The sequence below is a fragment of the Lissotriton helveticus genome, chromosome 3_1 (genome assembly GCF_964261635.1).
Source record: "Lissotriton helveticus chromosome 3_1, aLisHel1.1, whole genome shotgun sequence".
Classification (NCBI taxonomy): Eukaryota; Metazoa; Chordata; class Amphibia; order Caudata; family Salamandridae; genus Lissotriton; species Lissotriton helveticus.
In genome coordinates this window covers 1,957,016,339-1,957,088,427 of record NC_136061.1, presented here as the reverse complement: position 1 = coordinate 1,957,088,427, position 72,089 = coordinate 1,957,016,339, and positions in this window count along the sequence as shown.

The following is a 72,089-nucleotide window of genomic DNA, read 5'->3' as shown; positions in this document are numbered from 1 at the left end:
TGAGAATGTGAGCGCAATAAATGGCGACAGCGTGGACCAATAAAGTTGTTGTTGATACAATGAAAAGAAATATAAAGCTATAATGTTGCAGACATTAAGTTAATCTTCATATGTCATTTTGTAGCGTGAAAATTAATTAATGACACTCTAGAGAAATTTCTGATTCATAATATCAAATAAGATCGGCAATAATATGGATAGAATGACAGTAACAATGATGTTCGAAGTATATGATCTGTCATAAGGAAATCAAGTTTAGTTTCATTAGCAAATGAAGATGATAATGAATGTTGTATCACTCTTTGCTTTAACATCGATATTTTGTATATATTTTTCTTAATGGATTTATATCGGAAATAATGTGAGCGCTGCAAATGCGACAGTGAAGAAAGACCACAATTAAGGAAGGACTATAACTGCAGATTTAAGCCTGAAAAATAATAAGAAATCTAATTGAATTACAACATACATGTAGGCAAATATGCAAAATGATCATTATGCCACATGATGAGAAAAACACACACGATACGTAATATCCATGTGGTATAATCAATTCTCGATGAATTAACCACAGTTATTTTCACATTGCGCACAAAAGGCAGCGCTATAAATATAAAAATACTCGAAAAAACAGCAATCAAGGTAGCATTCTCCATGGAGGAGGGCAGTTACAAGCTTATTTAACAATGTTGTAACGAATAAACAATTACATAGCTATTCGAAGATGGCCGCCCTGTCATCACAATGAGCTTAATACAAGCTTCAGGACATTATTTGATAAATAAATGAAGGAGGAAAAAGCGGGTAACGCGAACGAGAATAGCAGAATCTCGCGCGACTATGCCGTTTCGGAGGAAAGACGTCTGGCTACAGAGATAGAGAAGTAAGTGAGTGTTCGTAATGTTAGCTTTTTCAGAATCAAACAGCACTGTTTTGATCAATCTCGGGCAATTAGTCTAGCAGACTGAATCATACCTGAGCCCACTGCTGAAGCATGTTTAATTCAGGCACTGAGTATTTCTGAATAGAGGCTAATTTAAGTGACGAGCAGCATATTTATCTTAATCTAGTATGTATATCCGCTTACTGTGAGAACATACTCACTAGCATGCCTTTCGAATTGATGCAATATCACGCAGTTATAAATGAATGGAATCAGTTATAGACTGCAGAAAATGAATATCATTATAACAACATTCCTGCGTCATTAACAATACTTCACCTGTATTAAACAAATGAGTAGAAGAAAATAAGATCGTAGTAAATTAATATAAACTAAACGGCACACATTACTGTTTTCACAGTTGTCCATTCTATTCTCTTGCCAAAAAGGAGCATTAACATCCTTCAACCTAAAGCCTGAGTGATTCAGAAAATACCAGGTAAAAGAAAGTATTATAAAATAAAGTAAAGAGAGGCTAAACAGCTAGTTCACCAGTGAGCAGTGAGGAAGTTAACAAAAAAACATGTAATTCGCTCTCTCTGTAGGTTCTTTTTCGTGAAGACTGTGGCAGAAACTCAAATTTTTAATACATCAATTCAAGAACTCAAAAAGAACTGCCCAGGTACATAAATAACAAGAAACACAAATGATAGCAACCAGTGAGTAACCAAGGCTGTGATTTATCATTTTGATATGATGGCTATGTTTCATTAATTTTGAACATTTGATGATATAATGTATATAACAGCTAACGAATGATTGAGTTGTTTAAAATATATTTTTGCAAAAGTCTAATATGGATCAAGAAGCCAACCAGATAGAAGTATTTTGGTTAAGCTAGAATAGTAAAGCAACGGTGAATAAGCATTATAGCTGTATTACAGCACACGGGTGTAAATATTTTGCAGATTGAAAAATGTATAGAAGATAACAATGTGTACATTGTATCTTTTGCAGGGGGTCTCTTCTTTATTTTTAAGATTGGTTGTCCTGAAGATGGTCTTAAGGAGTCAACAAACATAAGACCGAAACGTCGACTTTTCTGTCCATATCTTCTTTGTCCTGATTTATTTTGAACAGCGGCATCTCTTTTTTGCTGGATCATAGCAGCCGCTGACGCATAAATTGATAATAGATTGGACTTTGATACAGATGGATTGATGGAATGATTCATTTAATTCCTGTTCATTTGTAATATTTTGTACAATTGTTTTTTAATGTTGAACAGTACCCCAACTTTATAAATATAAAAATAATCATTTTTCTATTAAACATATTTCCCGTGTAGCTCTTCTTTTTTCGGATGTGATTAATTTCCGAGTCCTAAATACTGTGACACAAATAATTACAAACAGATGCCAATTAGGTTGGATAGATCATAACTTATAACAGGAAATACAGGTCTACCATCTGTGATAAGTTTCTAATAAACAAATTCCCTTGCAGGCACATTTGTTTTTATCATACATTAGCCCAAGCTCGCAAGGGTTTATTGGGTCACCCACTTTCTTTGAATACAGCTTTAAGTCAGGCATGTTTCAAATGCAACAGGAAACAGGATTTTGCTCGTTTTTGTAGAGCAAGTAATGTTAAGAAACAAGCTACAAGTGCTCGATGTGAGGATGATATGGAAAGCAAATGTGCTGATGGATATGTTTTAATGATAAAGGAAGAGGAGCTGGAAGCTGTTGGAGATGATTGTGTAGTTATCAAACACGTTTGGAAAAGGAAACTACCGTATTGTGATCTTTTAGTCAATGGGCAAAGTGTCAACATTATGGTTGATTATGGTTCACCATTTATGTTTTTAGGAGACAGCGAGTTTGCTAAGTTTCAAGGTGAAGTGCTAGAAGCATCAGATATTAAAATATTTGCTTGAAAAGTTGGAAGTTTTGGTTAAATTGAAAGCTAACTTGGAGTTTAGTGACAATTATGCTCAAAATGATGTCTTTGTGGTGAATAACGGATCAGATTTGTTGCATTGTGATGATCATGGGGACCTCAGTATGATTATGGATCCCAATCATCCTGAATTGGTAATAGCCAAAGATAAGTTGTTAGCTTCATGTTTGAATGCGTTTGCGTGGGAGCAGGATGTTGCAAAAGCAAGATGAATCAGTGAATATGAAGAAGTATTTTGTGACTGGTTGGGAAAACTGCTGGGATTTAAGCATCACATAGTGTTAAAAGGTAATGCAGTTCCAGTGGTGCACAAGCCACATAAAGTGCCATTGTGTCTTAGGCACGAATTGAAGGAAGAACTTGACAAACTGTGTGCTATATCTATTATTGAACCTATTGAAGGGTCCAAATGGTTGTTGCCAATTGTTTTGGCGCGCAAGGCAGTTAAATCTTTGTGTCTATGTGTGTATCTTTGTAACCTCAATTGTAATATTTGGATAGATCATCATCCTCTGGCAAATATTAACAAGATGTGGGCCACTTTGAAACATGCTGCTGTTTTTACATCATTGGATATGTGAGCCACATATCATCAGGTGGAGTGGCATCAGGATTCGAAGCGCCTTACCTTGATTGTGACACCAGTGGGTGCTTACCACTATGGCATTCCTTTTGGATTGAAGTCGGCGTCCCCTGTGTTTCAGAGAGTGATGAACATCTTGTTTAAAGGAATGGAGGGGGTAACGTGATTCCAAGAAGAATCGTGGCATATGGCAAAGATAAAGAGGAACACGATGTGCGAGTGAGATCGGTGTTAAACATTTTAATGAAGAGGGGAATGACATTAAAAAGGGATGAGGGTAAATTTGCCCAATGAGATGCTGATTGTTTGGGTCATCCTATATCTGCTAATAGTGTGAAAGCTAAATTGTTAATTTTGCAGGCTATTGAAGAGGTGCCATCGCCAAGGGACAAGGATCAGCTCAAGTCCTTTTTGGGCTTAGTAAAGTGTTATGCATAGTTTGTGCCACAGTTTGTCAATACAACAGCAGTTTGGGCGATCTATTAAGAAAGAATGTAAAGTATGTGTGGTCGGATGAATATGAGGAAGTCTTTAGTCAAGTCAAGAAAAGCATAGTATCGGCACGTCCCTTGAAATCATTCAACACAGAGGATTTGAGCATTTTGATGACTGATGCAAGTGGTGTTGGTTTGGGGGTGGTGTTGATGCAGAAGCACATAAATGAGAGTGAAGAAATTGTTGCTTTTACATCAAGGACCCTGGGCGGAGCAGAAGCCACATATTCAGCTTTTGAAAGGGAGGATCTAGCTATGTGTTGGGGTGTACAGTATTTTAAAACTACTTGTGGGGTAGAGAGATTATTTTCTGTGCCGATCACATGCCAGTGTTGGATATGTTCTGTACTCCCTGCATTGCCAAATGGCACTACCGCATGCAAGAGTTTCATACAAATTGGAACATGTTTCGGGGGGAAATAATTTTGAGGCGTATTGTTTGTCTGGATTGCCTGTACAATATGACAATTGGGAAAGCAGACACAAGGAGGAAGATTTGAAAATTGTCTGTATGTTGAATTCTTGGTACAGGGTGTTGAATGGGGCATTATGCAAAATGTGTAGTTGCCACTACTAAATTTGCTTTGGTGCTTATGATTATTTATCTATATGGCCTGAGATAAAAATGGTGTATGTGCCTCTAATGTTTTAGATTTTCTCAGTGAAGTTTTTGCCAGGGAAGGTTATCCTGAGAATTATTTTTTTATAAACAATGGGGCACAGTTGGTGTCGTTGGAGATGAGGGGATTTCTTCAAAAGTATGGCATTCGCCACATTAGGACTGCTCTTTATCATCAGAGAAGTAATGGCTTAATGGAAAGATTTAATCGAGTAATAAAGGATGAGTTGCAGTTGGCATCAGTATTTTTTTTATTTTTTTATTGGCATTTCAAAATTATAACAATGACAGCCTGTGTCAAACATGTTTTACATAAAAACTTTTACAAGTCCACTGCATTACAACACTCCTCCTCTAACAGTGTGTGCACATGTACATAATCAGAAATACATTTTTTTTGCTATAACTGGTATCTTTTACAGTTGAAAACTGGTCTCAGTTAAATAGGTTATCAGGTATTGCCAGTAGTCTCTGGGGCGCGATCTCATTGGCAGTTCTTCTTCATAAGTCTTCAGAGTGTCCTTGCAATAGATCAAATCTTGTATCCATTGTTTGACCTGGGGCACCTTTTTACTTCCCCATCCTATCGATATTCTGCGTTTAGCCATGAGGAGGGTGAGTCCCCTGCTCACTTTGCCACTGGAGTCAAGTAAGCCCGGCTGAAGACGGCTGTAATGCCAGAAACCGGTCCTGGGAAGCTTGATTACGGTCCAGGGAAGACATGGCTTGGCAGTTCGGGCTGGACTGTTCCCATGAGGCACAGGGTCAGACTGATTTGCATATGGCCATGTCTGAACTTGGGTGGCGGAGTGAGCTAAAGAACGGTCATGGATTAAACCCGGATCAGTTGACTGGGGGTGAGTGTTTGTATTGTCAACGCTCCGTCCATCACCACCTTTGGTTTTTCTTTTCTTTCCCCATCCTATCGATATTCTGCGTTTAGCCATGAGGAGGGCTATCACGCAAAATTTACGTTTTAAAGCACGGATTTCTGGCAATAACCCCAATAGACATGTTCGGATAGCACATTCTATCTGGGCGCCCACCATATCACCCAACATGTACGTCACTTTTAGCCAATACTCCGCTACCCCTGTACAATACCAAGCAAGATGTATAAAATCTGCCTCTTCAGTTCCACACCTTCCTCAGCTTGCGGTGTGTCCAAGCAGCTATTCCACCTCCGTATTGCCTTTTGTGCTGCGGTCCCTATTTTGGGCCTGCAGTACCACATTTAGGGGCTCATTAGGATCGCGGACGGACTTGAGTCCGTCCGCGACCCCAGAGTAGGAGGGAACGTCCGCATGGGCAGCGGCGTTCCCTCCGTGAAGATTAGGATGTGACCGCCAGGGTGGCGGTCACATCCTCTATCTTTAACATTGCAGCGGGTGCAGCTTCAAGCTGCACCCGCTGCAATGTTAAAAATGCATACATTGCATTTGTATGCAGAAAGCGGCCGATTTCTGCATACAAATGCAGGGGGGTACCATGGGTACCCCCCATGTGCACCCCCCACCCCCCTTCCACCCAGGGGGCCCGCAACGGGCCCCCAAAGTCAAAGTCCGTATGCTTTTCCACGGCGGAAAAGCCACCGTGGAAAAGCATCTCTTTATCACTATCCTAATATGGCTGGCGGTGTCTGATAGACACCGCCAGCCATGTTACAGCTTTTCCGCCACGGTTGTAAGTCAACCGCAGCGGAAAAGCTGCGGACGGAAACCAGGACCCACCAGCCATCCTAATGTGGCGGTGGGTCTTTGGTGGGTCCGCAGAGGATTTTCCGCACCCTCCGGGCCGGCGGTGGCTTCTGCTGGCCCGGAGGATGCGGAAAATCCTCCATCCTAATGAGCCCCATAGTTTGGATACTAAGTGTTTAGGTTCAGGAGTTGTGAGAATTAGTTGTAGTGTCCTCAACGTTTGCGGTTCAGCTGAATATATCGGGTAAAGTGTCTTTATCGCCCTTTGCAATCTGAAGTATGTGAATTTAAAAAGCATTGTTTGATTATGCACATAGGATATATCCTCTTGTGTCTTAAAAACCCCATCTTGATACAGGTCCCCCATCGAATCTATTCCCACTTGTTTAAGTAGCTCCATCCCCACCTTTTCTTGCGTCACTGATATGTCCGGGTGGTAATGAAGCGGTAGTCCAGGGGCATATATTGGAAGCTTGTTCGCCTTTTGACCCATCAGTCTCCAAGCTTCATTGGTTGCGTCTATAGTGTTTATTTCTTGCTTATGTAGTGTGTTCGCTTGTGCGTTATTATTGCATCTAACGGGATAGGCAAAGCATATCCCTCCTCAATTGCCACGTGTGTGAGAAAAGGGACTTTGTGGTACCAGAAATATGCATATTGGGCCTGGGCGCACAAATAATACAGGAAGAAATCAGGGACCTTGAAGCCACCCCGTGAGAATGGTAATGTCAGTGTATGTAGATCAATTCGAGCCGTTTTTCCTGCCCAAATCAATTTCAGCGTATTAGAAGTAAGTCTACGGAACACCGCCATACGGGGTTTAATTGGTATGTTGTTGAATAAATATAATATTTTAGGCAGGATCACCATTTTCACAATCGCCTGCCGATCGGCTAACGATAGAGGCAGTTGAATCCATCTTTCTATTTTCTTTTCTAGGGCTGTGACTACTCTTCCATAATTCGTGCGGACAACTACTTCGGGGTCTCTATGGAACCACACACCTAAGTATCTTACAGGTTCAGTTTGCCAGTCTAGCGGATAGTCTGTTTTAAAGTGATGCGTGGTGTCTGTTAGTGGTAGAATTAAGGATTTCGCCCAGTTGATTTTGAGATCTGATTGTCGTCCGAATTTAACATATTCTCTCAGCAACGGGTTCAGATTGTCCGCTCCGTCTCGCACGTATAGCAACATATCATCAGCGTACAATGATATGTGCAGTGGTCTCTGAGGGAAATGTAACGCTGAGTAGTGATGTCCCTGTTCAACGTGCAGGCCAACGGTTCCAGCGCTATGGCAAATAATTGGGGGGACAGAGGACATCCCTGCCTAGTACCTCTTTCTATGGGTATTTCCTCTGAAATGTATTTATTAAGTCGTGTGCGAGCAGTGGGCGCAGTGTACAGTAATTTTACCCATTGGGGGAATAGTGGAGGAAAACCCATTCTTTGTAATATCGTGTGTAGATAAGTCCATGCTATAGTGTCAAACGCTTCAGCAGCATCCAACAATACTGCAGCTGCCTTGGTAGAGGGAGTCAGGTAGTGCAAAACAGCAAATAGAATTCTGGTGTTGTGGGTCGTTGAACGCGGTGGGATAAAATCTGATTGGTCGGGTAGGACTAATTTAGTCATCAGGTGCTGAAGCCTGTTAGCCAATAGTTTGGATAATATTTTAATGTCTACATTTATTAATGATAGGGGCCTATACGATTCACAATTTTCCGGGTCTTTGTCCGGCTTCAGAAGCGCTAGAATCATAGCTTCTCTTAATGTTTGTGGCAATATCATTTTCTCAGGAGCATCCCCTAGCATTGCTACTATATGCGGTGCCAATTGGTCTACGTATGCTTTATAGAACTCCCCAGTGTATCCGTCAGGCCCAGGTGCTTTTCCATTGTGCAGTGTCTGAATAACCTCAGTGACCGCCTCCACCGTTATGGGCAAGGAGAGATACTTCCTATGTGCATCGGAGAGCCAAGCAAGTGCTATCTTGTCACAATACTGCGCAATTTCCTCAGCTGTTGCTGTTTCTTCAGCTGTATATAGTTTCCCAAATGTATGCATAAATGCCCTCAGTATTCCCTGTGTGTCGTGCCTCAATGTTCCCCCCGTGTCCCTAACTGCTTGTACCACTGGAGGTGGCCTCTTCGCACATATTTTGGCTGCTAACACTGCGCCTGGCCTACCCCCTTCTCCGTTGCTTCTCGCTATATGGCGTTTAGTGATGTATCGAAGCTCCTCATTCGCACTTATTTGATATTCAGATATTGCTGTTCTGATTTTCCCTAATATGGTGGGATTTTGTGTTTGCTCATACTCGAGTTCTAGCCCTCGTATTGTAGCTTCACATTGAGTTAGTTGTTGTCGCAAATCTTTTAATATTCCCGCATTCGTACTTATGCAAATCCCTCTGATGGTGGCTTTGAAAGCTTCCCATAGTAGCCCGGGATCGTCTGTGGTGGGTGCATTTAGCTAAAAATATTCTATGATTGCTTTCCTAATCGTCTCTGTGTATAGGGGATCCAGCAATGCCTTACTATTGAATCTCCAACTAAATGGAGGGGGTACATAATTCGGTAGTTTGATTGTCAGTACCACCGGGTTATGGTCCGATAGGGTTCTGGGTAGATGTGATATAGATTCGACCCACAGTGACACATCTGAGGATCCTAGCCAGTAATCTATTCTAGACCAACTGCCATGCGCCGCTGTGGTATGTGTTGCCTCCAATTGCCTCGGGTGCCTCATTCTCCAAAGATCTGTCAGGTGTTTATCCAGCATAATATCTTGCAGCTTTTTTAAAGCGCGTTTGTGCGTTTCTGCCGATGTTGGTGATCGATCTACTATGTCATTTAGTGCAATGTTGAAGTACCTTGTGTATTTCCTCTGTGTCTTTCTGGGGATTCTCCGCCAGATTCCTCGGGTTCATGTTGTTGCAGCTGGAAGGGTGACTGTTATATTCCTCTGTAGCAGTGAGTGCTCAATCCGAGTCCTGCTGTTGTTCAACCCTCCGTTGGTCCCGTCGCCTTTGTCCAAGTTTTTTAATGTATTCCTGTGCTTCTTTCGGTGTTTGACATATTACGGTTTTACCATCCTTAGAGATCCTCAGTTGGGCAGGGTACAGCATCGCATATTCAATTCCCAATTCTCGGAGCTTCTGCTTCGCCGGTGCAAATTCCCCGACGGGCTATTTGGACATTCATCGTGAAGTCTGGATAGAACTCCAGCTTATTGCCCTGATACTTGATGGTTTTCTTCTCTCTCGCCAGCTTCAGTATGATATCTCTGTCCCTATAGTTTAGAAGGTGGGCGACTATAGGTCGTGGCGTTGCCCCTGGCTTTGGTCGTGGTGAAAGGGATCGATGAGCGCGTTCGACGATAAATACTGTGGACAAGTGTTCTGCTCCAAGAATATTCTGTATCAAGTCTTCCACATAGCTCTCCATCTTACCTGTATTTGTTGTCTCTGGTAGTCCCGCGATTCGAACGTTATTGCGCCGAGACCTCGCTTCTAAATCTTCTGATTGTTTCTTAATGACCTCCAGTAGCCTATCGATTTCTGAGCATTTTTGAGTGGTATTCTGCGACTCAGCCTCCACTGCAGACAGTCGGGTTTCAGCTTCCTTGAGGCGTTCGCCATGTTTGTCTAATTTCGCTGCCATGTTGTCTACCCTTTGTGTAATGGGATCTAATTTTCCATGCACATCTTGCAGACTCTTTTGGATAGCCTTGAGGGCTTGCTCCATACCATTGGCCGGCTCAGTCTCGTTATCCAGTTCGGTATCTGATTGTGCATTTGCCCCCTTCGCGGTCTTTTTGGCATCAAATGTCAGTTTTGATTGTAGTTTCTCCGGCTTACCCATGGTAGCTGCGGTTCAGTGCCTCTACGCCAAGGGCTTGCGAATTGTGTAGTCGCTATTTTCGTTCACCGCCACTCCCACCGTATATCTCCGCCTTTCACTGTTAGGTAGGTATACTTATGCTGTCACCGCGCTGCGGCTGTTGTTTGCTGTCGGCTATTTCGGCGCTCGTTCCTGCCTTGTTGCGCTCCCTGTATTTCAAGCCTGTTAGTCTGTAGGCAAGGAATCGTAGCCGTCGCCGTCACCTCTAGCTCTATGGATCCTGTGCTCTCGATGATTGGCGCATTTCTTGGGGCGGTAGGAGGCCTCCCTATGCGCTATCTCTGCTCTATGTGCACCAGCACGTCCCGGCTTCACTGCCAGCCCATGACCCCGCCGGGCTTTCTTAGTGTCCGTCCGCACGATGTGTGCAGTACTATCCACTAATGGATCCCACTGTATTCAGCCCGGAAGCCCTCCAGCTCCTCCATGCAGCGGTAATGTCTCTGTCGTTTCCTACACCCGTTATCCCGCGATTGCATCACTTCGTGAAGGAACATGTTGCATAGAGGCTAACTGGTGAGCGTCGCGTTTCATCAGGTATAATTGCTAGTAGTGGAGACGGTAGACGCCGAGCAGGAGTCAGCGCACGCGCTGCTGTCCCTTCACGCGGGTCTGCACTGCCTGGCGGAGAGGGCTGCTGTTTATCTGTTTCTGCATACAATTATAGAATCTGTACAGGCGATCCCAGTGTGGCACAGGTGATGCTTATCTATACACAGCAGACCCACTGCATGCCGCCATTTTGTCGCCGAGCCTCGCAAATCCTGCAGCATATCTGTTTACTCACTAGCGCTGTGTCTTTTATGTCCTGCTTTCCTATATCGGGTCAGCCATGTATCCCGCGCTGTCTATGCAGACCTATATAGTGCCCATAACAGGATGTCTCCGTCTACTCACATTTTGCCCCTCTCGATCTCAGCAGGACTCTGGGCGCCGCCATCTTGTGTGCAGTAAATTGCGCCACTTTGCTCTCTATGTTCGCATCTATAACCTGCCACCACTCGGTGAATTCACCAACTGACAATTGCCGTAGCTTTCAACTCCATGCAAATGTTTATATGCGAACGTGCACGCATTTCACACAGTTGCCACATAGTTAGCCTGTGTTGTTTTTGTGTTCCTTTTGGCATTACCCACGGATCAGATTATAGATATTTGGCCCCATCGGAGAACAGCGTGCGCTCCCAGTTTCTTTCGCTGCTTCGGAGAGGGCACGCAGATCTACAGACACCGCAGCGTTCATCTGATGATAACAATGCCCACCAGCGGCGATGATCAGTACACCCGGTTCCCGCTGTCATTTTGGGTCTCTGCCATACAGTCTTGGAAATATCCTCGTTCCCCTTATGCCACTACAGCGCCATCAGTACCTCCATATTGTACGAAAGTAGCAGGTTGTCTGGCTTGATTTTCTCCATTCAATCGTTACTTCCCAGTGACTCGTGGTCGCAGTGCCCCACTCGTTGCAGTCTGCCGGAGCTCGTCAGTTGGTCGCCACCATCTTGCAAAAGTCGCGGTCAGTGCAATGCCGCTCCGGTGCCTTGCAGAGATCAGCGCCCACCCGCTACAATTCCAACACAGCTCACATTTCAATGCCGCTATATTCCAACGTCCTTAGCTTTATTTTGATCGTGCTAATTCGTCCTTAAAGCTGGTGATACTGTCGTGATTCCAACAAGGCCGGCAGAGCTGTCTTAAGAGCCAGCCATTCCGCTGTGCTCCCTCTAGCGCCCCCTCTCAGTTGGCATCAGTAAATGACATGAATTGGAGACAGGTGATGAAAGATATGTTGTGGGCTTACAGCTTACAGAACAACTGCACATAGTGTGACTGGTGTGTCACCTTTTACTCTTATGAGAGGGAGAGTGGCAGGTACGGATTTGAAAAGAGGTAGGATGAATCTGAAGATGGTACGTAGTGATGTCCTGGGTAAGGTTCTGGTTGTGGGGAAGGCTTTGTCTGGAAAGGTGAGTCATGAAAATGTTGGTGGGAGCGTGACAGTTGTTGTGGGCAATTAGGTTCCAATAAAGAGACCAGGTTTTGTGAAAACAGGGTGGTCTAGATTTTCTTTTCCCAAGAAAGTTGTGGAGGTTCTGGATCAAGTGATTGTGGTTGCTGAAGGAAAAGTATGGAATAAGAGCATTATTTCGGTGATTCCTGTGAGTAAGACTTTTGTGGTTTGTGATAAGTTGTGTCGTGGTGAGGATGAGGTGTTCAAGGATGGAGGTATACAATAAGAAGGTGGTGTTTCTGAAAGAAGTCTTACTGAGGATACCTTGGGTGGTGGTGTCTGTATTAAAGAGTAAAAACTGTACATTATAAGGATTAAATGCTGGGCTAGGTGTTTCTTCTCTGAGACATTTAGTGTGTTTGTGGTATTATTCAGAGGAAGGACTCCAAACACTTGTGTATTGTACTTGATTTGTTCTTGTTATGTTGTAATTTATTCATGTAACATTGTATTATGTTTTACTATTTTATTGTATTCGTAACTTATTCTCCTTGTATATACTACAAGTTGTTAAGAGGGGGTATGTGTGGGGATTGGGAATGGAATATGGAATGTTGGTGGGAGGTGGGTGTTCTTGTGGTGGCAGTTGCTGTTGGCATTGGAGACCTGATGGCTTTAATAAAGATTGTCTCACCTTGTTCTTTGTGGTGGACATCTTATCAAAATGAAAAAAAGCCTACATTTTACATAGTATTTTTGATCATTATACTTAAAATTAACAAACAAATGTATCGAAAGATTTTACTTACCAACAAGCCGGGCTTTCTCAGGTCCAAGTTGTGACATTTGCAGGATATGGTGCTGTTCTGTCGTACAAGGGAATCATGTGTTGATCGTGCGCACACACGCTTGTGATGTACAAATCTAGTAAGCACACAACCTGCACATTGACAGAATGGAAGTTTTTCTGATTGTGGTAGACTTGTTCTCTGTCATGTGGTGACATCAAGGCAATATGTGTGCCATCAATTGTTCCAACAACATGTGGTAAGTGACCCAAAGCATAAATATCTCCTTTCACATTGGAAAAATAATCCTTTCGTGGAAACTGTAGGAACCTGCTGGTGCATCTCATCATTGAAGAAAGTACTTCTTGTAGCACAGCACTGAAAGTTTGTTGTGACAGTCCACCAGATACTGCAACAGTGTATTGGAATGACCCAGCAGCAACACAATGGAGGACCGCCATTAATTTCACTATTGATGTTATTGCTGTGGGATTCCGATTGCAAGTCAGAAAATCTGGTTCCAGCTGATGACATAGATCAAGAATAGTTTGCCTAGTTAATCAGAACCTTTTGATTATATCCTGTTCTCCATGGAAGCAAGGTCTGGAAATTGTCTCAAAACTTGAGGCTCTCTCTGGGTTCATATATCTGCAATTAAAAGTTAAAAAAAATGTTTTTGCCGACACATTTTTTAAATAATACACAAATTTCATTTAGTTTTAAAACAATTACCATAATTTAACACAACATTTTTTTTTATTTACATTTTTTGCATGTCTATTTTTGGTAAAAATAAATGTGCAAATAAAAGTGTTCTTTACACATTCATATTTTGTTATTTTTTCCCAAAAATTCCCTCCACGGACATTTATATAAAAGCATGCAACTATGCATTTAACAACAGTAACACACAACATTATACTCTTTTTGTCAAAACAAATGAATAACATTAGCCTTTTGTATATGTAAACAAACAAGCCACAATTTTGAGCGGTGATGACAGACTTAACATTCACAAACACACTCTTTCACAATTAAAAATGCCCGATGCCTGACCTCGCCTTCAGGACATTTCCAATGAGATGGAAGTTGGCTGAAGGTAACGGTGTATTGGGTGTGAACCTCCCGACAGACAGAGTCATAGGCTAATGTGTGTGAAAGCAAAGTATGAAAGCCAAAGGATGTGTCCATCTCCGTTGACACACTCGCATGCCTTGTAGATGTACTTGGCATTTAACAAAAGGCTCACTTGCATCCTACAGTGCAACCAAAAATACCTCCTCAACTTTTGCTTCTGTTTCCGACCTCTGGGAGCCACAATACCAGGAAAAGCATGAGACAGGGCCCCAAACTGAGGTCCTATAAGTGTAGAGCCACCTGTATGGCTCACCAGAAAAACAGGTAAATGATAAAAATGAAAATGTAAGTCTGACTAACTTTTGTTTAATTTAAACACAGGCTAGAATGGCCATTTTAGTTCCTGAGTAAAGTGTAGTGATTGAAGTGAAGTTTCTGTTCTTATAAATTACATAGTAACATTATGGTGCGTATTTTTAAACACGTTATAATTATACAACACAACAGCATTAGTATGTGTTGTGTGTTTGACGCCCTATTTCTTTTAGTGTGTATTTCTATATATATGTATATCTAATAATCTAATAATTTCACGTGAAAGCTACAAAATTAATATTACAATAATGTTGAAAATATATCATATTTTTAATACAAATTAACATATGTATATATTTTTTTACATACCAAAAAAAATAATTTTTGCTATTTGTATTATCCCACAAATAAGTCAGCCTAGAATCGATTATATCACTGGCCTGGATTAGTGAATTAAGAACAAAACAAGATATAAGGGTACTTAATAGGTTATACAATTTTTATTTATTTATGAAATTTAAGAAAAAAACTATGCTGTTGTAACTTTTTAAAAATGCATGTGATTGATTTCTCAAAATTGTGTTACATCAATACAAACAAAAAGTCACATTACATATTTTTGTTTTTTATTACTTCGTATCCATACAGGTTATTTCCCATAAAAAAGGACATCTGGAGGCCATCGTCATAAAGGTGAGGACCCTGGGGCTCTACAAGTAGCACAGCATTCACTACTGTAAGTGATGGGAGAACCTACGATGCTTGACCAAGAACTGAGCAGAAATCCAGCTCGGCCAGTCCACCCAACATGTCAAGTGTGTGCACCACACCCTGACTCCCTGAATTGTCTTCATACTTGCGTGGCCTATCCTAAGATTGGCGGGCTGTTGAGAGCCTACCTATTTTTTGTTACAGCAACAAATTATTGCATCAACATAAAGATAAACACATGTCCAACGCACAAGAAGAGTTCTTGAAGTTGTAAGTTTTGAAAATTATATCAATATATTTCTGATTAGTCCCAAAGGACTGTTTGGAGCAGACACATGCCTGCCTAAAAAAAATTATAAAAATCAGTTTGGTTGATGTTATAAGGAACAGTTGTACAGAACAGGCCAAAATGTTTAATTGTGTCAGGTGCTCCATCACAATTGTGAAGGATGTTACGTTAGACCCATTACAGGTGGCATAGCATAAAATGCACTTGTGATACACTGGATGTTCTGAACAACACATTTGTGTTAGTATTATAAATAAACAATAGTGAGCATGTGAGCCAAAATGACTAGAAACATAAGATTAAATCGCTATGTTTGATTAAAACCATTTTATAAATATGTTTTTATTAAAAATACAGTTTAATTTATGTTTAAAGTGACAGATCTGCATAATGTCTTACTCCTTCACAAAGTGCATGAAAGCCAGTCTGTTTTTTGAAAAGTGAATTTGATAGGCATACATTTTTTAACAAAACAGTCAGGTATATGAACACATTGGTGACAGAGTAACACATACTCAAAACATTATTTTAATGTCCTTTGTTATAAGTCATAACTCATAAGTCATGAGTGAAATGCTTTTGTAGAGCGCACAATTCACCTTACGGTCTCAGGGCGCTTGGCAGTAAAAAAAAAACAACAACCTTCATAGTAGCTAGGGACTGGTGTCGCAGCGATTATTTAGGGAAAAGCCAAGTTTTTAGGTTTTTACGAAACGCTTGGTGGTTGGTAATTAGCAAAAGATGAGGAGGAAGTTTATTCCATAGTTGCGGAGCCACATAAGAAAAAGACCAACAACCATTACGCAACATCCGGGCCCATGGCTGAACCAGAAGAGATTTTGAGCTGGATCTTAATGATCTAGTAGGGCGATACCAGATCAGTTTTTTGCAAGATAAGCGGGCCCGGTGCTGTAAAGGAGTTTGTGGTTCAGACTTAGTATTTTAAAATGGCTTCTCTGGCGAATTGGCAGCCAGTGCAGTTTCTTGAGGCTAGGGGCAGAGGCTGATCTAGGGGTAGGCCCAGCACCAGTCTTGCAGCAACATTCTGCAGCATTTGTAATTTAGAGAGTAAACACTCATTGATTGTTGCAAACAGAGCATTGCCGTAGTCCAAGCGGCTTATAATTAAACCTTGCACCAATGGCTTTCTGGTTTCCAAAGGTAACCATTTAATTTTTTTTCACAATTTATGCATGATCCCATAGCAGACGCCAGATACTTGATTGATATGGGTTTTCATGGAGAGAGTACAATCTATCATGATTCCCAGGTCACGTACCACCTCCTTAGGTACGGGGTAGGGTCCCAATTCTAGGGGCCACCAGTCGTGTGACCAAACTTCCTTTGCCTTTCCAAACAGAATAATTTCCGTTTTAGTGCAGTTCAACTGGAGTTTGTTGTCACACATCCATTTGCTGATGTCGATCATACACTTTTTAAATCTAGTACAGGTTTTGGAAAAATCAGAATTACAGGTGATAAGCACCTGAGTGTCATCGGCATATGACACTGTTGTGAAACCATGGGATTTTATTATGTTGGCCAGCGGAGTTAGGTATAAATTAAATGACATGGGGCTGAGAATCGACCCCTGAGGGACTCCTACAGGAAGACAACGAGTTTACCCATTCTAGCGTGGGGATGAGTACTGATTGTTCTACCTGTGGGGCAATAAATTCATTTAATATTTTATAGAGCTCTTTACTAGAGTGGGCGGCTTTATTTATTCTTTGAGTGAGATAAAGTTTTTTTGCCAATTTTATATTTTTTACATAGTTAGAGTTGGCCTGTTTATACTTCTCACGATTCTCCAATGTTTTAGTTTTTCTCCATAGGCGTTCTGCTGATCTGCTAATCAGTTTTTCTTTTTTTTAGGGCATCAGTGAACCAGGGGGACGCAATGGCCTTTACATTAACACTGGTTCCAGGTATAATTTTGTCCAGAGTATTCCCAACGGAGGTTTCTAGCTGGGTTAGCATTAGTTCGATATTGTTTGATTGTTCTGTGAGAGGTTTAAAATGAGTCAAAAAAGCCTCCGGAGTCATTTTACGCCAAGGTCGAATTAAAGCAGTTTATTTATAATTTCTGAGACTCCTCCCATTAGATTTAGGAAAGCTACATTTTAAAAGAAAATGATCCGTCCAGATCATTGGTAGCGGGGTTTTGTTGATTAGATTAGGCAGATTGGTAAAAATCAGGTCCAGGGTATGTCCGGCCTGGTGTGTTGGTCATGTTACCCTTTGAGTTAGACCCAGGGTTTCCATAGTGATGATCAGGTGGTTGGTGTCAGGGTCTAAGGATAATTCTGCATGATAATTAAAATCTCCTAATAAAATAAAATTATCCGTTGCTAACACATGTGAGGCTATGATTTCTAAAAGATGATTAACAAATTTGGACTTTCCGCCAGGAGGTCTATACACCAGGGCTACTCTCCCAAGTGTACTTTTGTTAAGCTTCATATTAATAATCAGAATTTCGAACATGGGGTTAGAGAAAGACTCTAGTATGGTGAACTCAATGGGGGCTTTGGCTGCTACTGCAATGCCTCCGCCTCGGTTTCCTATGGTCAGATGATAAATCAATAATAAACAAAAATAGATTACATAAAGGTACTTTTGCAAATGGAATGTTCCATCACATATATGTTTGAGTATCTTATCGGGAAAACTCAATATTAGGCACAAAAAATTACTCATTAGGAAATGTAATACATGCATAAACGTTTAATCTTATTCATATTGTAATGTGCGTTTGTTTAAATACATATGAATCACCGTATTTACAATTTACTGTAATGTTGTACCAGTTTTTGACTAAACTGAAAGCCAGAATATTTATTTTAATCTTTTTTCACAATGCTAAAACAAACTAAAAATAACTTAAGATTTTTTTGCAGTCAAATTGTAAATTGTTTAGCTCTGTTCTAAAGTGGATTTTAAATGTATCAAGCCCTATGTATTCACTTATGCTGTAGAAGTAATTTGAAACTACCAAATAAAATATGTAGTAATTTCTTCAACAGCATAAGTAAATGCATAGGGTGTGATACATTAATAAGCAACCTAATAAGCTGGATCTGGTGGCTTAGTGGACTAATGCGTCCACTGCAAGGAGCCTGTGTTCATTTGCATGGTCACAGGTTCAAATCCCAGTGGGTGCACTCAGCTTTCATCCTTCTGAGGTTGATAAAATGAGTACCATGGAGATGAGTATCAATAAACATCTGTTATTCAGTACCAAGATACCCATGGGTGAACTTGCGCTTTACATTTACACGTTCTGTTATGTTACTGAGTATTTGATATAGCACACAACTCGTCCCCGAAAGGGCATCTCGGCGCTGAGGTAGTCGAAAAGTTTCGAGAGAGCATTTAAAACAGCCAGGTTTTAAACCCTGATGCCAAATTGGAGTTTATTCCAGTGGTGTGGGGCCAGATAGGTAAAGGCTCGTCCTCCGAATTTGGATGTGGGGATATGTCGGGGGCAAAGAAGGAGATGGTTCCTTGATCTGAGATTTCTGTCCAGACGATAGGGTGTTAATTTGTCCTGAAGGTACTTGGGCCTCTTACCTGCCAGAGCTTTATGCATCAAGCAGAGGAGTTTGCAAATTGCTCTTTTTCTTTATAGGAAGCCAATGTAAGGCTCTGAGCAGAGGGGTCAAAGGTGTTGATAGTCTGTCAGGCTGCTGTATTTTGAACGACCTGCATCTTGGCATGGGGAGATGCATTTGAGAGCGTTTTCATAGTCCGGTGACTGATAATCAGGGCCTGGATGAGGGTCTTGCGAGAGGCCAGTGGCAGCCACTGGAAGATCCTCTTGAGAAGGCGCTTTGTCCAAAAACACATGCCACATGTGGATGTGATCCAGCGGCCTATAGAAAATATATCATAAACAACGCTACCCAACTTCATAACCTATAAACAAATTTCTACACTAATTTATGGACCCATTTATAAATATGACATATTTGGGCCTACTGAATCAGGTGGTCAGATTAAACCTATATACACATTATTTACAAACTATATACAAATTTATACATCTGCGGAAAGAATATTGTCATTAGAATAAATCCTAACTATTTAAACGACCACCATTGGCGATGGGATCTAGCTAATAGTAACCGGCACTTCTGAATAACCAAGACCAGCTTGTTTGTCAAAAGTAAGATTTTATTTACTAAATTATGGTATTTCAAAATGTAATTTTATTATTGTAAATTTATTAACATTAAAGTAAGCATGTATAAAAAGCTTCATGAGAAAAATACAATTTAGTAAGAAATTCAAAGTTTAAGTAAGATTTTAGCAGTTTAGCATTTCTAAAGCCTAAGTCCCTAGCTAAGCTAAATAAATGGAAAATAAAGTAAAGTTCTTTGAGGATTCTTACGTGCTCCACGCAAAGTCCAGCAGCACTTCACCCTCATCGGAAAGTCAGAAAGCAGCAGCCAGCCCATCCCTAAGGGCATGACTTTTTATACCTTTCTATGCTAGCTAAACTAAGCGAAGGAAAGTTTTCACAAATCCTCGAAGTCCCATTGGTTGAGAGTGACAAGTGACATGTCACCCACATTTCAAAAGTTCCATTAGGTCAAGTTTCTTAAAGACCATTGTCTTTTCCGAATGCAACCAGGAGCTTCCTTGGTTTGCAACAATTGTAAATGAATGTTCTCACAGTGTTCATTTCATTTCCGCGGGTGCCAAGTTAGAGCTGACAAAATTGTCCTTTATCACTTGCTTCCGACCTTGGCCACGTCCGACAAAATGGTGACAGCATGTCAGATTTGCTTAGTGAATGCAGCTTTGACGAACACTTTTTTCAGAATGGGCTTCAAGCGTCTTGTGCAGAAGTAAAATTCAGTTTTAGCAAACTCGAGCAAACTAGGCCCAAAAGCAGGCAACTTATGCTTTCTAGTAATAAACAAAAACAAGAAAAGTATTAATGTAAGAAATAATGTTGATTCTGTATCCACCCTAGGTTTACTAATTAATTAACCCTCCCGATTAGTCTAATGTTACCTAGCAAATGCAAACAAATAAAGCAGCGTTTATATCTACCAATCTTCATTAATCCATGAAACTTATGTGCACCTAGAATAGTAGAAATGACATCACATAGACAAGGAAAAGCAAAATAAGCACATGCTTCTTTTAAGTTTGCTGCAGTTAGTAATGACAAAAACAAAAACAACAAATTATTTTATTATTTTGTACGAACAAAAGATGCAACATTTATGCACGTTTATGAGCACACATGTTAGTTCCCCCATGTGTAAAGTTTAATCTAGGTTGTATTAACACGATACATCACAAATTATTAATATTATTATTCATGTTATGGAAATGTGACTTTGCGAGTTTAAACAAAATTTTGTTTTCTAACTCGCTCCATCAACTCCCTCATCTGGTGATTAACAAATCACCACACCAACACCCAAAATTTCGGTAATTTAAATTTCCGAGAAATTGATTCAAATTCATTTTTATCAGTAATCCTAAAAATCTGTTTCTGCATAATCTTTGGAATTAGCATAACGCTCTCTATGTAACTCCTGTAATTCAATCTCCCTTTCTTCTTCTTTTCTAAGTTTATAGATTCTTTTCTTTTCTTTCAACTGTTTCTTTCTCTTATGTAACAAACAACCTATTTTTGTCAATATAAAAATGAATACTATTATAATCAAAGTTGCCAAAATCTTGCCAAGAATTGAACTACCAATATCATGAAACCAATTTTTAATTGCTTGGAATCTTTTTGAAAGTTTCCCTGTAAAATCATCTTCTTCTAAAGGAATTATCTCTGAATGCATTTGTGTAATGTTTTTAATGTACATCTCTATATTCTTACTTTCATCAGGTATATATGTGCAACAATGTTGTACATGTAAAATGCCACAGACTCCTCCCTCTTTTGCTAGGAGTATGTCTAAAGCAAGGCGATCTTGAATCACCATAGATCTGATTGCAACTACTTCAACATTTACTAATTGAAATCCATCAGCTGTGTCTGTTGACAATCTGTCAACAATTGTGGACAATTTTCTAATTCTCCCTGCATTTAGGGTTATACCAACAAAAGGTATCACTGCTTGAAAAATATCTCCCAGAACTTCTGTAAAAGTTTCTCTTTTGACTCTATTTACATAATTATGAATTTTGAACAATCCTTCTGAATCTCTATCAACATGAAACACTTTAGGAAAAACAATTCCCACATAACAAGTTCCATACCAATGGTCTGGAAGGTTGTAGTAGGCTTTGTCACCACAAACAAAATAAATTCCAGGGAAGATTGGATCTTTTCCACCTTTGAATCCCCAACCTCCCAAAATCTGATAAGTATCTTCACAGTTACTTGCACCTACAAAATAATTATCAAAAAGTGTATTATCTCTTCTAATGCAAAGCTTTCCACTAACTGGTTTATCTATGTGAATTGCAACATTTTCAAGCATTTTGCCATTTAATTTCTCATCCTCTTTTTGCCAGAATTTTGACTTAGTCTGCTTGACTAATTCATTTCTTTTGTAAATTGCTCTTCTCTCTTCAACCATATTCAAAAATTTCTTTCCCTCAGCACTCAATTTGCATGTTAGGTTATTCTTGTAAGCATACTCGTAAGTGAGTTCGTTAGTAACAAGGAAAAATTCTCTCATTTGTTTAGCTTTCTTGTGCTTATTTAAAGCACCCTCAATCTTTATATTCGCAAAAATCTCGTCAAAATCTGAATAGTAATATTCTAAGCGTCCAGTTTGATAAAATAAGCTAGTTAACACACTACATGTTACACCATATGTAAGAGGAAGCATATTGTATGTCACTCCCTCAGAAACAGAAGCAGGTAACTTGACGCAGACATAGCAGTCTTTTGCATCCATTACCTTGACATATTCACTCAAAAGCTTAGTAAATGTATTACTTGAAAAATCACTAATAGATTTATCTTGATGAATGTTAGGTTGATGATCAATAACTTTAGCAGATGCACTATGTTTAGTTTGACTAATCAAAGCTTTGCTTGTCATGTTAACTTTGTGTAATTCTCTATTCATCTCTAATGGGATGATCACAGCTAAAACTAACCAGAGCAGAATTAAAATGAGCAGACACACCAGAGTCATCTTACAGCATCTCTTAAAAACAGAACACTTTGAAGTGCTCTCCTTAACATAAGGCATTTTTGGTTAGTTTTAGTTTTGCCTCAAATTTAAAAACAAAATTTATTTTAAAATTTCTAAGAATTAAACTATTTATACCCCCCTTTTAAAATAATTTTATTTTTAAAACCCTAAACAAGTTTTCTTCGACCTTATGTCATACATAAGATTTCTTCAACTAAACAGTTTTTCTTCGACCTTATGTCAGCTAACAAAATTTCTTCAGCCTTTTGCCAAATTAAAATTCCTGTACTTCAATCATTGTCACTAATTTCTTCTATTTCGTTTTCTTCTTCACTACTACCATAAATGTCAATAACGGGTGGAATTACTAAATAAGTCCACTCAGGAGACTTGTATTTCTGGTTTGGTCTCACTATTCTTTTTCCTTTTCTCGACACCACTTCAATTTTCCTTCCAACTCCCACTTCTTTTCCAGGACTCTTTTGACTACTAATTTCTTCAACTTGTTCTTTAGGTTTCTTGATCAACCTGACTCTCAATCTTCCACCAGGCCAGTAGTCTGCTTTTCTCACGTATTTCTTCTTTGGTTCAGAAGCATTTGATTCTGACTTCCAAGCCCTTTTCTTTCTGTTTTCACTTGCACCATCCACGTCACTTTCTTCAGTTTCGTAGTCTGAAATTTCAATTGACTCAGGAACTTCTCTATTCGGCAGTTTTACTCCTTCAGGAACACTTCTCTGATTTCCAATACTGGTACTTGGTAATTCGTCTTCTTTTTCTTCTTCAATTACCTCCAACTTCCCAGACTTTGGATTTCTGTTCCTTACTTCAGAGTTTGTTTTCTGCTTTTTGATACTCTCCTGGTCTGAAACTTCTTTTTGTTTCGCTTCTCTGTCTTTTATAGAAACAACTGAATCCTCAGTTATCTTTCCTTTTAACAGATTCTCTTCACCTTCAGAATCTATTTCAATAATTTCTAAGTCTTTTCTTGTTGAATTGTCATTCACAGGTACAGGTTCCAGATGTCGACCTTCTTGTCGATCTTCAGGATCTGGATTTATTTCACCTTCTGCTTCAGAATCAGAATCATCTGTAGTATCACTTTCAACATCAGAACTCTCAGGAGTTGGTACTGGAATAGTATGACTAGGATGAATCCAACGTTTCAATCCTTTGCATTTTACAGCATTAGTAGTGATCAAAATTATTTGCCTAGGCTTCTGCCATCTAGGAGCCAGACAATTTCTTCTCCGATGTACTTTCGTTCTGACCCAGTCACCAGGTCTCAGGTCATGTGTCAAAACTTTTTCATCTGATTGTGCTTCAGTTCCCACCTGATTAGATACAGAAGTCACTATATCAGATAACCTTTTACAGTAATCCAAAATAGCACTGTCATTTATGCTCAACAGTTTACCTACAGGTACAAAAGCTTGTCTCATAACTCTTCCCATTAAAATTTCATGAGGACTCAAACCTGTCTTTTTATCTGGTGTACTTCTTAATGACATCAAAACAAGTGGAAGAGCATCTGTCCACTTTACACCTGTTTCAAGACACATTTTTCCAATTCTGTTTTTAATTGTTCCATTAATCTGTTCAACTACCCCAGATGCCTCTGGTCTGTATGCACAGTGTATTTTCTGCTCAATGCTCAAAGCTTCACAAATTAACTTAATCAGTTTGTTATCGAAATGGCTTCCTCCATCACTCTCAATAGTGACTGGAAAACCGTACCTTGGGATAATTTCTCTGAGCAGTAGTTTTGCTACTGTAATTGAATCACAATGTCTTGTAGGAAATGCTTCTACCCATCTTGAAAATAAACAAACGATCACAAGGACATATTTTAAGCAATTGTGTAAGGGCATTTCAATGAAATCCATCTGTAACCTGGTAAAAGGACCACCCTCTCGACCAATTATTCCTGTCCCTACCAATGATTTTCTGTTTGGATTCATTTGTTGGCAAGACAAACACCTTTGACAAAAAGATTCTGCAATTCTTCTGAATTTAGTATTGAACCAAGTTTCTCTGAAAAGTCTAATCATAGAATCTCTTCCAAGATGTGCTGGACCATGATATAATCTGGCCATATCTGCAATTAAACAATTTGGTAAGACTATTCTGCCATCTTTGTAAACCCACACTCCATCTTCTTCACGTGGTCTACAATCTGATCTTAACCACAGATCTTTTTCCTCATCATCTGCTTCATTTTGTAATTCTCTAATCTCATTCCATGTTTCTACAACTGTTGTTAGCATTAATGAATTTGAATCAGTTTCTTTACTTCTTTCCCGATTATATGAATAACCTTTTCTTGCACAGAATTTTGCCGTTTCATCTGCAAATGCATTGCCTTTTGAGATATAATCAACTCCTTTAGTGTGCGCTGCACACTTGACAATTGCGATTTCTTTCGGCAATTGTATTGCTTCAATTAATCTCTTTATGAAAATTGCATTTTTAATTGGAGATCCTGCTGATGTCATATAGCCTCTCTGAGACCAGAGTTGTCCATAATCATGTACAACTCCATACCCATACTGACTATCAGTAATGATGGTAACTCTTATATCCTTTGATACTTCACAAGCACGAATTAAAGCAATCAATTCAGCCACTTGTGCTGATCGAACTCCTTCAAGACATGATGCTTCTTCAACATCTGCAACTGTGCAGACTGAATATGAGGCTTTCAAGACACCTCCCTCTGATCTCAAACATGAGCCATCCACAAAGTAGACAAAATCTGATTCAGATAGAGGTCTATCTTTGATATCATGTCTTGGTTTCGTGCAGAATTCCATAACATCTAAACATTCATGTTCTGTTTCAATGTTATCAACGATCTCAGAATCAGGCAGTAATGTAGAAGGATTCAGATTTAAACATCTTGAAATCGAAACATTATCTGCTCCTAGTATGATTTTCTCATACTTTGTCAATCTGCTGCTTGTCAGATGCTGAGTTTTACCTCTTGTCAGCAATATTTCAACTGAATGAGGCACAAAAACTTTCACAGGAAATCCCATGATGATTCCTTCACTCTGTTCAAGACTAACACTTGTAGCTGCAACTGCTTTCAAGCAACCTGGTAATGCTTTTGCAATGGGATCAAGAACTGCAGAGAAGTATGCAATAGGTTTCTTTAAATTCCCATGTCTCTGAATCAATACAGACAATGCACATCCTTCTCTCTCGCTGCAATATAGTTCAAAATCTTTCTCATAATTCGGCATACCTAAGGCAGGAGCTTGGCATAAGCTCTTTTTCAAATTCTCAAAAGATTCCATCTCAATTTCATTGAGAATAATTGGATCTTTTACATCAGACTTTGTCAGTCTCTGTAGTGGTTTTGCAATTACTGAAAATCCACTTATCCATTGTCGGCAGTAACCAACCATTCCCAAGAACATTCTGACTTGTCTCTGTGTTCTTGGAGGTTGCATTGCTTGAATCATTTTAATTCTCTCAATTGTCACTTGCCTTTTTCCCTTTGCAATTCTGTGACCAAGATATTTTACTTCTTGTTTGCAAAACTGTAATTTTCCTGGAGACACTTTATGTCCCTCTTCTGCAAGGCGATTTAACAGTATTATTGTGTCTGTCACACAATTTTCTCTTGTCTTTGCAGCTATCAACAAATCGTCAATATACTGCACTAACGTAGACCTACCTGGTAAATCCAAGTTTTCCAAAGATCTTTTTAACAACTCATTAAAGATTGAAGGACTTTCTGTATAGCCCTGTGGGATTCTTGACCATCCGAGGGTCTTACCTTGGAATCTGAAAGCAAAGATTTCATAACTGTCTGGATGTAAGGGAACAGTAAAGAATGCATTACAAAGATCAATGACAGTGTACCATTCAGCATCATGTGGAATCTGGTACAGAATTACTGCTGGATTTGGAACCACAGGACAACATGGAACAACGATTTGATTAACCTTTCTCAAATCTTGTACGATTCTAAATGCTCCATTTGACTTTTTAACTCCCATAATTGGTGAATTACAAGGACTACTCTCCATTTCTTTTAATACACCTTGTTTGATTAATTTTTCAATTATAGGCGTAATACCTTCAATTGTTTCTGCTTTCATTTTATACTGTGGAATGTTAGGAAATTCTATTCCCTGTTTCAATGTAATTTTTACTGGATCTACGTTTTTCATCAGACCCATCTCGTTCCCAGTAAAATCCCATATATCAGGTTTCACTGTTTCCTTGAGCTCTTCAGGCAAATCTTTCTCTTCAAATGCAGGAAACTATTTTGTTTCTTCTGCTTCCATCATCATCATTGTCATTCTGTATAAACCATCTTCCTCCATTGTTTGTAACTCAACTCCATCAGGAGAACAATATATTCTGCAATTCATTTTACACAGAATATCTCTGCCTAGTAAATTTACTGGACTACTATTACAAACCACAAATCTGTGTTTATCTCTATAATTTCCAATTTCAACTGGAACTGGATCAGTTAAATCAGTTTTAATTTGTTGATTGCTTACTCCAACAACTTGGATGGTATCCCCAGAGAGAGGTAGGTTTTCAATTTCCACTGATCTAACAGTAGAACGGGTAGCACCAGTGTCCACTAGAAAAGTGATGTCTACATCGTTAACTTTCCCGTTTACAAATGGACCGGACTGGTCAACCTCAAGAGTGGCTCCAACAACACACTCTTCCTCCTCTCTCGGGCACCGTCAGCAATAATCATCAGAATCGCTGTCTTGGCTTTCTGTTAACAAAAATTGTTGTGAAGCATTTTGCATTTGCACCCTTTGTTGCTTTTGCTGTTTTTGCGGTCTTATTACCTGTTCATTTCCCTGAAATCCTACATTTGGATTATATTTTTGGACTCCCCCACAATTCGGAAATGGTGGTTGTGGCAATTGATCCTGACAGTTATTCACCTGTTGCTGTTGCTGTCGCTGAATGTTTAACTCGTTTAACCCCTGTTGCATCTGTAGCTGTTGCTGCAGGTCAACACCATTCTGCATCTGTGGATTTAATAAGGGATTCTTTAAGTTTCTAGGAGGTTTAGGACACTCGTCTCTCCAATGTCCAATTTCGCCACAATTAAAACAAGGTAATCTTTGTTTCAACTCCTCAATCTTTGGGCTAAATTTTCTTGGAAAAATATTACCTTTAAGCTTTCCTTGTATCTGGTTCGTATTTCCAGTTTGAACAAAATTTGTGTTCTTATTACCCATGCTGGCAATTTGTTGCTCAGCTACTTTTACCTGAGCCCACATGGCTTTCTCCTTGAGCTTCTTTTGTCTCACCTCTAACTCATCGCTGCAATATTTAGCTTTTCTCAGTATATCATCCACAGAAAGTGATTGCCATCCTACAATGCTATTCCTGATCATGTCTGCAATTTCAGGTTTTAGTCCATAAACGAATCTATAGATAAAATGACTCATGTCCTTTTCATCTAATTTTTCATAGCCACTGTATTGTTTAAAATTAACAGTAACCTCTCATAAAAGGAATGAACTGATTCTTTTGTTTCCTGATTTGTCCTTTCTATTTTAACCCAATCAACTTCTTTGGGTGGAATTTTGTTTTTCATCCAAACGATCACTTTTTCGTAAAAATCCATTACAAGAGGATTTGGGGCACCTGTTTCTTTGATTCGTTCAGGTTCTGTTTTTGGCCAACTTATTGATATTTTACATTCTGTCCAAAGATCTGATGGTACGACAATGTCGAAAAATCCATCTAAATCAATCCACAGAACTTTTGACACTTTGATAAACCTATCCACTTGTCTATACCACTCTACCGGTTTCTCCCTCAATTTTGGAAAATCATTTGTGAATAGCAGTATGTCCTGTCTTGACCAAGGGACATGAACATATCCTCCACCTGCAATCTCTCTCATTGGAAATTGTTTTGACAATTTTTCCAATCTTTCATCTTCCTTCTTTTTCGTCCATTTTACTCTCCATTTATTGAGTTCTCCCAGCTTTTTGATGTAAACAATCAAATCTTTTATATGCACTATTCTTCCCATTGAGTTCAAACTCTCAATGTCACTTTCTGAAAAGTCTAGTCTGTAATGTTTTGCAAAATTCTTTTGTTTACTCACATCGATTTCAAGTTCCGCTGCTAGATCTTCTAATTGATCATATTTATTTTTAGTTTTCCACTGAATACTTTTACAAATGAACAATAGTTCGTCATCTCGATAATAATTTAAACTATCTGGACCAATTGTTCCAATTATTAATTCTTCGATATTTGCTTTTAATTTAGCCACATCAAGTTTTGGAGTAGTTACCCTAACTTCAGGACTCCCTACATCTGAAATAGCACCCATTGGTGTTTTTGGAGATAAATCCTCATTAAAGGTTAAATCTGGCATTCTCGATCTCGAAGAGTTTATTTCGGATATGTCTGAGTAAAATTTTTCAGCAGCCTTTTGAATTTCTGCATTTAAAGGAATAGTTAACCCTGTTTTGTTTGATTCTCTTTGGTCAAATACAGGCTGAACAGGACCAATCGTTACTGGAACTGTCACAGCTTCCATGCTTTTTGTCATTCGTTTGATTAATTCTTCTTTAGATTTAAAATATTCAGCAGAATCAGCTGTTTCAATATTTCTTGTTTCCCTTGCATAGTCTTTTGGAGCTTCTCTTGCTCTTGGGGTCATTGCAAAATGTCTACCTTCATTTCGAGCATTATCAAATTCTGGTCTTCTTGGAGTTTCAATAATTTCACAATTATTTGGATAAAGTTTTGGAGTTTCATTAATTGGAGGTGCACTCGGTGAAGTTTCAGTAGAAACCACAGGAGTAGACCATGATCTAGGAGGTCTCAAAGGTTGATTCTTTCTAGCTGTAGTGTATATTTCTTCCATAACTGCATCTTCAGATTCGCTTTCTATAGATTTCCCAGCAGGAGTACCCATAACCATTTCCTGTATTTAATACAATACTTCACTCATGTTTCCCTGCCTCCACATTCGCAATCTGTCTTCATGAGTTTCTCTTCTCCAAGGTGGAGTTTTAGTAGGTCTTTTAATTCCACTAGCTTCTCTTTGTAATTGATACATCTCATCTTCCCACTCAACTAAAGCTTCAAATTGAGTTGGTCTCGGTTTTGGAATAAGAGCATTCATTTTCTCTCGTAAATTCCTCAAGACTTTTACATTAAATGAACCATCATCAGGCCAAGTTAAAACACCGTCGTTCTTAGTATAGCGTTTCCAGCTATCAAACCATAAAACAGTATGATATCCATATTCACCTTCCATGTACGCTGCAGGTGTTTTATACTTATGTAGTAATTTACCACCTCGCGTTTCGATTTTCTTGTCGGGTGAAAATAAATTTTTAAGTTTCTGAAATAATGTTGGCTTTTTCTCAACATGTTTAAAATGATAACTCATTTTTAAAAGTTAGATTTAATTCGTAAAATCGTTCGTAAAATATTTCCGGGATGTTCCGCAAAGCAACCAATCCGTGCGCGAAACACACCAACAAGCCAATGACAGTTGAGCTACGTCAGTTTCCTGCTCAACGAATAAAATGGAGTTTTTCTGAAGGACCAATCAGCTTACAGGTCGTCAGAGACTCAAGAGCCAATCAGAGTATAGCTTGTGACGTAGGTCACCCAATCCCAGCGCGGCTCTGTGACGTACACAGCAGCTGCGGTTTCTCGCTTCTCACTCCTAGCGCTTACCCCTCCTTCACAAAATCTTTTCACAGCGCCATTTTAAGGGCACTTTTCAGTGTAAATTAATTCTTTAACAATGACAATAAGGACTCATCTGTTCGTTTCACTATTTAGGATAGTTTACATACATTCAAGTATCCACACTTCGGAATAGTCGGCGCTATTCACACTAAGGATAATTTTCAATCGTCGGTAGAGTAACTCTTACCCCACCCTTCTAACACGTAAAATTATGAACTCGTTTTCCTCTGAACGCACCGCGAAGTGACAGTTCTAAGAGTTCCACTTGAACATAAATTACAAATCAAATTCGCACTTTCGCACGGAAAATTCCCTAATTTCAAACACACATGAAATCCGTACAGGACTCTCACCTGTTTATAGAAATCATGCACCGTTAGCAAAATAACGACGTTATCCGTACAGGACTCTAACCTGTTTATAGATATAAAACATGTACCCCTACAGGACTCTAACCTGTTTATAGATAATCATGCACCGACGCTACTCTGCCCTTCATTCAAGTTCGGATATAACTAATACTTTTATCACAGTGAGTTTTATGGAAGGCGCTTTGTCCCTATTCTCATGCTGCTCTAATTTCTTAGAAAACCCTCACTTTACAAGATTCACACCTAGCCCTAACACTGTGCTGCACGGCGACAACACTATGGTACACGGCGATACCACTTGTGATACTCGGCGATATCACTGCAAACAGAACAGATGACTTGCGTGACTAATTTCTCGCCACACAATCTATACCGGTATAGCTTACAGATAGCACTAAAAACAAACTCAACATGTGTTAAAACATCGATCCTATTTCCATACCATAACACTTTAGTAACCCTTAGCAACCAACATATTACCTTGGTTACCCTTAGCAACCATCAATTTCTGCTACCAGATAATTGATCCAGCGGCCTATAGAAAATATATCATAAACAACGCTACCCAACTTCATAACCTATAAACAAATTTCTACACTAATTTATGGACCCATTTATAAATATGACATATTTGGGCCTACTGAATCAGGTGGTCAGATTAAACCTATATACACATTATTTACAAACTATATACAAATTTATACATCTGCGGAAAGAATATTGTCATTAGAATAAATCCTAACTATTTAAACGACCACCATTGGCGATGGGATCTAGCTAATAGTAACCGGCACTTCTGAATAACCAAGACCAGCTTGTTTGTCAAAAGTAAGATTTTATTTACTAAATTATGGTATTTCAAAATGTAATTTTATTATTGTAAATTTATTAACATTAAAGTAAGCATGTATAAAAAGCTTCATGAGAAAAATACAATTTAGTAAGAAATTCAAAGTTTAAGTAAGATTTTAGCAGTTTAGCATTTCTAAAGCCTAAGTCCCTAGCTAAGCTAAATAAATGGAAAATAAAGTAAAGTTCTTTGAGGATTCTTACGTGCTCCACGCAAAGTCCAGCAGCACTTCACCCTCATCGGAAAGTCAGAAAGCAGCAGCCAGCCCATCCCTAAGGGCATGACTTTTTATACCTTTCTATGCTAGCTAAACTAAGCGAAGGAAAGTTTTCACAAATCCTCGAAGTCCCATTGGTTGAGAGTGACAAGTGACATGTCACCCACATTTCAAAAGTTCCATTAGGTCAAGTTTCTTAAAGACCATTGTCTTTTCCGAATGCAACCAGGAGCTTCCTTGGTTTGCAACAATTGTAAATTAATGTTCTCACAGTGTTCATTTCATTTCCGCGGGTGCCAAGTTAGAGCTGACAAAATTGTCCTTTATCACTTGCTTCCGACCTTGGCCACGTCCGACAAAATGGTGACAGCATGTCAGATTTGCTTAGTGAATGCAGCTTTGACGAACACTTTTTTCAGAATGGGCTTCAAGCGTCTTGTGCAGAAGTAAAATTCAGTTTTAGCAAACTCGAGCAAACTAGGCCCAAAAGCAGGCAACTTATGCTTTCTAGTAATAAACAAAAACAAGAAAAGTATTAATGTAAGAAATAATGTTGATTCTGTATCCACCCTAGGTTTACTAATTAATTAACCCTCCCGATTAGTCTAATGTTACCTAGCAAATGCAAACAAATAAAGCAGCGTTTATATCTACCAATCTTCATTAATCCATGAAACTTATGTGCACCTAGAATAGTAGAAATGACATCACATAGACAAGGAAAAGCAAAATAAGCACATGCTTCTTTTAAGTTTGCTGCAGTTAGTAATGACAAAAACGAAAACAACAAATTATTTTATTATTTTGTACGAACAAAAGATGCAACATTTATGCACGTTTATGAGCACACATGTTAGTTCCCCCATGTGTAAAGTTTAATCTAGGTTGTATTAACACGATACATCACAAATTATTAATATTATTATTCATGTTATGGAAATGTGACTTTGCGAGTTTAAACAAAATTTTGTTTTCTAACTCGCTCCATCAGATGTCACATGGTCCTTCATCGATAGCTCATCATCAAAGAGAATGCCCAAGTTCCTCACCGTGCGTTATGTTATGTTACTTAAGTACTTGACTCCATTTAATAATTTTAACATTTGAAAAATACTTAAGTTACTTGAGGTAAGTTTTACCATTGTGAAATGCCCAAATAAATGAAGCAGGCTTTCAGTTTATACAGATATTGGTACAACAGTGCATTAAATATGGACACACATTGGTTCATATTTTTATTTTTTTAAATATTTAAAAATCCCCTTTTTGCCTTGTATGCACAATGTACAAAGAGATTTTTGCTTTATATTCATTTTTTATTTTTGTGACACAAGTTCACTATTCAAAACAACAAATCAGAACCGTTCAGAGGTGTTAAACAGTTCCTGGCGAGAATTTAAATTGTTTAAGAGAAATGATCAAAAATAATATACAAGCAATAATGGAAAATAACAAAACGGTGACCAAATGGTTTTTGAAGACGTTCCCTACATGCAAGAGATGATGATAGAAATAAACCAAAGTTTAAAAGCCTTGAGGCAGGTCAAATGTGAAAATTTGGAAAATGTTTTGAGAAGCAAATTTACACAGATACAATAAAAATTTGTAAATGTCTTTACATCTTCAGGAGCAGGACAAGGGGACATGGCCCTATGTTAGATTAGGCCCGTTGATGCTTATGCAGTTCCCTGTATGAGTTAGCTGCACCATTTTCTTATCTGCCTTCATTCTCTTGGCTGATCGAAACTACTCTTCTGCTATTTCTGAGACATGCCCTATACTGAGTTTCATTTCTGCAATAAAGAACGGTTTGTGCCAGTGCATGGCTTTCCCACTAGATAAAGGCCTGTCCCACCTGTCTGGTAGTTTGATCGCAACACAGGGTCAAATGGCCTTGAACTGAGCTGAGTTGGTCCAGCTGCACCTGCCGGGAGAATTCCACTCTGGGCGTGTTCTTAACCAATCATGAAATGTACATATTGTATTCCTATGCTTGCTGGTCTTCAGTTCCCTCTGTAGCCCTCTCTAGAGATTGTGAAGACGGGGCTCCCCTCTGAGTGTAAACGATAAACAGTTATTGGTGTATATTCTCCACTGTCTCTCTGACTCTTCTTTGGTATGGTAACCCGGGCGGCCCTAAACGGTTCACTTCCTTCAATTGGTGCCAGAACATGGACTTCTTCGGGTTATGACCCATCCCTTGTCCACAGTCGGAGGGGAGGAAAAGGACATCATCAGGTCGGACTGACGTCTCAGGAATCCCTTCATGAAGAGCTTTGTTACTCACAGCTGCTGCCTCTGTCCCACCGGAGGGTGCCTCGCCCAGTGGTCATATCGAATGGGGTCCTCTCTGGCAAAATCCTTGATCTGACTGTTTGGCCTGAAGAGTCAGCAGTGGAGAACTGCTCTATCAGTATCTCAGATACCAGGTGAGTTTGTTTTGGTTCTATGTGGATGTGGGATCACTGAGATTTGGTTTTGTCTCAGTTTAAGGGCTCTTTTGATGAAAAGTGTTTGCAAATACTTTACAAGGTAAAATAACGATTTTGTTTTTTTTTCCTTTGAAAGTCCGTCATCGCGCCAGCACCAATCACTGCTGTTGCCACTCAGGGGACCACAAATCCCAGTTTGCCTTGTGGCCGGAACTGCTGCCAAGGACCCCTGACCACGCCAGGAGGCGTTGATAATCTGCTCAGGGCTCCCGCGGTGAGGGAGCCTGCCATCGTGCTTGCACCAGTCACTGCTGCCGCCACTCAAAGGGACCACAAGTCCCAGCTTGCCTTGCGGCCGGAACTGCCACCAACGACCCCTGACCGTGCCAGGAGGCGCTGATAATCTGCTATGGGCTCTCACGGTGCGGGAGCCTGTCATCGTGCCAGCACCAGCCACCGCTGACGCCACTCAAGGGATCTCAAATGCCAGCTTGCCTTGCCGCCGTAACAGGCGCCAACGACCCCTGACCACACCAGGAGGCACTGATAATCTGCTCATGCTCCCGTGGTGCGGGATGCACACAGGCGTGCCCGGGCTCAGGGCAGGCCCATCTGCACCCGTCAGCAGCTGGCAGAGATCAGCAGAGGCTGGGCTGGGCCACCCTTCTTTCAAGTGACTTCCACTGAGAGGACTGAGGTGAGTGTTTGCTAACACCTATACCATTAGAATTTGTAAGAACTGGACTTGAGCATTTACAATGGGAAGGCACACCGGGATATTATCTGCGGGCCCCATTACCAGCAGTATTGATACTATGCCAAAAACGGTGGCCAGTATTGTATCAGGTGATATAAATGGTCTCTATACTAGAGGGGTTGCAACTGATCCTGGACGTGACCCTACCACCACATTGTGCACCACCCAGCACCAGAGGTCGGACTCCAATAATACATCGCTCATTAGTGGGATTCCAAGTGGGCGTGACATAGTTGAGATTCGGTCAACCACGGGCACCTCAACAACTGTGGCAATCCCAGCCACGAAACCTAAGAGTAAGACTGGGAAGCCTGTTTGTTCAAAAAGGAGACAACCCCCTCGCACCGGCTCCTCTTGCACTTGCCTGTCTGCATGGATGCAGTCATAATCGAGTGTCAGCATTTCAGATGCAGCGCCAAGTGAGAAGTGGAGCCGCTCTATCTGTAAACAGACCAAAGCTGCATCTGTCAGAACTGACTATGGGGTCTTTGGGGATACCTTCATGCAAATTAATGAGTTGTTAGACATGAAATTTACATATTTTTAGGAATGCCTAGATCATTTGGACACACTCATGAATAGATTTAGTCAACCATTAGAAACATCGCAAGGCATAGTTGCCCCGGGGGAGGGGTCTATTTCTATCTCTTACGTTCCCTCCATTATCAACCCACCTCCAACTGCCACTTCTTACCCCACCAGCCCTACCTTAGCTAGTAGCTTGTGCAGAACATGCAGACAGGTTAAGGAGTGCTTCCAACCTAAGGTGAATGTAGTACCTAATTTCTCCTCCACCAGTAAAGGCCTACCACCTGTAGATGAGTCAGCACCGAATGTGCTCCCTATTCCTATGCCAAATAGTACCAACAGACCAGCTGGCGTGCAACCAGAGTCAGGTGAACTAAGTAGTAATGCACCTGGCATCCCGAGCAGGAATGCCCCTAGGCCCAACCCAGATGTTTTGGGATTACCAACGGCCGCCTGCCCCATGTGCTGTTGTTGGCAGGAATACCAACTCTTAAGAGGGACCAGAGGGAAACCTGGGACCAACTGCATAACAAATACATGGATTGGCTATCCAAGAATAGGAGGTTCAACATGTTAGATCTGAGTGAGATCATTATGGTACGAAGAGTAGGGTGGGTTGGTGCCTTACCAAAGAATATAGAAGGAAACTGTATTGTGATCAACTTCCGCAGGCCATCCATGGTTAGATCCTTGTTGAGAATTCAGGAGACCACAACTACCAACAGCACTGATATTTGGTCATTACCGTTGGTCTATTTTTACAAACCGAGTCTTGGGCCCTCGATAAATGAGCCTGCCTTCCCGATAGCACTTAACAGGTTTTGGCTTTATCTGACTTGAAAACCCAGGATTGACTACCGTCATCACTGGAGTCTAACTTCGTTGATCATATGTCTGTATTCCCCTTACCTGCGATCGAGACACATGATCAAGCTGTCCTAAATAATGTTCCCACTAATTCAGATTTGAGCATTTTCTGGAATGTGGCCAGCTTAGAGTAAAAAATACACCAACCTAATTGGCTAAAACTGGCGAGACAATCTCATGTTTCAAGAGACCTGGGCCACCCAAGATTTATATGTTGATGGTTTTGAATGTTACAACACTGTAGCCCCAATTCCTAAATTCCTAAATTTGGTCGACCCTCAGGTGGCCTATCGATCTGGGTAAAAGTTGCTGCAGGAGGTAGTGTCAAGGCCTTATGTACAAAAAGTGACACATTTCAAGCCTTTTTATACAAAAGGGGCATTTCTATTTATTTAATTAATTTCTATGACAACGATTTTCAGTCCACACCAAATTCAAATTACATTAACCTATTCGAATTTGTCACCAACCTACAACATTGTAATGGACTCGACAAAATAGCTGGTATTTGTCTGGATGCGATTTCAATGCTAAGCTACCCATTAAAAACATTGCTTTCAAAGGAACTAGTAGCAGAGGGCACATTTACCAAAAGGGTGAGGAATTAATGTTAAATTTGAACAACCATAATCTAATTTATGTTATGGACATTACCGCCGTAACAAACAATAATAACCCCCCTGTGCCGACATTTAGAAGGAGGGGTAGTACTTCCACCATCGATTATGTATTCATTTCCCCTGCCATTGAGGATTGTTTACTGAAAGCCGAAGTTGTCGCTACTTCTCATGGTGATCATAATCGATTAAACAGTGTTGAGACTGTCCCCCAGGCCAACATATACATCGAATGTGGTGCCAGAAATCTGACACCCATTACAGACAACTTAAGATTGTTCTGGCGGGGTGTTAATAATACTGATTTGATCTGAATTATGATAATAAAGGGCATCTGAGTCTTATTGACTCTTATCTATCAGTACAGGACCCTAATCACAAGGTAATCAGTGCTTTTATTAAACTTTGCGAGGCCACAAAATTCATACCATCAAAACCCACTAATGTGGTACAACGCAGACCGACATGGTTCCACCGCGAGTGTTCGGTGGCCAAACAGACAGCTATGTAAGGCCCTGTCGACCAACCTGAGGTGCCACTCACTCGTTAAATCGCTTAGGCAGAAGTACAAGTTAGTTATTTCTAAAAGGAAAGAAGAACTACTAAAAGAACACTGGGATGTTCTTGCCTATGCTGCCAGCCTAAAGAATGGGAACACATTCTGGGCCGCCGTCAAGGATTTGAGGTCAATGTGGCAGTTATTGACCCCGATAAGCAGTAATATAACCAGTGAGGCATGGAACGCCCATGTCTCCATGATCTATACATCCTCAGTACAAGATGAAGATGTCCCTGAGTATAGAGCCCCCACTGGGATTTTAATATTACTATCTGAAGTCGAGGAAGCCATCCATCAGAGCCTGGGTAACAAAGCCCCAGGTCCCGATGGGTTACTCATTGATCTTATTAAGCATAAGCCTGATTTTTGGGTGCAGCTTTTGTTAAAGGTTTTTAATAACTTAACCAAGCTCCTGTCAACAAGTATTATTGTCCCGATTTTTTAAAAGGGTAATTGCTCCCAGCCTAGCTGCTACAGATCGATTTCCTTGATAGATAACAACCTAAAAATTTTAGGGAGAGTTTTATATAATAAGACTAAAATATGGACCGAGGAAAATCGCAACTGGGTTTTAGGAGCAAAGTAGGCACAAATGAACAGTGCCTGAATCTCAATGTAATAATTGGGTAATATACCATAGGTCAGCAATCCCTAATGTACCTGGCCTTCATGAACTTGACCTCAGCTTTTGATTTTGTTAACCGGTCATGATTATGATCTATTCTTTTAGAATATGGTTTAGATGCGGTTTGAGTCAATTTTTTGGCTTATTTACATAAAGACCTGAAGACCCGGGTTAGGATCAACAATGGTGGCGAGGTTTCCAACAACATTAAAGTTCATAGAGGGGTCAGGCAGGGATGTGTCCTGGCCCCCCACCTTTTGATCATATATGTTAACAAAGTGCATAAGTCATTGACCATTGTTCCCAGAGTTAATGGCAATACACTCCCTGTGTTATTATACGCTGATGGCACATTTTTATGGGGCTGAACATCCAATGCTTTACGTATCCTAGTGCAGGGGTTTGTTGATTTTATGGCCAGCTTAGACCTGTGCACCAATTAAAAAAAATCTTTTATAATGTCTTGCGGGCCGAGGAAACATCCCTTAAACTCTATATCTGTGGGTCATCAAAAGTTACAATGCACTAGCACTTTTCCTTACTTAGGGTTGGTCTTGGCTGCGAACGACCTTTGTTTTGATCATGTGGTGTTTTGTAAGAACAAGTTCTCAAAGGCCACCAATTCGATCCATAGCCACCCCCGGCCAAAGAGGGCAGGAGTCATTTAAGCAATTTTAAAAAAATTAAATCCTAGTGCATACCTGTAGCTACCTATAAGACATAGGTTTGGGGCATTGCAAAAAGCTATAGTATCCAGTGCAAGGAAAACAGATTTTGCCATAATCTATTGGGTGTACCGATCTCCACCTGTCAATATGTTTGCCACAGTGAATTGGAACTACACTACATTGAAGATTTTATACAGGCTTGCCCTGCTTTATTTTGGCTAGCCTTATGGAAATATCCAGCAGCATCCCCGGCAAGAGAGATAATAGGAGACTGCCATAATTGTGAGAAGGGCATGGATAGTCCGTGGTGAGCCAGAGTCTAAGTAGTGTTAATTACGGCTGGCTCTTTTTTAAGTCCAAACAAAACTGATACTGGCCCTTAGGATGGCACTATATAAACTTTATAGCAAAGCAAGAGTGGATAGGGAGTCTAGAAAACCTACTGTTGCAAACTTTATGACCATCGAGCACACCTTGTACTCGCCGCTTAGTTATCTTACAAAACCTATATGCTGCTGGGAGAGGGGACTCCTCCTCCGTTTAAAGTTTGGCACAGTAAAATTCCCTCTCTGTTTTCCCCTTGGGCATAACACTCACCTAGACTCCTTGCCATGCCTGTGCGATGGTCGGAGTGGTCAAACGATTTTATATTTTAAATTTTTCTGTAAGTTTTATATAAAATATGCAAAATGGCTTTTAATACCGTTTAAAAAAACCCTGCTTATTCATTTAGAAGATGCATATGGAAACATACTAAAACTGGAAGATGATGAATTTGTTTTTCGAGTTGCCACTTTTTGAGAGCTGCTCTACAGGCTCGTAGTACCATGTGCACCTTATGAAGAATGCTTTTTTGCACTGGTTTTAAATGGTTATTATGGAATTCTTGGGCTCCTTGTAGAAACTTGTTGCATGCGTTTTTAATATATCTTGCACTTGTTACTAATGTTTTATTGAAATTGTTTTATTCTGAATTGTGTTTACATTACAATGGGCCCGGATGCAGGTCCTAGACAGTGTACATCTAAAGATGCCCCCCTTCCACCTGAGTTTGATCAAATACCCCCTACACTATGGGCTACTGGTGACACTGATATAGGTCTATTACATATATCTCCGGTTTCGATACAGGTTAAGGAAAATGCTATATTGCCTTGTATTCCTCAATATGAAACACCACAGGCAAAAGAACGAGCCCTTCTTCAGATAGTTCAGGACTTAATATGCAAGGGAGTTGTCAAGGAGACTTCAGGTCCTAAAAAGGACACTTTCAGATTACCCTGATGAAGCTGATGATGTATATCGTTTTGTGATTGATTTGCGGGAAATCAATAAAATAGTAGTCCCACAATACATAGTGATTCCTGATATTACTACACTTTTAACGATGATTCCAACTACCGCTAAGTTTTTCTCCGTTATTGATTGGAAAAAGGCATTTTTTAGCATTCCCATACACCCTGATAGCAGGTATTTGTTTGGATTTACACTAGCTTGCAAAGGTTTTCACTTCTGTTGTGCTCCTCAAGGCTATACTGAAAGTCCTAGTATTTATAACCAAGCATTGAAAGGTCAGTTAGATTCACTCTCACTTTCTTCAGGTAACGTATTGTTACAGTACCTGGATGATTTGTTAATTGGTTGTGACATGGAACAAGGTTGCAAGGATAGTATCGTGAAATTATTATTACATCTGGCACACCATGGACATAAGGTATCTCTTTCGAAGTTTCAGTATTGTCAACAGGAGGTCACCGATTTAGGTACCCTATTGTCAAAGGAGGGTGGAAGGTTAACGCCAGAACGCATCACTACCATCACTAACATGCCCCTTCCGCAAACTCAAAAAGATGTACGTACTTTTATAGGTATTACTTCCTACTGTCGCCAGTGGATTCCTAATTATTCTTTATTAATCAAACCCCTGCTTGCATTGACAACAAAAGAAGTACATGAGACTTTGCCTTGGACACCTAATTGTCCGCAATCTTTTGAACAATTAAAAACTGCGCTTTGCTCTGCTCAGGTGCTAGGCACACCTGATTATAAGAAACGTTTTGTGCTCTACGTTCACGAGATGGCTGGTTGAGCTCATTCTGTCTTGACCCAGTAATTTGGTGATAGACAGCGACCTTGCACTTATTTTTCTGCTGTGCTCGATCCTCTCGCAAGGGCCCTCCCAAGCTGTCTGTGAGCAGTTGTGGTTGTGGCCTTTTCAATTTGACAATCGGCTGGATCCGCACTTGATACTAACCTCACAGTTATTGTACCCCATGCTGTGGATACACTTTTGAATAAAACAAGGACACAGCAACTCACCAGTGCACATCTTACTGGTTATGAATTGACGTTGTTTGCTAAGCAAATTACGACTAAAAGATATGCCACTCTGAATCCAGCCACGTTACTACCCCTCCCTTCCAAAAACAATGCAGTCAATAAATATGACTGTATTTTTTTAAGAGGAAGAGACAAAAGGATGGGTAGACTTGACTGATGTTCCCTTATCTGACCCTTATGGGGAACTATATGTCAATGGCTCTTGTTTTAAATTACCAGATAGCACTACTACCAGCTTATGCTATCACGACATTGCGTACAATGGTAGAGACATCACGAGTCCCCTATCAGTTAGCTCAAGCTGCATAACTTGTTGCCCTTATACGAGTTTGTGAACTGAGTGAAGGTTTGGTTGTCAATATCTACATAGGCAGCCAATATGCATTCGGGGTCGCACATTATTTTGGGCAATTGTGGGCAGAGAGAGGGTTCCTTACCTCCCATGGCACTAAGATACAACATGGACATCTTATATTGCAGCTGATATCTGCATTACCACTCCTTAAGAAAATGGAGGTTGTGAAGTGCAGCGCCCATGGGAGGGTGACAGATGATGTTGGTAGTGGGAATGTGTTTGCAGATCAGACAGACAAGGAAACTGCTCAAAGCAAAATGAAGAGAATGTTTGTTGCAGGTCCAGCTAGATGGGTTCCAGAGAATGCCATGTTTGAAAATATGGTGTAGAGGGTGAACGAGAAACAAAGTGAGGCAATGATGGAAGAATTAGCAGTATGTAAGGAGAGTACAGCACAATTAGATAAAGAAGGATGTTGGATTGACTAGTCTGGAGAACAGAAATGGATGTTGCCTCATGCATATGTGCTCCAAGTAGTTACTATGGCACATGGTCCAGCTCATATTAGTGCAAAAGGCATTTGTAAATTATCGGCCCCTGTTTGGTGTAATGATAACATGCACATTTAGTGAAAAATTGTATGATTTGTATGAAACACATTCCAGGAAGGGTACCCCTACATCATTTGGTAATTTTGCACCAGCTACATTCCCATTTGAAGTCCTCCAAATGGACTGTATTGAGCTGGAGCGATGTAATCATCTCAAGTATGACTTAGTGGTTATATGCACGTTCAGTAAATGGGTTGAGGCTTACCCCATCAAAAGACAATACGGCCACCACAACTGCAAAAGTACTCCTTAAAGAGTATTTTCCTCAATTAGAAATGCCCCAAATTATCTGGAGTGAAAACGGGTCTCATTTTAATGGGAAAGTGATTAGGTTAATCTGTGAAGGCTTGCACATTAAACAGAAATTTCATGCTGCCAATCACCCACAGTCAGCGGGTCTTGTTGAGAAGGACAATTATAGGCTCAAACTGAAATTGGCAAAAATTCTGGAAACAACGGGGTTAAAATGGCCAGATGCTCTTCCGTTAGCTCTTTTGTTAACTAGAACTACAGCCCATTCTAGAACTGGGCTCTCCCCCTATGAGATTGTGTTTGGACACCCAGCAAATGTCTGGGGAGTCCCACGTCCTCGAAAGTACTCCAACATTGAATATCCTGTGTTACTTCATTATGATTTCAAATGATTTTATTAGGTGTTTTCAATAGAAAACACAAAGGAACGGCATACGGTGAAAAGAGGCATAACAATGATGTGATGCATCAGTTGGATGGAAACATAACAGCTTCAGCAGGATGATGAGCAGGAAGTATTGTCACAAATGGTATACAAAAAGCATGGATTACAATGTACTGGTGTATACAAGGCACTGTACACTAATGAGTAAACTTCGTACAATTTACGAAATAAAGAGAAAGAAGAGAAAGAAAAATAAAATAATTGAATAAATAAAAGGATAAGAGAAGAGAAGATGAAAGAAGTAGAACAAGAAAAAAAAACCTGTCCATGCTTATGTTGGATATTGGGTCAATGTTCGTGTATTGGAAAAAAGTCCTATGGAGGTAGAATTTTTCAGGTCCAGTACGCCTGAAGTTCCAGAATGTGTTTTACACATCCTTAACTATTGTTTATGGCTGGGGGATATGAAGGGGAAATATCCTATGAACAGTATCTGTAGAATAATCATAATGGTTTGTGTGTGGTGAAGTATACATCTAGTCTGTCCCACATGTGCCTGGTTGAGGGTTTCCAGGGAGAGTTTTGAAGGGCGATGTTGTCTGCGCCCCCTGAGGTGTGTAATCCAATTCATCCAACATTTGAATGATGCCTTGGGTGCTTCCAATTATTCAGGGCAATTTTTATTGTGGATGTGAGAAGGTGGTCCCAGAGAGTCTTGTCCGCACTGTTAAATGTGTCAGCACTAGAAAAGCCAGTTGTTAAAGCTGAGAGTTCTCTTTTTAGTTGACAATTGAATAGCTTTGATAGAAAAGCAAGTACGCTGTCCCAAAATGCTGATACAGCCTTGCAGTGTAAAATAAGTTGAGCTAAATCGCCTATCTCTTCCTTGCAGTTCCAATAGATAGGATATTCATGGAGATGTTATGAGCGTAGTCGAGCAGGTGACCAGAAGGCTTTATGTGGGAGCCATAGTTTTGTTTGAGATAACACCGGAGATATTTTAGTACGGGTAGTCGAGCTCCATATTTGATGCCATTTAGTCTCAGTTAGAGGATTAGAGGAATGTAGCTCCCAGAAGGTAATAAGGTTTTTATTGAGAGTCGAAGTTTTAGGGCGGAGCAGTTTGTATATAAGTGATACTTGGTGCCCTAGCTTGTTGATCTTCATAATGAAGTTTGGTAGATATGGGGGTGAGTTATGTTAATGTTAATGTTAATGTTAATGGAATTTGTAAAAGCGCACAAATAGCCGGAGGTGTCTTGGCGCTGAAGACAACAGTAAGCATGATCAGCATCTAGTCCTGAAACAGCCAGGTCTTTAACTTTCTCCTAAAACTCACTAGGGAGCTAGCGTTTCTGAGTTCCATTGGAAGGGAGTTCCAAAGCTTGGAGGTGCCGTAGTGAAAACTGAGGCCGCCCCAGTGTGCGGTACGGATTCTGGGAAGAAGTCTGGCCCCTGCGGACCGTAGATGTCTAGTCGGTCGGTACCATGCAAAAAAGTTCTGGAGAAAAGAGGGGCCTGTGTAATGCAAAGCCTTGTAGGCGAGACACAGTGCCTTGCATTTAATACGCTGAGGTACAGGGAGCCAGTGCAAATTGCGGATTTCCTTAGATACCGCTTTGTGCCTGGGGATATTAAGCAATAGACGTGCAGCTGTGCTTTGAACCATCTGAAGCTTCTTTAATCACTGCTTCTGAACATTCCAATATAGCCCGTTACAGTAGTCTAATTTGGACAGGATGAGAGATGTTACCACCATTTTTTTGGTATCCGCCGGGATGTAAGGAAGTACCTCCCTTATTTTCTTTATAAGAAAATATAAGGCAGAGACAATAGTGTTGGTCTGCTGACAGAGTGTTAATTTATTGTCAATCCATACACCCAAGTTCTTAACTTTGGCTGCTGGTTTGGGTGGTATACCCATCTCTGCCGGCCACCACAGATTGCTCCAAGTTGGCTGCATGTTACCAAAGATCAATACCTCAGTTTTTTCAGAATTAAGTTTGAGGCAATGTGCACTCATCCATCTATTAATTGTACCCATACCGTTTTGGAACTGCAGGACAGGAGAGGTTTGATGTTTATAAGCAGCCACCGCAATCTGGATATCATCGGCGTATGACGTCAAACTAAACCCAAATTGCCGGATCAATGAGGCCAGTTCGGAGGCGTAAATGTTGAACAATGTAGTTTGGCTTTTGATAATGCTGCTCTGACCTTTAGAAAATTTTAAAATTCCATATTGTCTAAATTATAAGTACATTGGAGTTCCTTAAAGGTAAACGGGTATGAGGAACTTTCTAGCTGATAGGGGAAGAAGATCCCTTCGTTAATCCAAGCTTCAGAGTGAAAAGTTTTTCCCTTGTATAGGGCAGTGGTTGTTCTATATGGATTCCATCTTGGAGTGCTTTATGCTTGAGTTGAGTTTCTTATCCAATTTTAGTAAAGCAGCTTTTGTATTTTTGAATATAGACTTTGATCTAAGTAGATTTGTGTGGCTAGAGGTGAGAAGTGCAGGGTTAAGGTTCTTAAGGATAGATTTTTTTTACTTCTAGCCATACTGGAGTGTGGTTGAGGGGAGGTGAGAGCCAATGGGAGCCCTGCTTTGCCAGGTGGGCTGTTTGGTACTTTTTCAAAAATCGGCTACATTAACTCCACCTAGGGTTTTGTCCAGCCTTTTTTAGTCCTATTCTAGCTTTCTTGCCTTGCAATATACATTTTGATAAGAGTAAATCAAGTTTATGGTGGAAGTCTTCTGTTACGATGCATGTTTTAAAAAGGACCATGAAACTCTGTTGAACTCTGTTTCTGCGTCCAGGGTGATTGCTATGGATGGGTTTGGTTTAAAAGCCACATTTTCTAGTACATGGCATAGCAGACGGGTGTTGTTGTTTGACATACGGTTTTTAAGAAAGCCTACTTGGGAGTTACTTATTAATTTTGGGAGGACTGCATTAAGTCTTGTGGCTAAAAATATTGCGTACATTTTACAGTTGACTTTGATGAGGGATATTGGTCTGTAATTTTATGTAGAGATAAGTATGATATTGGCCTCTGTCATGGAGTTTGTTGTTCTTCCATTATTAGCTATATTATCAAATACTTTTAACATGGTTGGTTGAAGTAAATCTGCAAATGTCTTATAAAATGTGGCTGTGAAGCCGTCAGTTCCCGGGGCCTTATTGTCTTTCAGAGATTTAATAGAATTCGTCACTTCTTGTTCGCTTATTAGTTTCCCTAGATCCGGTTTGTCCGTTTCGTTTAATTTGGGGACGTTCCGTTTGTTCAGGTATTGGGTGCACCCTTCGAAGTTAAATTCTTGATCGTTCCGGTATATGTCTTCATAGAAGGATTTAAAGGTGTTTAAAATGTCCTTCTGTTTAGTGTGCGTTTGATTTTTGGCATCTTTGATTGATGAGATAATGTTTTAGTTTTGTTTGTGTTTAAGGTAGGAAGCTAGCATTTTCCCTGCACTGTTGGCTTCGCCGAGTTTGAGGCCCTTGAATTTATTTATCCATACCCCTGCTTGTTTACTCAGAATGTTATTGTGTTCATATCTCTTTAGTGTTAGTTGGTTGAGAATATTATTATTATTTAGCGAATTGGCATGTGTAATGTTAGAACTGGGATTTCTGGTTGGGTAAGGCTTGCGCCAAAGCCAGGCAGAAACCACCACTCTAGTCAGGGCAAGGGAGTTACACGCCAAAGATAACCCCTGCTCACCCCCTTGGTAGCTTCGCACGAGCAGACAGGCTTATCCCGGCGGCAATGTGTAAAGCATTTGCGCACGCACACAACAACAACATCCCAGGCACACTACAAAAGGAACTCCACACAAGGTTATATAAAAATAACTTTTGTATTGTCAAAACACATCAGTAATCACACAATATACATGGTGCCAACTGGCACGGGCAATACTCACAAGGGATTATTTACACCAGGACAGGGCCACGTGGGCCACTGTCTGAATTAGCACTTAGTAGAAATAGCACTTAGAATAACTGTAGTACACAATAACAATTGTAGAACACTACCAGTAACCACTGGTAAAAGGTAGGTACACACTACGCAATACTAATCACCATAGGCATAGATCACGCAGGGACACATGAACTCACTAGTATAAACTATTCCAGGCAAAACAACCTCCTAAGCATAACTCACATTTAGGATAAATACAGTAGGCAACCTCCTCACTAGTCTAAACACATTCGACCCTACCTTCTAAGTATAGCTCACATTAGGGGCGTAAATCACAGTGAAGTACAATCTCACTAACACAAACCTCCATAGGTAAAACCATCTCTAGAGGTATCAACATAGGGTGCGTAAAACATACTAGATGCATTACATTTCCTAGCACCACATTTAAAGTACATATCACATTTAGGGCCTTGCGCCCTATCCACATACCAGCCCCCCTGACCAACTGGCCATCAAGAAGGGGATCAAAGGCCCTGTGTCCAGAATGGCAGGGCGTGCTGCGAATGCAGCGGCAGTCAGGGGTGCGCCATCTGCGCAAACCTAAACGTTGCAGCTGCCCACTACTTGCTGGGCAGCTGAGACCAAGCCCAGGGCCTAAACGCTGCAGCTGGCACTAAGTGCTGTGCAGCTGTGGAGGCCAAGGTAGGGCGAAGGGAGTGCGACTCACTCCCGGGTTCACAAAGAACAAGTCCCCTGAAAGGAAAACCTAAACGGTGCAGCTGCCCACTACTTGCTGGGCAGCTGTGAATCAAAAATGCGACATGGGCTCTCACGGCCCTCAGGAATAACAATGCGCCCAAAACGTGGGAGCCATCTAGGCTCGATGAAAATATTGCGCACACTGGAGCCCTCTAGGCCCTTAACAAATAATGTGCATCTTGAGAGCCCTCTAGGCTCTGAATAAAACAGGCATAATGGTAGAGCCCTCTAGGCTCTACAAGTAATGTGTCCCCAGGAGCCATCTAGGCTCTTAAAATGATGGGGGCTTCGTTGGGGCCCTCGGGCTTGGTAAAAGACTAGTAGAACGTTGGGGCGGCCCACTGCCATCGGGGCTGCCTAAATGCCCCCTGCCACTGTGCAAACCGTTGGAGCGGCCCGCTGCCATCCGGGGCCGCTCTACATGCCGCCAACCTTCAGATCCTGGGGAAAGAACGCGGGCCCCCCAGGAATGGGCCTGCTGCCTTCGTGGTCACCAATGCCCCCTAAAGATCAGGGAGCCTCGTGGGAGCGGCCCGCTGCTAGACGGAGCCGCTCGGGGCATGGCAGAACTCTGTGCCTTGGTCAGGCACCAGGACATACGCCCGGAGCCCCCCCCAGCCCTTCCACACTCACCGGGCTGTCTTCCTCTGGTGAAGGCTCCTCCGGGCAGCGGCACTTCTTCTGCGGGACTTCCCGGGATCCCTGGGACCCCCGCACTACCGTCGGCGGCCTCGGCCGCCACCTTCAATTCACCTGGGCCACCCTCCTGGGGCCCCCGGGACTTCTTACTGGCTCTCGAGGAGGCGGGCTGGGCTCCCGACCTCCTCCCTCGAAGCCTTCCTCTCCTGCCGGGGTGTGCGTGAAACCGGAAGACCCACCAGCCACCAGGCAAAGGGCTGCCTGACTTCCTGTTTTTGTCCGAACACGGCAGCGGCGGTGATTTTGCCATCAAAAAATGAGGGGTGGGCACCCTCGAGATTAAAAATAAATGTAGAGGCAGGGTGGGCACCCGCCAAGGCTCCCAGAGACGGGGTGGCACCCACATACAAAAAAAATCACCAAATAAGCGGCCGTAAGCAGGGTGGGCACCAGCGTTTAGCATTTTTTGGGGGGATCCCTACTCGGGGGATTCCCTCAGTGCAGAAGTGAAGCACAGCGCTGCAGTATTAAAACAAAGCGCTCCTCAGGAAACATCAACCCTTGGCAAAGGCAGACCAAGGGGAACAGGGTTCAAGAAGTCCTCGGGCATCAAGGAGGTAGCACTCCAGATCCTAGTAAGGGAAATCCTCCAGGCATCCAGGGGCTGGGCAGGGCCCAGGGAGGCAAGCCTTACCCTGAGCCCCAACAGCAGCACGCCCCTGGTAGTTTCAAGTTAGAAAACAAGAGCATTTTCATGGGGTCACAGCCCCCTTTTTATACACCAAAATCCTTTGTCTAGCAGGGTGCAGGCAATGGGAGAACCAGCTACAACTGGTTATGGGGAACTCCTGAGCGCTTTGTTTTGCTCTGCCCCTCTCTCCCTTTCACTTGCCAGGCTAGGGACATCAGATGAACCACAGGGGGTGGAGCCAGCATTGTGGAGGGAAGGCCCAGCCCCTATTCAGGTCCCAGGTGCACTCCTCCCTCCCATCAACATGCAGATCTCTCCATTCACCACCGGGGCAGACCCATCCTGACTCCTGGAGCCAGGCACACCAGCCAGCTCCAGCCAATCACAAGCCAGACAGCCAATTCACATTCACTGCACAGACATGCCAACTTCTAGAAGTGGCACTTCCACACTAGACACAATAAATCCACGCACATCATCGCACAGCATTTAATCACATGAGTTCGCACATACCAAACTCAACTCTGCACTCCCCACACAGCAGGAACTACCATGGACACATATTCCCCATGCATTTCTATGGGAGGGCAGGCCACTCTCACCACACATACACCGAGAGCGCAAGCACTTTACACTGGACCACAGTGAAAAAGTGCGCAGAGGCCTAAAATCACCAACACCAGGTTACAGAAACAGGCTAGGCAAATGCAAAAAGTTTCGGGGTGAACCTGCCAAAAGGGTCAAGTTCAACATGTAAGCTCCAGGTGTTTTATTTCACGTTCTAATTTAACTAGTTCAGCGTTATACCTTTTAGTGATTTTTGTTTTAATCTCAATGAGGACTCCCCTCAAGGTTGCCTTCAGTGCGTCCCATTGGGTGCTCACGTTTGTCTCAGGAAGATCATTATGTTTGAGGTAATCTGTGATCTCATCTTCAATTTCTTTTTGTCGTTAGGGTCTGATAGGACATCGGTATTAAAGCGCCAACTTTTGGGTGAAGGTTTAGTGTGGCTGCCGGCTAATTTAGTACTGATATATGACTGATCGGACACTAACTTGGGTGAAATATCTGTCTGGTCAATTAGGTGTGTGAATGTTCCTGGTAAAAGAATGTAGTCGATTCTAGTGTATGAGTTATGTGGGCCTGAGTAAAAAGTGTAGTCCCTCGAGTGTGGGTGTTGAAGGTGCCAGGAATCTTTGAGGTTAAACTTATTTTCTATACTATGCCATGAGATCTTGTGATGTCATATTTGCAAGTGGATCGGCGATCAATTATTGGGTCTAATGGGAGATTAATATCACGGCCAACTATGATGAGATTGTCCTGGGGAAGATATTCTATTATTTTCTATACATTTTCCCAGAACTGGGCTTGTCCGTGTTAGGGCTGTATATGTTTACAAAGTAGATAGAGTCTTCACCTTTTTTAAGATGTGTAACCAATGCTCTGCCCTAATCGTCATGAGAGAGTGATTCAAGGGATATGTTTGATTTTTTCGGTATTAGGGTGATTACCTCTTTCTTTTTATGGTCCGCTGGCGACCATGAAACATGCGATATCCAATTATGTTTAATGAAAGATACGTCTTCCCCAGATAGTCTTGTTTTCCTGTAGTAGTATAATATCACCTACAGATTTTGCTAGGTAGTCAATAATTTTCCGGCGTTTGATTGGGTGGTTAAGACCTTACACATTTAAAGAGACGACGCTAAGGTCATCTGTAATGTTATATGTCTTGTTTGGTGTTATTGTATATGTAAGTGATGGTAGTTTGGCCTTATCTTGTGTAGGGTACGATGTTTGACAGGTGTCCCAGGGGGACTGTCACCATCTTGGGACTAGACGTATGTGGGGGAATAGTACTGATTGTGGCCAATGCAGTAACGCTACCAGCGTACATAAAATTAGCAGATAGTAGGAACTCTTGCTGAGTGTGGAAAGCATGTAACAGTGAGTATGATGAACAGCAGGCCAGGAATGATAATAAGGGTAGAGTAAAAGATAGTAGAGATGAGAATAAGAGAACAACTGAGAATACCAAAAGTAAAATCCAAAAAGCCCCAATCCCTCCCTTCTCCGTCCTCCCTCCCCTTCCTAACCCTGAGAACATCGTCAGATGAAGGTGCAACGGCAGGAGCTTCAAACTGACAACTTGGAGAGAGAATGCATTATTTAGTATTATATAGTATCTATATAGCTAACCTTCTTATATGTACTATGTACTTTGGACTGTTTATAACTGGAACTATACATTCCTAGGGCATCTATATTGTAGAAAAAATTCTGAGTTGAGTGGACAATAGGATAACTGAATGCAGACAGGAGTCTTACCAGTTAGTGCCCCTGACTCTAGTGATAATCAAATCAATAACAAAGCAGTAACATCACAGTGGTAAACATGCATAGTGGTTTGCTAATGAATTGCCAGCTTTTAAGTTGTGCTGTAATGACTTCCTGTAGTGGATTGTGACAGACTGAGTGAAGCATAAACCAATGCAACTATACTGAATCACAACACTGTATATACTTAGTAGTAATTGTATAGTTAAAACATCTGTTTAGTCTAAACATGTATAATACATGCCTATTAATGGGCTTAGTGATAGTGTGGTAACGGTGCTTAAGTATGCTGGAATACATCGGACATTATAGGTAAACCTATCGGCATATTGGAAAAAAGGATATCAGGTTTTCCTTTTATTGGAGAATGAGGTCGAGTGGTCCATGTCCTGCGTGGTAGGGCAGTCCAAGTAGTTTGAGAGTTTAATCGGGTCCGCGAAGAAGTGGAATCTACCGTCCTCTTTGATTTTAAATTTAGCTGGACCTGCAAATGAGAATTGGATATTTTTGTCTCGTAGTCTGTCTCTTAATAGCAGAAAGCCTTTTCTTGTACCCACGTTAGATTTTGAGTAGTCTTGTGTGAAAGTTTTTTTTGGTCCATTCTAAGTGAGCTGGTGCTTTTTACGTGCAAAGCTGAGGATGGCTTCTGTGTGTTGGTACCTTAAAGGTTTGCAGATGATTGGTCGAGTTGTTCAGTTGTAGGTCGGAATTCTGTGTGCTCGGTCCAGTTCTAGAGCTTTGTGAAACTTAATGCCCTTAATTTGAGGGATCCAGTTCTCCGGAAAGGCAATACATGAGTCTTCTGTACCTTCGGGAATGCCAAAAATTCTGATATTGCCCATCCTATTCCTATCTTCAAACTCGGCTGCTTGACGTTTCAAGCCATTAGTGACAGCCAGAAGTGATTTTATCTCTTTGATGGTTCGGATCGAGGAATCTTCCACATCACTTATTCTTTGCTCCGCAGCGGTAATTTTAGAGTTAATTGTGTTCATGCCAGCATGGATTGCAGTTAGTTCTAGCTGCATGACGTCCGTGGTCTGTTTGGTTGATTTCACCAAATCGTGGACATCCACCAGTTTCTTTAGGATCATTTCCATTGTGCTTTTCACATCAGCTTTGGCCATGATGGGCAAGTCAGAAAAAGCTAGTTCACCTGTAGAGCGCTGAAAGTGTGCCTTGAGGTCTTTTTCCGGCATGATGTTTGAGATGACTTAAGATGATGACTTAAGATGATGGTTGACAGATGTAGGGTCGGCAGAGTAGTAGGTAGATTTGGTAAGAGGGCACCCGTGAACTTGTCTGGATCCTGCGTGTATTTTGTGGGTATTTATTGAGGAGCTGCTTTCTGTGAGCCTTATTGTAGGTTAGGGACTGTTAAGAAGCGTTGAGCAGTAGTTTAACTGTTAGGAGGCTGCCAAGAGACCTCCACTTGAATAAAATGCGGATCTGGGTTTAGAAAGCTTGATATATGTTTGGTAATCACCAACAAGCTATAGCAAGTCCCTGCAGATATTGGCACTATAGGATGGTTTGGAGCAGCTTAAATATCAGCTAAGATATTGGATAACAACTCAGAGCAGAGACACCAGGAACAGCTTGGAGACTGGCTTGGATGTGGATTCTTGTAGTAGGTAGCGTTAGAGATCCGTTTGGATGCAGCACGGACGCAGTATGGATGCCAACTAGGAACAGAGCAGTGTGAAGTCGCTTGAAGACCAGACATGTAAGTTCAGGCAGGTAAGTTCAGATAGGAAACTGAGCTCTGTTATGGCAGATGGCAGATGGCAGCTGAACACTATTTTGGCTATTTTGGAACTTATTTGGCACCATTTTGGCACCATTCTAGATATATTCAGATAAGTTCAGCTACATTTAATTGTAGGCTTAGTTAAGATTGCCGCGGTCCACCGAAGATGAGAAGCTGGAGCAAAGTTGCAGCTACGTTCTGCTTGTGGACCTTATGAAGAAACGATACGCCTAAGAGGACAGCTTGACCTAGTGGGGGTAAGCCAAGTGCTTGGAAGGGACGGGAGGGGACATGTTCTTTTTCATCTGTATTAATTCTGTCTTTGTGTTTCTTTTCCTTAATATCGCCCCCTCCAGGTTGAGGAGACTGGAGTGGAGGTCCTTTGCTGTGGGTCTTTGTTTTCCCCTTTTTTCCGCCCTTCTCCTAAGGTATCTTTTCTCTCCTGTCTGTGATTTATCAAGGGCAGGAGAATTGGATGCATGGGTAGAGGATTAGATTGCGCTTTGCTCCTGCGATCTCTGGCGACTGAGCTTGTAGTGGGGGATCGGGACACAAGACTCCTTACCTCCTAAACCAGAGGGACCTGGCTACAACATCTAGCCTGGGGATTATGTGTTGGTGAGGAACTTCCAGAGGAAGAAAAACTTGGAGCCCAAATGAAAAGGTCCTGCACAGGTTTTGCTAGTTACACAGACAGCTGTAAAGGTTGCTGGCCAGAAAAACTGGGTTCATGCACCCCATTGTAAAAGAATATGTTTGCCGTTGCCTTATGACCAGTGGGTCAAGGAGGGAATAGGAGCTGTTGAATGTGAGCAAGTGCCCAGATTTGTGCCTTTTAGCGATGCACAACTAATCTGGACCCAAACAGATAAGGAGAACGACGATGTTATGAACGAGGCTATCCCACCAGATATAAGAGTTATCCAGGAGCCTCTGTACAGTGATCACACAGAGCCTGGGGCTGCCAGGTACAATTTATGTCCTCAGACGAGGACCACCGAGCCTAAGGAGAAGGACGATTAGGGATGGATTGTGTAAGGTAGGAAAGTACTGAGTAGCAGTACCAAAGAGGGATTGGAGCCAGTGAAAATTCTGCTTCTGCTTTTGTTGTTTGAACATTATTTAGGAAAAAGTATACTCTGAGACTATACCACCTTTATCAGCATGAGATAGGGTAGGAAAAGAGCTTCGGACAGAGCAAGCTTAACCGCCGGAGCTAAAAAGCCCCAAACTAATTGATGGATGAAAGCAGCCTGTATCAGTGAGACTCTGACGGACACTAGGAACATTCATATTTTCCTTGCATTTCTTTCTTTCAATCATTATGCATCCTTTTGGCAGGAAAGTTAACAAGGAGGAGAAATTGCACAAAGTTAAAATGTTTTATTTTTAAAATAAATGTAAAATCAACCATTGCATGCCCCTTTCATTCTAAGTGCTACGTGAATAGGGGCATTATTTACAAGGCGGCATTAACGCCGCCTTGTAAATAAGGCGAAGGACTTCATGACACCAGAATGTCGGAAAAAGTGACATTCTGGTGGCTTTAACTCCTTGTAAATATTCCCCAAAGTGTGAAATAGTAAGCAAGAAGTTCAGGGACAGTGGGCCACCATGCGATACAGAGAGAGACATAAAGTGTGACAATGAGAAAGAAGTGGAGCGCAAGACATGCTATTTAGACTCTATCAGTCCCTGGGGTCCAGGCTCCACACCCCCACATGGCCCTACATTCGCAGTCCTTCCCAAGGGCATCAAACAGTGGGGATCCGGACCTCGCAGTCATTGACAGCAAGCCCCAACTACACTGTCAATCAAAATGAGGGGATTTGGTGCAATTTGAACAGGAGGTTTGACATTCGTAGAGCACCTTATACACTTGATGAGGCACACCAGCCGATGACGCGAGTGGTGGGCATCTCAGGGGGCCCTCAGCATATCTGGTGTGGGGCGCCAACTTTTCGCATTGGGCTTCCGTAGATAAAGTTGAAGGGAGAATGATAGTGCGAAAGAAACGTAGAGGGCCGGGATGAGTACACATACAAAGGCCAATCAGGTGTTTGGGCTGAGGGGACACACATTTATCTCACTTTTAGAAATGAGCTGCAGGTCCTGTCCGCACGCGGCCATTCATTGTGCTGTTATCTGCCAGGGTGGCTGCGACATAAGAGCAATTAAGACAATCGCTATTCTATAAAGCCATGCCTGCAATCTCCAGCCTTCAGAGCAAGATAAATGCCCGCTCCCAGGAAAGAAATCAAGCACCGTCTAGACTGTGCACCGAGCAGCATTAAACATCTTCTCTCCCCTTCAGCTGACAACTTCACCAGCAAGTGGCATCTCCATTTTTCTCCACGTTATCAGCCACTTAATTCACGACATCCCAGTCTGATTTTCTCATTGACACAATAAAATGTAATATATTTTCACCAGTATTTAATTTGTGCCAATAAAGCACAGGCCCACGCATGTGTCTGTAAAAAAACAGGAGGGTGGACAAGAGAGCTAAATATTATCTGTTGAAAGATTGATGAGACAGGCAGCATTGAATCAACATAATTAACGATTAATACAGAATAGGAAGACACCGCAATACCATAACAATATGGTCTGGACAGAAAAGCAATAATGTGAGTATACACGGCTGGCTGGGACTTCCTTCCCTTAGCAGGTGTAGAAACTAACACAAGCCATAACTTCTGCCGCACAAGATATGTTTACTCGGAAGCAAGAGGCAGGTGTAGACCTGTGAGGGAAGCGGTGAAGGAAGGTAAGAAATCGTGGAAGCAATGCGTGACTCTCACGGGATAGGAGTGCCCTGTGATTCCAGTACTGAAGCACTAAGTGACCACAAGTTGTCCAACAAGTGATTACTTGAAGTGATGAACGAATAGGAGGGACATGCAGAGGGAATATAAGATGTCACTCAATTGCAATGTGATTACAAGGGGTTATGGTCTCTTTCCATTTCAATATCTGGTTATTCTTACGGGCATGAGGGGAAGTCGTTTTCTACAAGAACTGTTGCCGAAGACAATTGTCATTCATTCAGTCTTTTGGTATTGCCGGTATAAGGCGACCTGATTTGCTGGTGCTCGGAAATTTGGCAGGTCACCTTCTGGTGATACCATTGGACAAGATCGGACCCTCACTTCTACATCTGACGTGTGGGTAGTGCTTACACTGTGGCCTCTCATTCTTTCATGGTCTCAAGGTAGCAGTCTCCAATCCATACTATCCACTGACCTGCCAAGTTCGTGCATGGTTCAACTGACCCTACTATGGTCATCAGAAATCACAAAACTGACCCTTAAGGAACGAGGGGGCAGTGCATTCTGTAGGTGTGAGCTGATTTGCTCCCCTCCTCTGCTGATGCGGCTCCGATAAATCGGACTTTGTGTTATGGACCTCTTTTAAATATAATGGCCAGAACCACATTCAGATTCCATTATATAATCGTCTACTGCTGATACAGTGAAGACGATTGTTTTTCTAATAATACAACGTCTAATCCCATTAAGTGATCTTCTTGTCTACAGTACAGTAAGTACTCCTAGCAGTACATTTAGTAGCTGTATTTCAAGGTCACATTTCCCACAATATTCTATCGACTTAGCGCCATGTCATTGAAGTTGTCATTCCTCCCATCAATCCACAGGGGATGGGCTCATTCCTTTTAATGGATGGGACCTTGACATAGGAATGATAGAGAAGGATATTTATTTTCTGATGTAGTAATTGTAGGAAAGACTGGTAGACTCAAGGAGTTGAAAGAAGCAGGAGTTTATTGGAAACACGTCTTTGGAAGTCCAGTGCATCAGTTCATAATGGCATAGTTCTAAACCACAGATCCCAGCATGTACATTCAAAAGATGCATTTAAAGGCATGTGCACAACAGCCAGAAACTGCCACGAGATGTCACAGGGAAAGGCCACGTGCCATCTCGTGGTCATAGATAACAACAATATGTACAGTATACAACACACCTCCCTTCCTGTAATGAAAAATAAAAAAAAAAAAAAAAAAACTCAAAACCTATACAATGCTAAAATCTTAATACATGACAAATTCCTAGTAGGGAAAAAAAACAATAACCTATACAATCCTAAAATTTTAATTCATGACAAAATCCTTGTATCTTTCAGGAAGACGATGAGGCCTAGAACAATTTTTTGAGGCCACAGCAAAAGGAGTGGTCCTTACAACCTTAGGGTCTCCATTCTCACTCAAAAGACTTCCTGGAGAAGTTCCTACATTTCCAGATTCAAAATCAAGAAAAACATTGCTATCATCGCCTGGCATAATAGCATCACTTCCTTTGAATAAAGTGTTACCACCATCTTTTGACCCAAGCGTACTTTGCCCTTTAAATATAGAAACTCTGTTCAAGTTCCAAACACTCCCATCCTCAATTCTGACGGCATGCTTGAAAACCTCAATAACTTCCATGGGACGAGACCAAATTTGACCCCCTTTCAAAACACCTTCCTTTCTTTTAATACGAACAAAATCACCAACTGAGATGATATGTTTGCTAGCGGATCCTTGCTTGGCTTCCATCCTTTCCTTCATCTTATCCTTATATGCACTAACTCTGTCTCGAACCAATTCATAATCTACTTTTGAAAAAAACTCATTGTCACTCAAACTTCTTTTTAGCCACCATGGAGTTAAGCGAGTACTGGGTTTCCGACCCCTTAAAAGTTCAAACGGACTAATCAAAGTGACAGAGTTGGGAGATGTCCTGTAAGACAATAACATAGACTGAAGGGCATTACGCCAATTTAATTGGCCTTTAACAGAAAGTTGGATTGCTTCCTTCACAACTCTATTAAATCTTTCAACCTGGCCATTGGCTTCAGGATGGAATACAGCAATTTTATTGTGCAAAATCCCACATTTGGTGATAAAACATTGAAAATCCTTACTAGTAAACTGTGGTCCATTGTCCGTTACTATTTCTTCTGGAATTCCTTCTCTACAAAACACTTCATCTAAGAACTCTACTACACTCCTAGTTGTTATCTCCTTAACCATTTTCACCTCTGGCCATTTTGAGAAGTAGTCAATCAAAACCATCCCAAATCTTTCACGCTCCGGTAGAACAGAAAACGGACCAATGAAATCAAGACCTAATTTCTGCCAAGGACCACGAGGATACTCCACAGGACAAGGTTCAGGACGCAAAGGAACAGCAGACTTATCACTGTTAGCGCATTCTGAACATTTTTGGATATAATGTTCTACACAACCGTCCACTCCTGGCCACCAAAAAAAATCTTTTATGCGTCTCTTAGTAAAAGAGATTCCCAAATGCCCCTCGTGGGCAATACTAATAATAGTATTTCTCAAGGCAAAAGGAGGGATGAATTTATCACCTCTCATCAAAACCCCATTTTCAACAGCTAACTCGTCTTGAACTTTAGCATAACTCATCATATCACCTGAGAACTTCCTTTGTTCAGGCCATCCTTGTAGAATGTAATTCTTAACCTGAGTCAATTCAACACTCTTCTCCATTTCTCTTGCCCAGGACTCCTTACTCAAATCAAACTTCTCCCCAAATACTAGCATGATGTCTTGCGAAGTGAAGGCTACTTCACATTCATCATCATCACATGGAACATCACAAGAAGTGTGCAACCTAGACATGCAATCAGCATGAATGTTAGTTTTCCCTTTTACATACACCATCTCAAAATGAAAAGATTGTAGTCTAGATGCCAACCTGGCTAGGCGAGCTGATAAGGTTCGACCTCCACCTGGTGCCATCATGTAAATGAGAGGTTTATGGTCCGTCTTAATGGTGAATTTTGTTCCCCACAAGAATGTTTTAAAATGTTCGGCTGCCCAAACTGACGCCAATAACTCTCTTTCAATAACTGAATAGTGTCTTTCAGCATCCCTCAGAGCCCTTGAAGCATAAGCGACTATCCATTCTTTCCCACAGTCATTCTGCATGAGCACAGCTCCTAACCCTGTGCTACTTGCATCTACCATGATGGTACATTTTTTCCCAATAACAAAAGGTCTTAAACAGGGTGCATTCACAACAAACGCTTTAAGATTCTGAAATGCCTCTGTCATTACGTCAGACCATAAAAACCTTGCGTTCTTCTTTAGGAGTGGTCTAAAAGAATCAACTTTGGAAGAAAAATTTGGGATAAATTTGGCATAGAATTCTATCAATCCTAAGAATGCTACCAATTGTTCTTTTGAAACAGGGACTGGGGCTCTAATGATGCTCTCTATATGTTTTTGCTTAGGTCTGATCCCAGAACCACTAATGGAATGTCCCAAGTATTCAACTTCTTTTTCTCTTATTTTACACTTATCAAGGCGAAGAGTAAGACCTTTAGAGGACAAAGCAGAAATGACATTCCTTAAATTAATATCATGCTCCTCTATATTTTTTCCAAATACAAGAATATCATCTTGAAAAGCGATTGCCCCTGTTAACCCTTCAAGTGTCTCTTTCATCAGTCTTTGAAAGACGGAAGCGGCACTAGCCAATCCAAAAGGCATGCGCTTATATCTAAAGAGGCCTTCTGGCGTAATAAAAGCCGTCAGATTTTTGGAATCATCATCTAGAACGACTTGATGATATGCGCTTGCCAAATCTATACATGAGAAAATGACAGCACCTCCTAATGTTGAAACCATCTCATGCAAATTTGGCAAGGGATGAGCATCTACCCAAATAGAGTTATTTAAACTGCGAAGGTCAACACAGAGCCTCAGTTCGCCATTGGATTTGACCGAAATGACGATCGGGGAAACCCACGGGGAGGACTCAATGGGCTCGATGATATCCTTGTCACACAAGTCTTTGAGAAGAACTTTCAGTTTATCCCTGTAGGTGAGGGGAACGTTCCTGACTCTGTGCCGAACAGGAACAGCACCATCATTGAGTTTAATAGTGTGTTTAAAACCCAAAAACTGACCGAGTTTCCCACTGAAAACATCAGAGAACTCAGATTTCAGATTATCAAGCATGAGATTACGATCAGGATCACTGGTGTTAGCAACAGAGTAAACAGGAGGATTAGCTCTAGGGTCTATCTTAATGCCCAATTGATCCTGGTGTGGCCATCCTAACAGAGGCTGCCCAGACTTAGCGACATATATTTTCCCATATGTGGATTCACCAGAGAAGGTGATTTTTCCCCAAAAATAACCTACTAATTCAATCCTATGTCCAGTATAACCCCCTGGGGAAATGTCAGACTCAAGTAAAACCTTGTTGGGCCAATTTTTTTTTACAACATCTAAACCCAATAATGTATACCATGCACAGGTGTCTACAAAAATGTTAATTGTCTTTCCCTCTATAATCACATCACAAGATGGGAATTTACTTACACCTTCACTACCACAAATATTAATGACAGTATTGATATCATTTTCATTGGAATCATAGTCGTCAAAATCTTGAACAATGTTGACTTTTTTGGTAGTAGATTTACAAAATTTTGTTAAATGTCCTTTCTTATTGCATTTCATACACATTTTATCAAGAGCAGGACAAGCTTTAGAATTTGCTAAATGATTTGAACTTCCGCATCTGAAACAAATCCACTGAGTGTTGCTCTTCTTATCGCTTTTAGTGTACTTAAACTTTGAGTCACTCTTATTATTAGCAAAGTCATTTCTAGAAGTAAACGGTTTCCTGAATTTCTCTCCTTCTTTAGAAACGCTAAAAACATCTCCTTTTTCATTCCCTCTTATCTCCTTTACAAATTTCTCGGAATGTTCAATCGACCTGGCAATGTCAATGGCTGCATTTAGAGACATATCCGAGGTTGTCCAAAGTCTTTCCTGGACTTTTTTATTATTCGTTCTCATCAGTATTTGGTCTCTTAATACCTGTTCATAGGTTATGTGTTCAAAATCACACGTCGCGGCAAGAGATCTGAGAGATGATACAAAATCATCAATCGGTTCATCTGCTGATTGTTTGCGAGAATAGAAAATAAATCTCTCCATAACAATGTTCTTTTTCTTTCCAAATCTGATTTTTAATTGTTCAGCTGCACATTCATACACATTTTTTTGTCCAGGATCAGTTAAGGCTGGAAGAGTGACGAATTCTTTTAATCCAATTCCCCCTAGGCAATGTTTTAAAAGAGATAATTTCCTCTCAGGTTCACATTCGGTGCCCTCCATGACCTCAACATAGGCTAGGAAAACAGGTTCCCATATTTCCCACTCCATGGGGGGGTCACCTTTATTAGCCAAAAACGAAGGGGGAGGAACAATTCCACTCATGTCAAAATTGTTGATGTAAAACAATATTTTGATGTGTAAAAAATTAATTTAATAAGAGTACTTTTAAATATAAGGCTGGCTGAAACAATACCTTTAAATGAGGTCGAGTTGAGAGACTGTCGTGTAGAATGAATTTCAGGAAGCAAAACGGCTTTGAAAGTAAAAAAAAACGATGAGGAAAATAACAATCCGATGAAAGTTACCAACTCAAGATGGCCGCCATGGAAATTGCTTTCTCTTTAGAGGAGATTGCCCTTGTTTTGACAGCGCGTGACGTGAAGATGCTTTTCACAATGTTCGCGCATGCGCGCGTGGAGTTAGAAGCTCGAAGGGCAGACTCGCGCTGGGAACTCGCGCTAGAAGGAATTTTTCAAGGCTTGAAAAGACGAGGAAAATGAATTTAAATACCTCCGAAACAAACGAGCGAGTTGTCGGAGTAGTTGCGAGAGTCCGCTTGCGTCGTTGTGGAGATCTCCAGATAGAGTAAGCCAGGAATAGATTTGTTGAAAATTATTCTCTTTTCTTTTTTTTTTTTTTTTTTTTTTGTTGACGAAATCTTCAGTATGATGATGAAAACGTCCTTTTACCCTCGTCGCCAGTGTAGGAAAGACTGGTAGACTCAAGGAGTTGAAAGAAGCAGGAGTTTATTGGAAACACGTCTTTGGAAGTCCAGTGCATCAGTTCATAATGGCATAGTTCTAAACCACAGATCCCAGCATGTACATTCAAAAGATGCATTTAAAGGCATGTGCACAACAGCCAGAAACTGCCACGAGATGTCACAGGGAAAGGCCACGTGCCATCTCGTGGTCATAGATAACAACAATATGTACAGTATACAACAGTAATGGTCGAGGCTTTCCTGCTGATAAAAGAGGTTATGGTTGAAAGATTCAACCAAGTACAGTGAGGGTTGCATTGTTTCAAAGATGCTGTGGATTAAGGCTCAGTTTAGCATCTCTATATTAGACACCTATTTTGCAATCACCCTAGCAAGTAGAACGTTGGAATGTTAACACTGTGGCCTGGCTAGGACAGTTAGCATCTTCTATGGTAGGTCAAGTGACTGAAGGGTTTATATTAAATGCAGACTTTTTAGGGGTAGGTGAATATGATGCCTTGCTTATTCATAATGACGAGTATTAATGGCTTCTACGATCAGTTCTGCTTCTTTTCTTTAAGAATAGTAATGGGCTTGCACCCAACGTAATTGAATATTGTTTCTGCTCTTTTGTCGCATCAAACGTTTGTCAGGACGATAAGATACTTAGAGATATCTGTCAATCCGACTTCCCTTTTGTCAAAGTAAGATTTGAGAAGCATAATAATCCCTTCTATGTCTTTCTTTGGTAAAGGCAGGATTTCTGTCACAAACATATGTAGTAAGAAGAATTCCCAGGAAACACAGGTTGGTTTTTAGAAACCAAATTCTTCTTTATTAGAATCAAAGATCTTCAGCCACAGCGCAGAGCAGTACGTTCCCTTGGATCACGATCTCCACTGGCACAGCTGATCGAATCCTTGGTAACGTACACTCCAAGCACAATACATAGCCAGCATTCCTAACGTGGTTACATACTAAGCATTCCAACAATCCTAACGTGGTTACATACTAAACATTCCCCCACGAACCAATTCAGACCCACTACAACACCTCCCCCATTAATATGAAAAACAAAAAACAAACACAACCCCCCCCCCCCAAAAAAAAACAAGAATAATAATACATGGAACATAAGCAAAAGCTAAACAATAATTTCAGTGGGTAACAAAATTCTCAAACCTAGCAGGCAATTTAATAGTGCGACCACTCCTAACGGAACTGCCCACACCATTACTTCCTTCCTGTGAAACAGCAACATTAGAAGCTGGAACCACATTAGAAGCTAGAGCCACATTTAAACTTCTGCCACCCTGGTCTTGTAACCAAAATGTCCATTCCAATTCACTAGGACAACAACTCATCCTTTTCTTCCTAATTAGGTCAGCTTGATCCTCTCTCAATTTAACCACCTGTCTCTTATTCCACCAACCTCTACCATTAAGGAAAACAGCCCCTTTAGCGACCTTATAAACCTTAACAGGATCATAAAAATGCGACTCACCTTTGCTAACTGCAAAAGGTTTCTTACATAACACCCAGTCACCAACAGTCATATCTACATCATCAACAGAACCCTTTTTTGTCAAAATTTTTCTTCATACGAGATTGACTACGCACCACAGACTCTGGTAAATGAACAAAATGCAACTTCCCTTCAGATTTATTAACTAGCAAAGAAGGCAGAAGTAAAGAATTAACTTTTCTACCTCTAAGTAACTCAAAAGGAGTAACACCAGTGGTGCAATTCGGAGACACATTATAATTCCATACTTTCTGCTCTAAAAATGACCTAACATCTATACCAGCTGCAATAGCCGTCTGAATCCCTTCCTTAAGGATTTTATTGCCACGCTCGACCAAACCGTTGGAAGAGGGAGAATACTTTGCAACCTTCAGATGCTTAATATCCAGAGATCCTAAAAGTGAACACATCCTCTCGGACACAAAATGCGTTCCATTATCAGTGACTAAACATCTAGGAGCCCCCTCCACCAAAAATAATTTACTTAAAAACAAAACGGTGTTTTCAGTATCAGGAGCATCCACAAACTTATAGTGCATCCACTTAGAATGATAATCCACTGCAAGAATCAGATATCTGTACTCCTCAGGAAGGACTAAATAGGGCCCTGAAAAAATCTAGCCCCACCTTGATCCAAGCTTCCTCAGGGAATTCAGTGGGATGTAACGATAATTTAGGCATCTTCCAGTGCTTATCAGAAAGCAAACACTCTTCACAACCATCAATCAGACCTCTAACCTGCGCTTCTAACCCTGTCCACCAATAGTGTTGCCTAATTTTCATGCAAGTTTTAGTTACGCCTAAGTGGCCCTCATGTCCCCTTTTAATAATAACCTTCCTCAAACTGGATGGAGGGACAAACTTATCACCCCTAAGAATAATACCATCCCTTGCAGAAAGTTTGTCTGCAACCAATGCAAAATTCCTAAGATCACCCGAAACATTTCTAATCTCAGGCCAACAACTTTTGCAAAAGGATAAAACTTTAGACAGAACCAAATCATCCAAACAAGCTTTCTTCCAATCTTCCTCTGAAATAAGAGAACCACAATTCTCTACAGCATCCAATACTGCCACACATTCCACCTCATCTTCCTCAAAATTTTCCTCGTCATCCTTTTCCATTAACATTCTCGACAAACAGTCAGCATGAAAATTCTTACTTCCTTGAATGTGTTTTATGTCAAAATTGAATTCTTGTCATTTGGAAACCAACCTCGTTAATCTAGCAGACATTGAATTACTACTAGAAACCTTGGTAAAAATGAAAGCAAGAGGCTTATGATCCGTCAAAATCTGGAACCCAAATATACATTTTTGAACCGCCCAAACACAGGCTAGCGTCTCACGCTCGATTGTGCTATAATTTTTTTCAAAAGATTTGAGCGCCCTGGAAGCAAAAGCCACCGTTTGTTCCTGTCCCTTTACCTGTTGACTAAGAACTGCCCCCAGTCCATTCATACTAGCGTCCACAGTGATCATTGAAACACAATCATCACGAAAAGCATGCAATGCTTTCGCGGAAATAACCAAGGCTTTTACTTTTTCAAACACATCATTCAACTCTTCAGTCCAGATGAACTTTTGACCTTTCTTAAGCAGACAGCGAAGAGGTTCAACCATCTGAACATAATTGCATACAAATCTTGCATAGTATTCTGCTAAACCCAGAAAAGAATGCAAAGCATCTTTATCCGTGGGTGGTTTAGCCTCCTTAAGAGCTCTGATGACCGAAAACTTAGGTCTAATACCTTCATCCGAAATCGTATGACCTAGGTAATCAAGCTTGTTAACACAAAATTTAAACTTGTCTGCCCTTATTGTCATGCCACTACTTTCCAAAGTTCCCAAAACCTTTTTTAACAAAATGAAATGTTCATCAGCACTTTTCGAAAAACCAGGATATCATCCAAGTAGGCTTGAACTCCCACCAACCCCTTGAACAAAGAATCCATCACCCTCTGAAAAATGCTGGCTGCAGAGGCCAGCCCGAAAGGGAGTCTAAGGAACTTATACGCACCGAAAGGTGTAACAAACGTAGTAAGTTCCTGAGACTCCTCACTCAGAGGAATCTGATGGTATGTAGACTTCAAGTTAATGAGGGAAAACCACTTAGCCCCCCCCAAATTTGCCAGAAGCTCGTGAATCTTCGGGAGGGGATGGCAATCCACCACAATATTCTTGTTTAAACCCCTCAAATCCGCACAGAGACTAATCTCCCCAGTTTTTTTTCTTGCAACAACAATCGGGGCAACCCATTGAGAGGATTCGGTGGACTGTATAATTTTCTGAAACCCAAATCCTTCAACATTTTTTTTAACTCCTCCCTAGCACTCAACGGTACAGGCCTAACCTTATGCATGACAGGTTGAGCGTTAGGAACTAATCTGATTTTAAGTACAACATTTTTTATACAAACCACCCAATCCTTAAAAACTTCCTTAAAGTCCTCAAGTAAGCGCTTGCAGTCAATTTCAGAATTCCCCACACTCATGACTTCAATGCATCTCACCTTAATGGGGTTATCATCCCCTGGTACCAAATACAACCCCATTTTAGCGAGATCCTTCCACCCCACAATGTTTTTCCCTTTAACTGCAACATAAACTTTTGTCATTATACAGCGACCAAGAACTTCCACATTAGACATAAAGAACCCCAACATGTCAATGTCTTTCTCCCCAAAAGCCTTCAGGTTGATATCAGGAGAAGCCAAAGGGACATATTTACTCCAATTTTCATAAAAATAAGAGTCACGTAGGATGGTTAAAGGCGAACCGGAATCAGTCATTACTCGAGTATGAATTCCATCGCTCAAGGCTTCACAAAAAGGACCTTTAATTTCCAACAAATCATCTTTGTGATCCAGGGTTAGTAGTAAATAGTCAAAAGACTCTGAACATGACTCAAAATCACTGTTAACGTTGTTGACTTGAACTGCCCTTTTTTGATCCTTACAAAATTTCTGAAAATGTCCAAACCTCTTGCAATTTGAACAACGCTTATTTAAAGCGGGACAATTAGGAAAATTACCTATGTGGAACTTTGATCCACATCTATAGCAAAAAATGTGGGCCTTCTTCTGCACTGAAAATGTTTTTTTTACAGCAACCTTCCCTCCTATAGCTAAAACCCCTTCATCAGAAAAATCCTCTTGATGATAGACCATATTAACTTTGGAAGAGGAACTAGCTTGCAAAGCTTTAGTAGAAATTGAAGACCTTTCAATACCCAGAGCCAAGTCAATTACTTCAGAAAGAGGAGGTTTTTTACAGCTCAAAATCCTTTCCTGAATTTTATGTGAGGCACAATTAAAAACAAACTGGTCTCTAATCATATCATCAACAGTAGGACCAAATTCGCAAGTTGTAGCTAATACTCTCAGCACTGAAATATACTCCTCTACTTTTTCTTCTTCACCTTGCTTCCGTTTATAAAACTTATGTCGCTCCAACATAATGTTAGGGGATTCCGAAAATTGTTTCTTAAGTCTCTCAATAGCCTCCAAATAGACATTCCACCGTCTATCACCCGATTGTCCCGCAGAAGGTGGAATGGGAAGAATACTCTGAAAAATACGCTGCGCAGCCAAACCCAAACTGCCAAAAAGAAGAGCAAATTTCCTTTCCAGAGAATACTCAGTTGCATCTATAGCAACAATATGGTTTTCGAAAAGACCAAACCATTCTGTCCAAATAAGATTGGGCTTACCGGGTTTAGCTAAAAACGGAGGAGGTTGAGTGAGCTGATTTATTTGTTGATTGACGGACATCCTCAAATAATACCAGAATAAGAAGAAAAAATAAATAACTAAATAAAATTAGAGCAGGCTTGAACCATGAATCAAGTATGCACCACCCCGATCGTGCTAAACCAAAAGAAAATTTCCAAAGATAAGTAAATGGTGTGCATATCACCGCGACACGCTAATCTCCAAAAATGACCCAAATCAGATGTGTGTATCACCGCGATACAGTGCCAGCAAAGTGTGGGAGAGAAGCGATCCACCACGGAGCTCGTTGCTAAGACAACCGAAGCTTCATCTGAAATCAAGATGGCCGCTCCATAACGCGTAAGACGTAAGACGTCAGTACCCAGAGTACTTTGCGGCAACACGCTACGTGAGATGTCACAGTAGCGCAACCAATGACTCGCACTGCTCGCAACCGTTAACCTCAGCACGAGCCTCCTGCTCGAGCCATCAACGGCTGCCGGATCCCAGAAACCAAAGACAAAACAAAGGTGGATCCTACCGGGATTTCTTTTTTTATCTGAAAGTCCGGATCTTTATCACTGCGCCCAAAATACTTCCAGCATTGAAAGAACAAAAATGATGAGTGGCCTTCCAAGCGCGAGTTCCAGCAAAAGATCTTGCAGGTAGCTGAAGACACTCCCAGCGTCGCCAAATGTAGTAAGAAGAATTCCCAGGAAACACAGGTTGGTTTTTAGAAACCAAATTCTTCTTTATTAGAATCAAAGATCTTCAGCCACAGCGCAGAGCAGTACGTTCCCTTGGATCACGATCTCCACTGGCACAGCTGATCGAATCCTCGGTAACGTACACTCCAAGCACAATACATAGCCAGCATTCCTAACGTGGTTACATACTAAGCATTCCAACAATCCTAACGTGGTTACATACTAAACATTCCCCCACGAACCAATTCAGTCCCACTACAACATATAAGAAAATTAGCATCATCAGAGAAGATGCACACTCAGAGTGATCGCACTAGTCAATGAAAAGAGTAAATAACTGAGATGTGACGGAAGCTCTGAATGACTGTAGGGTGTGATAGAAGTACTAAGTAGTTGGAATATGCGATGAACACTTGTTTTAGAATTGTTATTAGTATGCGTCACAGCATTTTCCTCTGTGCAGGATACATTTACATACAAACAACAAAAAACATTCCTACGTAGAACATATCTTCATGACAATAAATTGATCCACACCCTTTAATGCCTATCTGAGCAGCTTCCCAGGATTTTTCACATTACTTCACATTTTAAATGAGTGCAGTGTGTACAGATGTCCCCTCTTAAAAAAAAATGATTCCAACCCTTTTGTTTCTGCATGGACATATGCCAATATCTGTCATCGGTCATGAGACAAATGCAGCTTCAAGCATCCAAACATCTTTAAGGAGCTGAAGGCCAGACTTTTTATGGTCTGCACATTAACTTAACATCAGGCTTGACAATGAAGCCACATTTCTAACCATCCCCTAACTCCTCTAACGAGAAGAAGAAGAAACACAAGAAGAGAAGTAGACTTGATCACAACACCCCTTGACTTTACTAGAGGTCTTGAGGTAGGTCACCTCGATATACTCCACCTTCAGCAGAGTCCTCCTCCGAGCCAGAACTTATTGATATCAGTTCTCAACTCCAGTACCCACCAGAGGACCTGTTACCCGTGCCTGCTCCCACCTCTACCATATGTGGCGTCGACACTGATGCTGGCCTATGTGGATTTTCAAGTGCCTGGGGTCAACTCAGTTTAGTCCCTAAATGCTTTGATGATGTTATTAGACAGGCTGCAGGTCCCCTCTTGTGTGCCTCTGTTTGGGCTCTGTTTTAATGAGGTTTAGGAGGGAATCCCAAACATTAGTCAAGACAAGGTATAGGCAGGCACCTCAGCCTGACCTTTCATTGAACTAGCATTACTGGTAGACACCTGATGACATTTTTGGTTCTGACTTGGACCGCATCCTGATGTTGGAAGGGTGTCTCTTGGTGAGGATGACATCAGTGAGGCAGTCACCCCCATCTTGGGACTCTGCTGACAACCTGGCTCTACTGAATGGTAGGTAGTGGGCTCTACACATGACCAGAGATGGAGTATCCCTCAGGCCTGGCCCAGGTCCCGCTAGAGGTGGCTTCTTTTTATTTCCTCATAAGGAAAGTGTCAGAATTGTTGGATTTACCTTTACCAAGAGTGGAAATCAGGTATACCATATTGAAGGAGAGCCTACAACCTACTTCAGCGAATTCAAAACCCTAGCTTCCTTTTAACAAAACACTCCTTAATCTGATTCAAGTGGCCTGGGACAAGCCCACCTCTTCCTCAGCCGTGAACTGTATGAGTGTGAGACCCAGACTTTCTCTCCTTCCACCCGTCATGCGAACGCTTAGTGGTGCAAGCCTCTTTATGTACCAACAAGAGGCAGCACACATGCTTGCCAGGTATAATTATGATTTGTGGGGTATAGAAGTGAGGTGTGCAGCCCTTCCCCCCCCCTCTTAGCCAGCCCTTTCCCCCCCCCTCTTAGCCAGTCTGAGACACAAACCTCGGTTCAGATTAACTAAGTAACTTTAGTATGGGTGCTTGTGCAAAATAAAGCAGTGCTATGCAGAGCAAAGTGGCACAAATTACAGTTTCAATCAATTTTAGTGTGCAAAACAATTTTTTATATTTAAAAATGACACACCGACACCTAGAGCAAAACCACTGATATGATACTCTATGCAAAGTAGGCATTAGCTAAAGGAGAATAGAGCAAATCACCCTTTGATTCTATGCCAATCCTGATCAACGAAAATCACAGAAAGCATCATGACCTAGTTTTACATTGTACACCATCCCCAAATAAAAGCATAAGCAAACAATGGGCAAAAAGTGAATTACATGGTGTTTCTGAGGGTGAGGTGTAATTGCGATTCTCCTATTACTATGACCAGAGAATCTGGAGTTTATTAAAGACACAGAGGCTGACATTATGCATTATTCTTTTAATGCAATGTCAAGCAGCCATTTTAAAGTTATAAATTACAAAAGCAAAGATCTAGAATAGAATGCACATGTGTTACAACGGAGACACGCCTAGATAGATCTGCCTCTTTTAAATGCGATGAAAACAAAGTTCAACTATAAAGAAAACAAATACAACTTCTTCTTGTAGTAACAGGTGAATTCCATGTGAACAACAAAATCACAATGCCAAAACTTGCTTGGAGGGAAGAGGAGGCAGTCTTGAATCTACAGTGGTAAATTCCTACGAGGGCATTTTTGTGGAAGAGCCATCTAAGTTGAATTATCTGAAAAAGGACAAAATGTTAAAATTTGCACTATTAAGCCCTATGTGAAAGGGAGAGTATCGAGAATATTATATAGTGCAGTATTAAAACATTATACATAGAAAACTGACTTGTTTCTTCATTTCAACTTTTTTTATTTTTTATTCTAATGTTCCAATTACGGCATTATAAATAACTTATTAACATATTAGGTTAAGCGTCCACTTCCGGGAGGGAAGGTTTGGGATAATGTTAGCCTCCGTGTCTTTAATGAAATCCAAATTCTCTGGTCATAGTAATAGGAGAATCGCAATTTCGTTACAAGACCAGAGGCTACCATTATGCATGTTGGTAGTCTAGCAAAACTACATCAGACATGTGAACAACAAGTTTACAGTAGTGTTTCACAAAGGTATAAAACTGGACCAGGTGGCCGCCTTAAGGATATCGTCTAATTTACCTCCTTTCTAAAAAGATTGGCTAGCCATTGCCCCTCCTAATGAATGCGCTTGAAATCTCTGGAGGTCTATACCTGGCAGTTGCATAGCTATTTGAACCCATCTAGTGATAGAGGAAAAGGAGATGTTTTTAAAGGGTTTAACAAAGGAAATAAGAATCTGGTTTACATCAGCGGTACAATGTTTGTCCATCATTACATCATACTCCTTCATCCAATCTACCACACACAACTTTTTGCAAGCATCGAATCTTGGGTAAAAATCATGTCAGACATAGTTTTGGTTCTTTTGATAATTTCAAATCTGACACCGAAGGCATCATAAGATCAATTAGTTATTTCTAGTCCTGTAATTTCCGATACCCTCCAATAGGATATTAGGCATAGGAGAAAGGCTAGTTTGATGGAGAGTGTTGTATTACCTAGCAGACTGTGTTTGGGCCAGATACAATATAGGTCAAGTAATAATTTTACGTCCCATTGTGTTTCGTATTTAGGTGTTCTTTTAAGCCTAATGCTATTCATAATTCTACATATTATTGAGTTTTTCCTTATAGTTCTTCCGTTTAAATGGGAGTGACCTGCTGAAATAGCTGATCTGTACAGTTAATTGATCTATACGTAAGGCCTCTTTCAAATTGTTCAACAAGGAAGTTTGCTACATGCATGATAGGAGCCTCCACAGAATCCAGGCTCCTTTCCAACCACCAACGAACCCATCTTTTCCAGATGACGTTGTATCTATAGTGTGTACCGGGCCCAGGGTTCTTGGAGTAGAGAAGAAGCCTGTGCCAAAAGGTCAGAGATTTCATGGGCTCTCCTCACACTTTCCAGGCAAGAAGGTTAAAGTCACGGTCTGGAGTAGGGGGTGATCCAAACCGTCTATGTCTCTTAGGAGGACTCGTGAAGCTGGGAATAGAAAGGGAATTTTGTAATCTAATTCCAAGGTTGTTGGAAATCAAGGTTAGGATGGCCAGAAGGGTGTTATTAGGATTATTGAACATTGTTCCTTTCTCAACTTCGGTAGGACGCGGTGGAGGCGGGGGGAGGCATATCCCTGAATCCCTTTCCAAGGTCACTGTCAGAGCACCCAAGTCTGGCATCCAGCGGAAGTAATTGTGTAGTTGAGACGTCAGTCCGCTCGCAAATAGATCTACTTCTAGGGGTCCCAAAGGTAATCTAGTCTTCTGAAGATGTTCACGTTCAGTTTCCAGTTGGTGTGATCTACTAGGAATCTGGAAGTCCAATCCGCACATTGTTTTTTCCTAGAAGGTATTCTGCTCTTAGTGATATTTTGTGTTCCAGGCAGAAGATCCATAGCTTTTTTGCTAGGTTAGAGAAGTCTGGCCACTTAGGCGATTTATGTAGGCTACGGCTGACATGTTGTCCATCTTGAGAATGACTAGTCTGCCCTGAAGGGATTGCTTGAAACTCATTAGGGCATAGAGCCTAGTGGTCAACTACCAAAAATGTATGTGGTGTGTACTTTCCAAGTAGGACCATAAGCCTCCCCTGTCTGATTCTGAAAGCAGGCACCCCAGCCATGAAGGATGGTGTCTGATTCTAGTACAAATTCCGGGAGAAATCCAAATATGGCTTTGCAATTCCATGTGTCCAGATTTTC